A 72089-nucleotide genomic window follows, 5' to 3' on the forward strand; every position below is an offset into this window, starting at 1 on the left:
ATGATGCCCTTATTACTTCCATTAACACTTGTGTTGCTCTAATCACCTCTGTTGAATTAATTGGCCACATGTTTAATCAGGAGCATCACTCTGACAACCCAGCACGATCAGTCAATGTTGTTGCCAAAGGAGCCGCTTCATCTGTATCCGACAACTCAGACTCCAACCAAGGACATGGCACTCGAAATTCCCTTATACCCCTAATTTTGGCTCCTACAATGACCCACAACAGACATGGATCATCTACCAGATCTGCTCCAGATATGGCTATTCAGCCTTTGACTTGTTATCATAGGTACAGCAAAACCATCCAAGGTGATGCTCATCCTCAAGCTACGCTTCACACCCTGTCCCCGACTTTCGATCAGTGTTGGTATCCCGATTCAAGCGCTACTCATCATCTGACTCAGACATACTCATCATCTGAGTATATTGGCAATAATGACTATATTTGAATGGAAAATGGTGCAAGTTTGCCCGTTCAATCTATTGGCTTTTCTATTTTAAAATCTCATAATGTTGTCATTCGTCTTAACAATATGTTACATGTGCCTCTCATTGCAAAGAATCTTTTTTATTGATCACTTTAGTGGATTTTTTTGGATTTATCATTTATTCAATAAATCAGAAGCTTTGCCAACATTTATCAAATTTAAAACTATAAGTTGAGAATTTCTTTGCATCAACGATCGAAGATTTTCAATCCGACGGTGGTGGCTAGTATGTTAAATTCAAAAGCTACTTCGTTACTCAAGGGATTCACCACTGATTCTCTTGCCCTCATATTCATGGCTAAAACGGCATAATTGAGAGGAAGCACTGCCATCTTGTGGAAACCGGCTTGCCACTTCTTGTCAAGGCCTTGGTTCCTCCTATATATTGAATTGATGCCTTCATCATAGCAACCTACCTTGTTAATAGGCTACCTACCTTGGTCCTTAATGGCCTTTTACCCATTCAAAAATTATATGAACAACTCCCAAATTACCTCTGACTCAAGACATTTGGCTGCTCCTGTTGCCCCAACCTTCACCCCTTACAATTCTCACATATTAGAATTCCGATCCAAACGAATGTGTTTTCCTAGGCTACTAACCCAATCACAAAGGCCATATATCGATGTCTTCACATCCCTTCTAATCACCTTTATATATCTTGGAATATCATCTTTGATGAACATTCATTCCCTTTTGCTGCCCAAGCTCAGGTCATTCACCAATATTCATCACCACATCCAATCACCATTGGTCCTGTACTTGTTACATATCCTAGTGTTGTTCGTGTCTCAAAAAGTCTACTTCCACACTCACCTTCCTTGCTGAGCTCATTCTCTAATCCAGAACATACAGCTCCTACGGCTCAGCCTGTTATACCAGCACCTAACAATCCATCTGATACATCACTGGACTCCCTACCATCCCAATCTTCACCTTCATCTCAAGCCATGCCAACAGCTCTCACATCTCCACAACCAATATCCTCAAATCACCTTCCCACATCCAATGATAACCAGAACCCATGACAACACAAGAAAGCCAAGGGCCTACCTCTCCAGTCGGCACCCATTACCTTGTGCACTCTCTACTAATTTATCTTTTGTCGTTGAACCCATATGCTTCACCACTACCAACAAGCATCCCCAATGGTGTCAAGCAATCACTGATGAGATCATTGCTCTCCTCAAGAATAGAACCTGATCCCTGGTTCCTTCTCACCATTCGATGCATCTTGTAGCTTGTAAATGCATCTTTCGCATCAAACGCAAACCAGACGGGTCTGTTGACCATTTTAAAGCACAGTTGGTAGCTAGGGCTTTCACCAACAACATGGATTGGACCATGGTGAAACGCTCAGCCCGGTAATCAAGCCTGCCACTATTAGAGTTGTATGTAGCTTGGCAATTTCCCATAGGTGGTCTCTACGTCAATTAGATGTAAGCAATGCCTTTCTCCACAACTACTTAATCTGAAAAAGTGTTCATGTGTCAACCACCAGGATTCACTGATGCAAGGTTTCCTCATCACGTCTGTTGGCTAAACAAAGCACTATATGGGCTTAAACAAGCCCCAAGAGCATGTTACTCTCACCTCAGTACATACCTCATGTCTCTCGGCTTCCACGCTTCAAAGGCTGATGCATCTTTTATTTATCAACAAAGTGGTTCCACATATTTCCACTACAAGAAAACTAGCCTTTACCGGCGGTCAAAACCGCCGGCAAAGGCCCAGAAAACCTCGGGCAAATCCTTTGCCCGCGGTTAGTTAACAGCCGGTAAAGCCTCAGTCGGTAAAGGCTTTACCGGCGGTCAGGACCTTTACTGACAGTTGTGCTGGACGCCGCTAAATTATCAGTTTTTTGCTACACTACCAGAATGTAGGTCAAAAGCTACGGATAAAATCCGTAGCTGAAGATGACTATCCCACAGTACGACCGTAGCCATTCGGATCGTAGCTCTTTAAAACTTCTTACGGTTTAAATCCGTAGCTATAGAGATCACGGCCACCTAAAACCCGTAGCAATAGAGAAAATCTTTCTTATTAAAAAGTATTTAAAAAAAAGGAAAAAAGAAAAATAAAAGAAAAGGTGACCCACATGTATCCTAGTTTTTTTTTTTTTTTTTAATTATACACCAATCTAAGCAGCTAACATACCTTGGTTAATGTCAATGATCTCCTCATTGCCAATGATTGCCATTGTTTCCAAGGGACTGGTTTCTTCTGTCGATCTTTGGTGAGCTGTGTAGCTGCCATTGAGGTTCACTCTACTTGCCTTCAAACAGGCTGTAAGAGATTCTCTACCTTGTAGAGTGTTAACTGGCTTGCAGCAGGTGAGAAATTGCGGGTATGCCTCCACCTTGTAGACAACTCAGAATTTAGAGTTCTTATTGAGCTTCCTTGGGAGTTCACCTTATACACATTAGTTGATGAAATGGATCTCTTATCAGGAGAAGACCAGTCCGAGTCTACGGAACAAATATTATTTGATAATTCCAGTTCATTGATTTTTCCTACAACAAATCAAAGGTAAAATGAGAATTGGTTGATGCCAATTCAGATCCAGCAAAATTCAGATAAAACCAAACAATAATTTAATCAAAACCAATTGAGAAATATTATGCATTCATCTGGCTGCAAGCAAGATCCAATCGAACTTGCTCTGCTTAAATGAAACACCTAAAACAAGCTCAAATCGTTTGACCCAGAAAAGGTTCAGTTTCATAGTCTGCTGGACTACCAAAGAAAGATGTTTGAGTGGAACAAATGGACCAACTTATTTTCAATTAGAACCAGCATCATCATCATCAAGGTTTACTACTCAAGGAGGTCTGCTACTCTGCTTAGGGTGAATCAGAATCCAAGTGGCCAATTCAAAAAACCAGCATCACCATGAAGGCCACATCTCGGATTGGCGACCGCCTGATGATTGGTAATGATTGATTTTTGGGCCACGTCATCTTAAGAGCAAATCCCATCTATGAAAATGAAAAGTATTGCTTGCTAATAATAGATACAACATTTCCAAATAACTTCATGCATAACATAAATAGGAACACAGATGGAAAGTTACAAAATAATAATAATAATAATAAGGAAAGCAATATCTGCTAGTACAATACTTCGATTGGAAACAAAAGCTGAAATAATGAAAAAGTGCCCTGGCCAACAAAACAATGTACAAAACCGATTGGAAAATCCAAACAAGCCTTTTGTATTATTTTCAAAATGAGGGCAGTCATCAACTGTATTGCCCACATTGTACACAATTTAGTCTTGCAATGACCCACCAGGATTTATTCTCATTGGATTGAAAGCTTAAATTTCAACATAAATCAAGATGTTAGAAGTTAAGAACTAATGAATGACCCTTGCATTACTCATCATGTACAATTTTCTTCTTTCGACAATTGAGCCTAAATCAAAGCTTATTTAGCAATCTGCCAAGAAAAAGTACCAGAAAATTAAGCACAGTAACTTGCCTCACAGACCCACCAACCAACCAAAAAACAGGATAGTCGTTTGATTGGACAAAATATCAGCAACCAATTAAGCTAAAAAATTAATTACCCAAGTTATTGGAACAGAAAAATACTAGTGAATGGTCAAACAAATCAGGATATAACTGAAAGGATTTGAAAAAATGGATGGACAACATGGATGAAACAAATACATCATGATGGATCCACATATAAATGAATTGATTAAGTACTTGTAAGTAAAAAAGTTACTTATAACTAATCATAAACAAAACTTATCTGAAATAAGTTACTTATCTACTGCTGTAAATTGAAAAAGTAACTTATTTGACGATATCCAAACAGGGCCTTAATCATAAATTCATACTTGTCAAATAAAAAAATAAAATTAGTGGAATAGATTTGAAGTGTGTAAGAGAAGTTGTATTCATTAAGTATATGCAGAAACAACAATCTGCATATCCTGTCTTTTATCGAAATTCCTTTCAAGGCAACATAGGTCAGATATGGTTGCCTGAACCTAAATCTCTGCTTTGTTAGTGTCTTCTATTGTGGAATGATCCGATTTAAACACTTTAACAAAATCTAATGTGTTAGCAAACTTTGGGATCATCATACAATTCTGATCATTCCTCTAATACACGTGGTGCTCCATGCTTGTCACAATGTCCAACCTATAGACCAGATTTTGTTAACCTTGCATATGCTTTAAGTCGGAGTAAGCTACAGTTGCAACTTAAACTATCAGTTGGTATCCAGATCAGTGGATGCATGTATCCATCCTGATTTACTTAGGTATGAATCCAGATTTCTGGACCAATTAATTATTGGGTCAGGTTTGGGTCCACATGCAATTCTGTCTAGAATCTAAGGTGTTTTTTTAAAAAAAAAAAAATTAATTACATTCATTATTTAAAAGCGATAAAAAGGCATTTTCTACTATGCACCTGACCATGATTCTTAGACCTGAACCCCATTCTGAACTCTAAATCATGCTTAAAATAGACCTGATAGGACCTGATGGAGCTACTCAAATCAGATCAGATTTGGATTGTGTACCTCATGTGTGTTAACATCCGGATATGGGAACACCAGTAACTGACCTGAACCTGATAGTGACAGCCCTAGCTTCCACTAACTGCTCCTGGCCCAAGTTTGGCCTAGGTCTGGCCTGAGGCCAGCTAGCATTGGTATCAAGCTAGAGTTTCGAGTTGAATGTGCCTAAGCAGGCCTTACTAATCAGTCCAGCCTGAAGGATTAACAATTTGTAAGCCAAGTATTTGGCTGGTGAGACTGGCCTGGCCTGAGCATGATTCTTAGGGGGTGTTTGGCGCATGGTATTGGGAAGGATCAGGTGGGATGGGTTCAAAAAGTGTAATTATTACATGTGTAAGGGATTGTCCCCTGTTACCAAGTGGGCTCCACCTGTTAGATGGGCTACAAGTTGTCACTGCTCCTCATCAAATGACTTCCACCAAAGGTTGCTACTCTCATTTGTTAGCAGTTACAGAGGCATAAACTGTGTGCATAGATTTTTTATGTGGGTTAGGGATGGATTGGTTTGTTGCATGGAAGGGAAAAAAAGTTTGGATTTGAGATGGGTTTTCTGAAAAGAAAAAAGTTGTACACATTGTTACTTGCTTCATGATTATCATTTCATTGTGGTTATATTATAGTCGATTCATGAACTGTTGTTCAATTTAATAATCTTTCTATGCATCCAGGTTGGATATGATATGCAAAAAAAACACTTGGCTCATACACTACCTTTATTTCTTCTGTGAAGATTCCACAATAAGCAATCGGGGCAACCATCAACCATCAACCCATGTGCCACTCCTGCTTCAAATTAGGCTATGAGCCCTCGTTGTTGCTCCCTCTCCTGCTTCCTAGATGTTCACATACTTGCTAACTTCTAGAAGTGAACCTTTCGTATAGAATGAACTGCAACTAATGAAGCAATAAATTTCCCCACAAAATCAGCAAAAAAAAAAAAAAAAAAAAAAAGAAGAAGAAAAAAAGAAAAGGAAAAGAGATTAAAATATGGAATTGAGAACACCATCCAAAGTGTTGATATATGATGGGAGCCATCATGTATGTACCACATCTCCTAGATTGGAAGATCTAGTCCAATTGATGGCCAACAAATGGACAGTTAAGAAAGAAAATATAGCAATGGTCCACATTCAACCCAAAAGGCCAAAGACTCAATGGCTAGAATCTTCCTTTCTGGGGCATTTTTGGTTTGTGGCCACCATTCATATCTACAGTTTCAATCATTGAACCATGGTCCCAACTTTTACAAACTGAAAACCCCAATGCATCATAGAAACTAGGAGCAATGCCAGGACTGTTATCATTCACAAATATAATTGTTTTCATCTTTTGACATTAAAAAGCACACAAAAGATACCAAATCCCTTCAAGAAAATTGAATTGTGCCCACCTTTGTAACACCAACAGAAGGACCTCAGCTGATCGACTACCTTGGACTACATCAACAGCTACATTTGAAATTGGACTTGTCCATAGATGTTGCAACACATCCCTCACTTGAATCCTTCCAAATTCAACATCTACAACCACAATAAGTGCATTTTTCATTTATGGCATGCACTTACTGTTTGTGCCCAAACACAATAGCGATAGTTCTCTAAAATTCCAACTAACCTAACGATGCATTCGGACCCAAAGTTTATTCATCTCTAGGAAGTTTTGAAGTACAAATTCCATAACATCATTAACAGTGTTAGCATCCCTGTCGGAAGACAATGGACAGGGTATAGAGCATTTTATCAGCGATCTATAAAAAGATATCATTCATTTTAAAAGATATCTACACCATATATCACATAAGAACCTTAGATCTGACAAGAAATCAAGGAAAATCAAAGTAGAAGGGCAGAAAACATAGACATCGAAGAAAAAAGATCATTCAAAGTTCAGACACATTGCCTAAGCAACCCTACCTGAGGAAATGCCGCTGAAACAGAAAATAAAATGTGGATCAGTGAGTGAGATGGCAAAGAACCATACAAAAGTAAGAGGAAATAAAATGTGCAACAATAAGACAAAGGGATACTATGAAACTCAATCCATTCCAAGGATTTAGTTGGATTGGATGGCATCTCTAGAGCATTTGATTCCTTTCCAGCTCTCTCCACAGGGGTCACCACCGACAAAATTCCATCCAGTGAGTTGGGGTGGGAAGTTCAGGGAGATGTTGTGCCATCCTTTCTTATAGTGTACATATAAATAGGGGTACTCCAAATTCCCTATTTAAGAATGAAATCAGAGCTTCTTAAAGGATTTCATCTTAAGCAATTTGAATATAGTTGGAAGTGGATGGGCAGCAAATTCCATATTTTTCTAAGGTAAAAAATATTTAAATAGACTAGTTTGCAACATCAGGTTGGTGATCAGCTGTTGATTAGTTACCTAAATGGTTCTGCAGCAACTATTATACTACCAACCATTTAAAGTTGTCAGGAAAAAGAAAAAAGAAAAAGAAAGAAGAAACCAGCAAGGTGGGAAACCAGAGGGTAATGGGGAGTTTGTGCAGTTCTAAAATTGGATCTGCAATGGAGATTCTTCATTCAGTTTGTAAATTAAAGAATCCAAGTTCCACAGTTAGTTGTGAGGGATGCAAAGATGTAGCTCTCTCTCTAGAAAGCACTTATGACCGTATCTTGGAGCAAGGCTACTCTAATGGCCATGCTAAAACAAATACATCTTTCAACTCTACAATGCAATCTGAACATGATTTGCTCATTGATACCCTACTTCTGCATGTTAGGATGGCACTCACTGTGTTTGTATTCTCTCATATAGTTATTAAAAATAATAATAATAAGCAAACACTCACAGTCAGAATTGCTTTTCCAGTGTTGTCAAGCTTCAGTCCTGGACCTTTCATATCAGTTTCAAGGAAAAAATGTTTTCATTTTACCGCTTCGGTCATTGCAATGTCTCTTAGTTCCTGCATGTTTTCCATGGTAATGTTGTCATTGTATTTCAACTTTGCCATCTAATGGCAACAGGAATAAAAGTTGAATGCCTATAGAGTAACTATTCAAATGGACTTTGCAGATTGTGAGCTGAGTTGAGATTTACTTACTAGAGCCTTTTTCCAAGTATCTTCTGCCAACTTCATCAAGACAAAATAAAGGAAATCAAGATAAATGACAAATCAATCGAAACTAACACTGGAAGAAGATGGCACAACACCAACCTTATTTTTCTCTGGTAGGTATGAGACAGTTAAACTCGGCAGTCTTTCTTTTCTCTGGTAGGTATGAGACAGTTAAGAATATATGAACAGTAGATGCTTTGTGATCAATTAACTCAAGTCTGAGACTTATGTTACATAATCACAGCAGTATTGCTGCTAGGCCCACTACACCTAGTAGACATCTGAATTCTGCACACAAATCTACTAAATTTAGCCAGTGAAGAAGCTACTTGTAGCCTACCCTGTGAATTATTGCCAATTTATCCAACTGGTTTGACACTCCATGTTCTAGGAGTTCCATTTGCCAGCAGCCGTTAAAAAGAGGAGTTCAATCTCGACAAAGATGGAAGAAGCAAAGACTACCTTCTCTGAAATTGCTCTTGAACCTTCAAGGCACATGACGTAAATACCTCACCCTACCCGTTCTGGTTGTCATCCTCCTAATGGCCTTCACACTCCAGTTATCTGTTTCTTTAAGATAATCAGCAAACAACATACTTAGAGAACCTGCTAAAACTATATAGATTACAAGAAGATAAACAAAGGAATAAAAAACTGTGACCCATTAAATGGTCCAAATGCCAAATGTTCTGAGTTTTGCCCATTGAACATTCTGTACAATGTGTCATTTCGCTACAATGGACCACACTTCAAAAACACACAAATCAAATATTCTAATCATCCAACAAATAGCCTATAAAATGTGTCATTCTAAAAGTGCTGTTCGACTTCTCTTTCAGTTGACACAATCATACAACCTCAATATTGTGACATTTTTTAAAGATAAACCAAAAATCATTAAGAAAAACCAGGACAAAAAGAAAAGAAAAGAAAGAATGCTGCAGGGCAATTCTCAAGAAAAAGGAAAAACACTGCCACTAACCAAAGAGAAAAACAATCCAATGATCATGAATCCCCTTGAAACTACCGAGATACAAACAAAATAAATATATGCAATAATATAAGAAAAGATGGTAATTCTGATGAAGAAAGAAGTCATATTCACTGAAGCTCCAATTAGAAAAATATGTAACAGCTACCTTTGGTTATGATCATGCAAATGGTCTGATTTTGGGGTATGCCCCATTCACGGTAGGTCCCAACAGACAGAGTAGCAATCCCATATGTGTTGCACATGTATGGAATCTATGGATACGTATGCTTGATAAGTCATCAAATATAGGTGATAAAACCATAGGTTTCCCATGTTTTCATACCAGTGTTTGGACAAGTTACCAGCAAAAGTACCTTTTTAGTAGCCACTGCAACTGATATATCGACAAAATCGCACAAGGTGGCCTCTCCTTTCTCATCATTCCAGTAAGCTGTGAATGTAGCAAAACAATAAGACTTTAGTGCCTAGTCCAGGCTGCAAAAGCAAGATGAAATAAATAACCACAAGATCAATTCAGACAACCAACAGAAGTGCTCAATATTCATGACTGATGCGAAACGTGTATGATGGGGATTGTTTGTAGTCATACAAGCTTCCTTGGCTTTCCCATTTGACAAAAGTAATAGTTATGAATCGACAAACATAGACCTGCAAAAGTGAATCGGGCAGACTGCTGGCAAATATGTAATTACTCCTCCCCAGCTATTTTAAATGACAAATGCAGCAGAGCGTAGAACAGTTTGTCGAGGTCTAGTTGAAAATCCAAGGGTACTCCTGGAAGTTATTTGATACTCTGCCTGTAATGAAGCTTGATAAGCATGCACTTATAAATTATACGTTAAAAACAGACTACATTGTGGCGCAGCCAGTTGCTAGTTCAAAGTCCTGAGATCAGATTGTCTATGTAATCCTAGCCTCTGATCAGTGGTATCTTTTATTTCAACCATCCAATGAATGTCCACCAATTGGAATGCGTGCTCATCAATTAAACGTGGAATCATAATTTCGGCCATTTTATTTGACTTGCTTGCATGCCATGTATGCAGTTTCTTATCAATTTTCTAAGTGCCTGCATATCATCCATCACACCATGCCGGAGCATTAAAGTTTCTCTTATGAACAAAATAATCATTTAAAACCCCACTAATCAAGCTTTTAAGAATCGGACTGGTCTTGGTCGACTGATCTATGTTGGCAAAAACTAGGTCAGGTTGTTCTAGATTGCGAGCCAGAATTGAAAATTGAGGATGAGTCGCTGAATTTGGCTCGACACCACGAGATAGAATTGTAATCTAGGGTGACTTGGCCCCAAAACATAAAATAGGATCCATTTTCAAGCATTTCCCAGAAGCCAAACATGTGCAGCAGCCCTTGCTAATGGATTCCATTTCAATTAGGGTTACTTTCTAGGAGCCAAATCAACCCAACAAAAGATAAGAAATCAGTAACTGATGTGTGAAATAAAAATGAGCTGGAAAAAAAAAAAAGACAAAGAAGAAGACAGAAAATCGACAATGCAAATTTCTAAAAATGGATTTGACAACGCAAATCCCTAATTAGGGATTTGTAGTCAACAAAGCATACCTGAGATGGATGAGAATCCGAGATCCACGAGCAGTAGAAGACCGAACTGCAGCAGAGGGCCGAGGAGATAGGGAGAGAGAGAGAGAGAGAGGAATAGGGTTTTGAGAGAGAGATAGATAGGGAGAATGAGAGTGAGAGGAGAGCGAGAGGGAGAGGCAGAGGGAGAGGCAGAGGGAGAGCGTGCGAAGGGGAGAGGGAGAGGCAGAGAGAGGGAGGGAGAGGGAGAGGGAGAGCATGCGAGAGGGAGAGAGACGGAGAGAGAGGGAGAGAGAGCGCGCGAGAGGGAGAGGGAGAGGCAGAGAGAGGGAGGGAGAGCACGAGAGGGAGAGCGAGAGGGAGAGGCAGAGAGAGATTCGGCGCTCAAATAGCAAGTAGGGCCGGCTTTTTTTTTTTTTTATTTCATAGGGCGTCCCTTTGCCCGCAGCCGATAAAACTAGCTGCGGGTAAAGGGTTGGGCCATCGGTCGGCTTAGGCCTGTTTTCTTGTAGTGTACCTTGGTGCACATTTGTATGGATAATATTATTGTTACCGACAAAAGTCCAATGACCATTTCCGCACTCATCGATAATCTTGGTCATAAATTTGTTATAAAAGATGTCAAGTCTTTGTTATTCTTCGTTGGTACTGAAGCTCAATGAACCTCCAATGGTTTCTTCCTTTTCAAAAAGAAATACATTAGAGATCTCCTTCTATTGACTAAGATGGATGGAGCAAAAATGGTGCACAATCCTATGGTTACATCATCCAAATCATCACTTCATGATGGTAATCCGTTGCCCGACCATTTTCTCTATAGAAGTACTTCTAAAGAGAAAAGGGTCAGGTACTTGAGTACAGGACCTTAACACGACCCGGCATCAACTTTTGTGTTAACAACGTCTCACAGTTTTATGTAGTCACTTCCTGATGACCACTGAAGTGCAGTCAAGCGTATTCTGCGCTACTTGAAGGAGACTATTAACTTCGGTATCTTTCTTTCATCCAACTCCTTCAAATCAAGTTCATGCCTTCATAGATGCTGATTGGGCCAAATGCCCAGACAATCGGACAAAGCATGTAGAAATAGACTATCACTTCATCAGAGATCATGTGGCCAAGAAACATCTTGATGTTATCGACCACTGATCAAATTGCTAATGTTTTCACCAAACCTTTGATCGATCCAAGATTCAAATTGTTAAAAGACAAGCTTACTATCTTTGATGGCCAGTCATGCTTGAGGGGGTGCGATAAAGGATGATGATATGCCAAGTCAACTGAGAGCTGACCGAACTAACTTTAAAATATACATCCTAATAGATTTTGTTGTAACATATTCAAAGCTTTGTCTATATAAAAGACAATTCCACACAACTTTAAAGCAGGTGAGAAAAATATTTAAATCAAGTTTTTAAAGATTCTAATTAAAATAACGCATTACATCCAAGAATTCCATTCTTGGTTTCGTGGGGATACAGAAGGAGCCATCCAAGTGATTTTAGCGTGACCCAGTCCGACCTGACTTCATATGTAAATGTCTTATAACATACAAATATGCTGTTCTAATCCTTAATTAGAAAACCCAATGTAGACCCTCAATTTCATTCTTCTAAGTGTCCAGTTCTTTCACCAATGGATGGATTAGGAACATTCAAGTGGGAAATGGGTATTTTAACAATTTTTGTGTCAAGCCATGCCGGCTTGGGTCTGCTATCCTAGGTCCATGCCAGGCTTGGGCTGTGCTTACTAGCCTTCAATTTTTAAGTGTCAGGTTAGGCCCTGGCCAAGCCTCGTGCGGCCCATTGCAATCCTTGGAAGTGAATGGTCAAAGCGCACATGCAAGATTTAGGATATTTATCAGTTGGGGGTTACCGTGAACATGCCCTACTCAAAATCTAGATGATCAAGTAATCAATCATGTTACATATGTACAAGAAAAATGGACGGTTATAAGGATCAACGGTCCATGTACATTCATGGTCCACATAATTACTCATGTAGCTTAAATTTTGAGCTTGCGAATGTCCTAGGAAGGTCTCACCTATTGATACACCACCCAGATTGAAAAGTGTGTCATAGCCAGGCTAGCTAGGGCCATCAAATCTGCCCAGCTCTGCCATTTACGGCCTGATCTGAAGTGCTAGGCCCAAGGGAAGGGCCCATCCAAAAATCTAAGCCCGTAACTAAACTGGCTGAGCTCCGTACTAGGTTTTACTTTGCGAGTTGGGCTTGGATAGCTTGGATATATATTGTCCTGGCCCGGCCCAGACCCACGTTGACAGCCCTAGCCCTAATAAAGAACAATGAACCCATTTTCATCTTTAACTACGGCCGTCCATCGAGCCAAGACAAGTCAAGTGGGCCAAGCTTGGCTTGACTCGTCCATGCTATATTGAAGCTTGGCTTGTTTGCCAAAGCTTTCGCATTGAGCTAGTGGTTCGAGTCGAGTCGAGCTTGTTCATATGTCAACCCAGCGCCCAACCCAACCCAACCCAACCCAACCCAAATCCACACCCGAGTGGGCTGAGATTTGTTTTTTTTTTTTTTTTTTTTAAGTTCATATATATATATATATATATATATAATACTCGATTTTGGTCGAGCTCACTTCGAGTCGAGTTGATCTGCACCATGCTCAAACTCAGGTCAATTTCAACTCAAGTTTTCAAAAGTGAGCTTGACTCGCCCTGAGTCGACCTTTCAAGCCGAGTCAATCTGAGCTTAATCGAGCCAAGTCGAGCGAGCTTTTCGAGCTAGCTCGACTCGTGTACAGCCCTATCCATGACCAGTCCTCCAACGCCCAACTCTAAGGAGAACCTGGAATTGAATACCTGATTTTACAGGTCCAGCGTTTCAGAGCCGGCTACAAATCAGGCCTAGTCAGGTTCAGGTTAGTCCACCATATTGGACCCGATTAAAATTAAGGTCAGTTTAAGTCCAATTAATTTTACTAGTAATAGTTAATGTCAAGCATACAATAATTAATCAAGCAAAAGAAAAGGAGCCCATTTATACAATGCATGTATGTTTCCAAAGGTCACAAATGCATACGACGATCTAATCCATCCGTTGAGTGGTCCCGACAATGTAAATCCCCTCATTTTGACCCATATCCGACAACTCCAAGCAAAGATCCAAAGACCTCACGGATAGCCCGTCTGGATCAGATCAGTGATCTTAAATAAATAAATAAATAAATTTAAAAAAAAAAAAAAAAAAACAGTAATCAGATCCGAAAGGACCCAACCTGATAGCCTAGGCATTGGTAATTCAGGAACTGACACAAACCTGAGCCTTTGATAGCCCTACTTGTGGTTTGCTCAACTGCATTGGGGGAAATCAAATGATCATATACTCCTACTTAATACAGCAAATAAGATGGATTGCTATAATAAAAAATTAAATACATTCCCACACCCATATTACAAAATGTAGTATCGGTGACAAAATCTACCAGAGCATCTATTGCAGACTGACTTGAGACATTCAGTCAACAACAATGCTTCAAAAAATATAATAAAACAAAGCAAAACTGAAAATTACATGCCCAGATGTAAATACTTCACCCTCCTACCTGCAGTGAGAACTCCCATTCCTTGAAAACACCACTTTCAAACACCCACGATTGGAAAACATGTGAATCTGAGAAAAAACCATCATTTAACATCTTTTTTTCTTTTATACTTTCTATTGATTACCATGGATTGACGCTTGGTTCGGTTGGGGATCCTGGCACATACGGTGTAAAGCCTCGCCCGCCAAACATGGGGCGCATGACAGCGTTATCAAACTTGCGCCAGTAGTGGTGGACGGTATGAGTGGGTGTGCTCAGAAGCATGCGAAGGCTTGTCGGGCGAGGGATATCACGGATGCCCTCAGAATCCTGCCCATTGCCGAGGAGTGGGAAGAGGAAGGACTTTGGGCTCGATGGCTCCGACGACAACATGCTGCTGGTGTGTTTGGATTGAGGCAGTAAGAGCCTGATCAGAGGTTTGGTCATCAAACCAAAAACCTGAGCAATAACAAGAAGCAGCTCAGCTTAGTAAAGTAACAAAATCATAGATCCACAGGAATGAGCCATAGGTAAAAGATTATTTAATTAGAGGCCGTTACGAATAGGAAACTTTCCTGTTTGGTACCTAATCTGTACATGTGGGCCCATTGTTGGTTTATCCAAGCCATGGATCTGATGGCCCCCATTATGAATGACCAAAAGACCTCCGAAATTGGAAGATCTTAACCATCAAATCTTTGATCATTTATGCATTGAATGTGAAAAGGAATACTTCTTAACCATGTATTTACACGTCAATAATGAAGAGTTTAGATTTGACCAAATAAAGATATCTTTTGTGCATTGTTTAATCCATGATTTGGGCCATCAGATCAATGGCTTGGACAAACCCACCAGGGACCCTAGATTAGGTACCAAAAAGGGACATTTCCTATTCGCAGTGAAGAAGAAACTCAAGCCCCATTTTTTATTAATGGTATATTATGCCTTACCATGTCAGAGTTGGCATGTGCATTTTCTGCCATCTCTAAAATGGTGATGACTAAGCCACCATACACTTGGCATACGTGCACGTCTATCCATACTCCAAGCACCCAGATCATGGGTCCCATTGTGGATTGAACATAGCCAAGAAGCCATACTGACCTGACAATCTGGACGATCTTAATGTGTTGAATTTTGACGGCTGAACACTTTCTTTTCGACCCTTGTACGTGTTCCGTCCACAATGGAACGGACAATTTCAGACATTCTATGTCATGTCTGGTGAATTTGTCACATACTAATCTACACCTTTCTATTTCTTTTAATTGGATCAAATGGCAGTCGGAGGCACCCAAACAGTACATTCTGTGAGTAGGTCAGGTGGCTCAAAAACTTAATACCATTTTGAATTACAATAGCAATATTGCCAGTACATCAGCAACAGGGATTGGGAAGAAGAGAAAGTAAAATCCTATCATCAATACAGAACTCAACAACCAAGGGAGAACGAATCAACTGCTGTCGTCGTTGAAATTGAAGTAGAACTACTTGCCATACAACCTTGAGATGTTTTTAATGAAAAGAGCATTTTTTACAAGCAAACGTACAGAGACTGGAGTACAGAATACTTGACAACAATAGATCAGCTAGAAAAAAAACAGGGATCACAGAATGGCAGCTTCCCACTGGAGCGAGCTAGAGAACATTCCAGCACTGGGAATGAACCTAGAAACAGGACAATGATAGAAAAAGAATATTCCTATCACTAATTACCAAGCTTATATGGTACTGAGAGACTATCACCAACATTAAGAACCTAAAATAGAAATTTAGATGAACATAAAGGACAAATGAGCAAAACACTTTGAATTTCAAAATCCCACCAGAAAATGCTCTCACAGTAAACCTGTTTAGGAACTCAACACCGCCATCACTTCTAAATTAGGTTTGGGTTTGCATAACTTCACCCAAAATAACTCCTCCAATTTAATGTTAGTTATTTTCCCTCTCTTTCTATGATGGAGAAGGAGAAGCCATGACTGAGGGAGAGATTCTGATGTGCATATGTGTAGAGTGGCTTGAACCCAATGTTTTTTTTTACTGGTAACCATGATGGCCTTTGATTTCAAATTCTAAAACCTTTTTGTATTATATTATGGTTATGCCACCCTCTAACGATCAGATGGAATTAGTTTATCTAGTTCAATTGATAACCACCAACTTCAAAAGTCTAGTTGCATAGAGTTGAGAATGCATGAAGCATCTTACCACTGTGCTGAAAAGGACAACGGTGATGGTGCTGGTGATCATAATGGCATTCCCAGGCAGTTGAGTATGTCCAGACCTTGTAAACTGCAATCAAAATAAATAGTTCTCATTACAAAATGACAAGACTGTAAAACATATCAGGTACTCATAAGAGGTTTGCTAATTCCCTGTATAGCTCAGCCTACCTACATGACATGCCAAAATGGAACATGTGGTGAACATCAGAGCAGTCCCCTGGGAGGGTCCCCATTGTGTAGAATATCAAAGACTGAAAATCAAGCCAATCCTCATATGGGAAAACACGAATGTCCCACTACCTTTAAACAAGTGGGAGTGAATACTTTCTAGGCTCCCTACCACTATCCGTGATGCAAAAAACACACCAATTGAATGATTCTGACCCTTCAAATGTTGATTATTTTATTGCAGTCATCCTTTTTAATGAGCCACATGACAGGTGGTTGGGATCATCTGAGTGAGCGAGCTGTTTCTTTGGAATAATAAGCAATCTCTGGTAGGGACAAATAAATGTTTCACGATGATGACTGAACCTACTTCTCTCTAGGTTTGATCTTGAACATCATTTTTCATGCTATTTGCTGAGTGTCTAAGATCATCGCATAGAGTGATTTTTGCATGATGACCTGCCAATAATAGTGTGGAACGGAGGGGCAGTCCAGATAAGTGACTGCTCCACATCCTTTAAAAGCTGTTCGGACAAAGCTAATGTCACCACAGAACTGTTTGATGCTTCTTGGGGCTTCTTTGGCGACCGTGAAGTCACCAGATGAATTGCGGAACATTAGCATGTTCCTACAGATGCAAACAGATACCGACAAATACAGAATGATCCAATATAGTCGGTACAATCGACATGGTAACTTACAATACAAGCAAGGTTGTGTGGGGCCCACATGATCCCCATTCATCAGGTGCAACAGTGGTCCACAATACAGGGAACAACAGGAGGGGAATGACCCCCATATAAACCTTCCAGTACATTTGTGGAGCCCACCATGGTGTGCATATGTCATCTGGCCCGTTCATCAGGTGTGCCCCACCAGGCTGAACAGATGTTGCAAAAATCAGGCCAATCCAAACTTAGGTCGGCCACTATACATGAATTTGAAGGTTTTAGGTATGATATTATTATTCCCAATGGTGCAGCCCACCTGAGTTTTGGATTTGGCCAGATTTTTAAACGCGTGGCCTGGCAGGTAGGAGCACACCTCATGCATGGTTTCGATGCTATATACATCATGGTGGGCCCACAAAGCTCAAGTGAATGGTAAGTTGTGCGTCTCACTATTCTCTGTATGCATGTGTGGAGAATATCACAAAGTGTCAACAATACCGTAACTTACGGTAGTGTCAACCTCTGTGGGGCCAGCCATGATGAGTGCATCAGGTTCGCCCATCCATAATGCATGTCCTGCAATGTTAGGCCATGGGGCCAAAACATAGCCAGATTGGAAACTCAGGTGGTCTACACCAAAGGGAGAAGTTGGGAGGGGGCGACCAACCAATAAGACCTACCAGACATTTTGGCCCGCTATGTTGTGTATATGCCATCCAATCCATTCACTGGACATGCCACACTAGAATGGAAGGACACCAAAAAATCAGGCCATTCCAAAGCTCAAGTGTGCCACACCTAGTGAATTTAAAGGTTTTAGGCATGATAGTCACTGTTTCCTCAGGTGTGGCCCACCTGTATGTCTGATTGGCCTTATCTTTGGGCTGCAGGGTGAACTTGAGGCAGCTCACTTGATGGACAGAATGGAAGTAATTAATCTTATGCCAATTTTTTACGTAAGTATTACATTTCAGACCCATGAAACATTAATTGCTTCTTGAATTTTTACCTGATTATAAGCAAGTGCCATAGATACCGCACCTCGCATAAGACCAGCCCACCATATTGTAACCTGTAGATCACATTGTATTAATTATTCAGTCTGTCCATTGGCTCAAACAAGACACTTATAAACCCAGGAGCTAAACACTCACTTGTTGCTTGAAGGAAATCTTGTCACTCGGAGTCTTTTTAGTTAAGTTGGATAAAAAGGATAATGGGAAAACAAAAGCTGCTCTTCCAACCAGGACCAAGGCTAACAGTATCGAACTCACCCCAATTGATTTTCCTGGACTGCAATGGATGAATATCAAACTGTCAGCTAAATACTCTTCTCCTATCAGCCAGTTTTTAATTATTACATGTGTGAGGCTTTGATAATGATGATGGTGGTGTATAGTTAATATGTACGTGCACACATGCGTCAAATCCTGCAGCCTATTAGTTTCAAAAAGTAAACATTGGAGCAGAACCCCACATCTTTTGTAAACTAACCCATAAACCTTTTGTGTCTCAGAATGGTTTTAATTAAAGGCATGATCATCAGTTGCCCCTGTATAGGCCTTTTTTAGGAAGCTAAAGCTGACTGCTTGTAATAACCACAACATTGGTTGTGTTGAACATAGCAAAATAACATCTATCATTTAAGCGCATCCCTCCTGCTAGGCAGATTGGTTGGATAAATTTTGAGAATGAGGTAAGAAGGGTGGTAGGAGATAGATGGGCAGATAAAACTCGAGGCACACTGATATGGGTTCTCCATCGTTTTTTCTTTTTCTTTTTCTTTTTTCTTTTTTTTTTTTTTTATAAAAATGTTGGGACATTATTAACAATTCGGATGTCATGGCCTCTTTCAAGGAATCTCATGATCGTGCAATTATGAACAAGGGTCTTAATGCTACATTTATCAAGGGCCTGTTTGGATGCAACTAGGCAAAAGGGGGTTCCCCGCCTGCTTTGTCGGCTGACTCTGGGCCTTTTAGCACCTATTTCTACAAGTGGAGGGTCAGACAAGAATTTGTGAAAGCGCATCAAAACAAACGAGACACAAACTGTGGAATGGTGTTTAAGCTTCAAATGCACCTCTCAAGGGTGTTCCTAAACAGAACCCAAGCTTATTCCAAAGGTTGCGGATGCTTTGAAAGTAAAAGACTTTATAAGTTGATTGGAGAGGACTATAAGATCCTTGCTAAAACTCTAGCGGTGTGGCTCAGGGAGGTGTGGGCACAATCACATCTTCCTTCCGCTTTGCATTAGCTAGATGACTTTTTATCATCCTCTTTTTAGCCCCCTTTTGCTCTTTTTTAATTAATTTTCATTAACCCTAAAAAAAATGGGAAAAAAAAAATGGAAAAAAGATGGCTCATGAGAAAGATGATCATGAGAAAGGCAATCACAAGAAAGGCAATTGTAAGAAAGGTGATCGAGAAAATCGGCGTAGAAAGTCATCGGGACCTGTTTTTTGGCTTTTTAAGGTCCATTTTTTCACTTTTTTTCAAATTTCTTTCTTCCAAACACTTCCTCAATCAATCTTTTACTATTTTCGACCAATCTTAGCTTCATATTTCAGAGAAAAACAACTTATATTAAAGATTTTCTTGATTCGAAGCTCAGTGGGCATTTTCTAGAAATTTCTTAAAAATAGGTATTTATATTTTTTATTGAATGTTTTATTGTTTTAATAGTAGAATATAATGTGTTAATCATAGTAGAAGATGTTAATGTGCATTTTACAGATTCTTGATGTCATTTTCTATTTTTTTTATTTTTTCTATTTACACACTATTTTTAGCCCTTTTTTTGAAAATTCGAAAAATCATTTTTTATTGAATGTTTTGTTGTTTCAATGATAGAATATGATGTGTTACTCATAGTAGAACATGTTAATGTGCATTTTACAGATTCTTGATGTCATTTTCTTTTTTTTTCTTTTTTTCTATTTACGCACTATTTTTTGCCCTTTTTTTGAAAATTCAAAAAATCATTTTTTATTGAATGTTTTGTTGTTTTAATGATAGAATATGATGTGTTAATCAAAGTAAAACATGTTAATGTGCATTTTACAGATTCTTGATGTCATTTTCTATTTTTTTATTTTTTTCTATTTACGCACTATTTTCGGCCCTTTTTTTGAAAATTCGAAAAATCATTTTTTATTTAATGTTTTGCTGTTTTAATGATAGAATATGATGTGTTAATCATAGTAAAACATGTTAATGTGCAATTTACAGATTCTTGATGTCATTTTCTATTTTTTTATTTTTTTCTATTTATGCACTATTTTCGGCCCTTTTTTGAAAATTCGAAAAATCATTTTTTATTGAATGTTTTGCTGTTTTAATGATAGAATATGATGTGTTAATCATAGTAGAACATGTTAATATGCATTTTACAGATTCTTGATGTCATTTTCTATTTTTTTTAATTTTTTTCTATTTACGCACTATTTTCGGCGCTTTTTTTGAAAATTCGAAAAATCATTTTGTGTTGAATATTTTGCTGTTTTAATAATAGAATATGATGTGTTAATCATAGTAGAACATGTTAATATACATTTTACAGATTCTTGATGTCATTTTCTTTTTTTCTTTTTTTTTTCTATTTACGCACTATTTTCGGCGCTTTTTTTGAAAATTCGAAAAATCATTTTTTATTGAATGTTTTGCTGTTTTAATGGTAGAATATGATGTGTCATTCATAGTAGAACATGTTAATGTGCATTTTACAGATTGTTGTTTTCATTTTATATATATATTTTTTAATTTTTTTTCTATTTTCGAATTAGTGACTTTATGTTTTTATTTTCTTATATTGAACAGGTTTTAGAACTTCTTAGGGTTTAAAACATAAAATCATCTTTATTGATTAGATTCTGAAACTATATATAATATTATAAATTTAGAATAGCGAGAGTGTCGAGTAGACTAGAATCACAGTCTCTTATAGACATAGGTCATACACTCATATCTAATCTATATCTAATTATCTAGTATCGACTTAAACCTAAAGAAATGTCTGGGTCTGACCAATAAGTAAGGATATTGGATGGCAACATTGTCAGAGGGTTGGTGGCACTAGGCACCAAATGAAGTGTAACTATTGTGATAGATTAGTAACTGGTGGAATTACCCATCTTAAACAACATTTGGCAAATTGAAAGGGTCAAGTTGCGGGATGTACTAGAGTACTGAAAGAGAGAATGATTTTAATGCAAGATAGTCTGGATGAGTTGAAGGGTAAATGTGTTGCTATACAAAAAAAGAAAGATGATATTTTGGACACAGCTCGACAGGAGGTATTTGGTCCTGAATATATGAGCGTTCGTGATGAAGATATTATTGATTCTGATGAAGATTTAGATCGGGAATTAACTATCGTTAGGAGAGAGAGCTTACGTCTAGCTCGTGAAGAGGAAGAATGTCGCCGCATGACAGCGGGGGCAGTGGGAGTGGGAGTAGGACTAGGTGTGCAAATGGGAGTGCAATTGCTTCTGTAGGTGGGAGTGGGGGGGTAGGTTTGGTGGGTTAAGACGTGTTTGGGAGCCGACGACAGATATCTTCACATGATGCCCCTATTCATTCGGATGAAGAAGTAAATGAGCCTAGGAGACCCTCTATTGATCCAATCCTGTTTATGAAAGAATCAACTAAACAAAAGAAGATAAAACAAATGTGGAGTAGAACTTCCGTTGAGAAACTAGGTAGAGCAACAGCAAAGTTATTTATACATGCCAACATACCTCCTAACACAGCCAATTCTCCATATTGGCAGGTGGTAATCGATGTAGCAGGTGAAGGAATAAAAGCTCCCACAGCTAAGGAGATTAGGGGAAAACGGACAGATGCAGAGTATGCGGATGTGAAAGCATACGTGGCTACCTTTAAACCTATATGGCAAGCCAGAGGATGCACGATCATGTGTGATGGTTGGACTGGCCCAACCAGACATAGCATGATCAACTTTATGGTGTACTGCCACTTAAGAACTATATGCCACAAGTCAATTGATGCCTCAGAGGTAACAAAAAATTCTACTTATATAACTGGACTAATGGATAAAGTTATGGAAGAGATTGGAGAGGAGAATGTAGTGCAGATTGTGATAGATAATGAAGCATCATATAAGCTTGCGTGACATATGTTGATGAATAAGAGAAAACATCTTTTTTGATCACCATGTGCTACCCATTGTATTGATCTTATATTGGAAGATATTGGGAAGAAGAAGAATATTAAGGAAATGGTCGAAAGGGTAAGAGAAGTGACGACGTTTATTTACAACCATAATCAAGTAGTCGTAATAATGAGAAAGTTCACGAAAAGACGAGAGTTGTTGAGGCCTGCGGCGACTAGATTCGCAACAAACTTTATAGCATTAGAGAGTTTATTCCAACATAGAGGAGAGTTGAGTAAGATGTTCACTTCCCGAGAATGGCTCAACACAAAACATGGGCAGAAGACATCAAGGACACCGGTTAAAGTTGCGAACACCATACGGGACAACAAATATTGGAAGAGGGTCAAGTCGATCCTAAAGCTGATGGAGCTACTAATGAGGGTACTCCGTCTTATTGAAACCGACGAAGCACCTACTATGGGCTTCCTATACGATACCATGGATAAAGCAAAGTTGGCAATTCAACGTGATTGTAAAAGCTAGGAGTCTTATTGGAGGATGATCGACAGGTGATGGATAAGACAACTCCATCAAGATCTTCATGCAGCAAGTTACTACCTAAATCCTAGGTACAGATATGCCCAATCATTTGTTGCGAATGATAAAGTTCGTGCCGAGCTAAAGAATGTGATAAAGAGATTGGAATCTGACTTAGATATACAAATAAAGGCGTTGAATGAATTAAATACATTTGGAAACCGTCTGGATAGCTTTGGAGATGCTCTTGCACAGCATGCAGTATCTAGGTTGCAACCGGCCGAATGGTGGATTAATTTCGAAGAAAGTACGAAGGCTATCCAAAAAATTGCAGTAAAAGTTTTAAACCAGACAACATCTTCCTCTAGCTGCGAAAGGAATTGGAGTTGTTTTGCACTTATTCATTCAAAGAATAGGAATAGATTGCAGACTAGGACATTAGATAGACTTGTCTTCATGCACTAAAATATAAAACTAAGAATGCGACGACATCATAGGAGCATTACAACCGCTGATGACGCAGACTACTGTCCAATAAACGTGGACAATATTTATGATGAGGATGACCCGCTTCTACCTTAGTTAGAAACAAGAGAAAGCAAATTGAAGAGGATAGTGAAGAATTGGAAATTGATGACCCAGAATTATGCAAAGCGTAACAAGAAAGTCGTACAGATGTGTTGGACCCAGTAAGAGGGGCAACGTTTATGCTGAGTACGGGTACAGCTCAAGATCAAGAAAAGAGTACGAGCAGTGGTAGCGTGACCGTGTCGGATGATGGTGATGATGACCCCCCTGCTCCTGGTGCTGGCACTTCTAGTGTTGCTCAGCACCCTATACAGTCGTCTCCAGATCGCGATGCCGATGAACATCGATGAGGTAGTACACGAGGTCGGACTTATAAGTGTACCGAGTCATGATACAGCCAGTTGGAAGAGGGTACATCTAATGGTGCATCGGGTCCGGAATTATGATCCTGGTTATTATGATGGACATTCTTATGGTCAATTGAATTATGATTATGGTGGTTATACTGAGCCTGTTCCATCACATTTATGTTGGAGTAGTCCTCTCAATCAATATCCATATGATTATAGATATCCAGATCCAAATCCAAATTACTCATCACAGCAGACGCACTCACAATCTCAAGATTCTCAACAGCCTGAGTACGTGCACCAATCAAGGTGTCCCGTATCGGTATCGGTTAGCGTAACAGTGACCTCCAAAACCGATACGGATACGGGGTCGTAACGGCGATACGGGGGCGTAACGACCCGTAACGGCGTAAAAAAAATTTTTTGCCAAAAAAATATGTATTAAATCCAGAATATTCTAAGCATTCCAAATATGCATTCATTTATAAATTGGAACATGTTTATGGTGGTGTAACGGTCCACTCTTTGGTGAGAAGCTGTATCGGACTGTCTGATTAATTTTTAAACCAAGTAACCTGAATTTTGACTACAAAATGTATATATTTAACTTTCTAAATATCTAATTTATAAACTTAACAATTTAATATCTTTCTCCTAGTAGTTCTTTAAAAAAATGAAATTAAATTTAGGTAGATGGCGTTGCCAATTTCGGTCTGACTTGGAGGACCAATCAATGCCCCAAATTAGCTTCAAATTCATGCAATTTATTGTCATTATCCCACTTATGTATTAGTGGACATTTATTGCATAGTGAATCATGAAAAAAACCAAAAGGCCCTATTTTAAAAAATAAGAGTACACCGAATAACAATTAAAAACTATTCAAATAATTTGATTTTGGCATTGTGAGTTAGCAATTGCAGTTTATAATTTAATTAGTAAATTTTAAATTAATGTCTTTGGTACAATTTTTTATGGCCTCAAATTAGGTGAGACTTGGATTGTGAAGTGTAGCACACATGTCAAATTTTTTTGGGCCCCACGCATGATGAATGTGTTATATCTAAACCGTCCATTCATTTGATGAGATTGTCTTAAGACTTGACACGAAAAATAATACCGATCTAATTATCAAGTGGACCACACTGCAAAAAGCAATGGGGGATTGAACGTCTACCATTGAAAACTTTTTTGGGCTCATATGACTTTTAGATCAATATAAAATTTGTTTTTCCTCTTCATTCGGGTTTTGACCTTATGAACAGATTGGATGGAAAATAAATGTTACGGTGGGCCTACGAATTGTTTAACGGTGAAAATCATCACCTTCGCTGCTATTTTTGGTGTGGTCCGGACGATCTTTGGATACGATTCATTTTTTAAGTAATGCTATAAAATAATATTTAAAAATAGATGAACAGTGTGGATATAATAAATACATCACTATGGAGCCTATAAAACTTTGATCTCCTTTGAACCGTTCGTACAACTCGGAGCTCGAGGAGTGTCAGCGCTCGTCTCAGCGTGACACGTAACGACAGCAGCTTACGCTGCCCAAAAAAAAAAAGAGGGAAGGAGAGAGGGAAACCGAAAAGAAAAAAGAGGGAAAGAAGAGAAGAAAAAAGAGGGAAGAGGGAAAGAACAGCGAGGGAGAGAGAGAGAGAGAAGAAGAAGAAGGAGGAGGAGGAGGAGGAGGCCGCAGCCGCAGCCGCAGCCGCAGTCGCAGCGTCGTAGCAGGCTGAGAAGAAGAAGAAGAAGAAGAAGAAGAAGAAGAAGAGGAAAAGAAAGGAAAAGGTTAGGGTTTTTTTATTTATTTTCTTTTCTTTTTTTTTTTCCAAGGCCCGTAACAGCCGTTACGGGTCAGTAACGGCCGTTATGCCCGTAACGTGCCCGTAACGGCCGTTACGTGTACAAAAAAGCGACTCGGCCGATACAGCCCCGTATCGCGTAACGGGTACCACCGTTACCGTTACGTATCGGCCGTTACGGCCGATACGTAACCGTTTTGGGACACCCTGGCACCAATATGGCTATTCGACGAGCACTGGTGGATATCCTTACTCGGGGTCGGAGTCGTTGCCTAGTAAGGATCAGTCATCCTCTGGTTTCATTGATCTAGTATTTCCTTCTGGCACTGGATATTATGGATATGCAGCACCTACAACTATTGGACAGCCTCAGCCTGATGATGACAATGACGATGACGATGATGTGGAGGTCGAGCAACTACAAAAAAGCAGATTTTTATTTTGGTGGTGACTTGTGATTGTAATTATATATTTGTATTAAGGTAAGTATTTGCAGCAGACAGCTCACAGCAGTATTATTGCAAGAAGCCAAGCACACACTTGACATTGCCGAACTTGTATTTAAAATAGCTCCCCTGACAACCAATCAAGTAACCCTTAATCAAGTTACAGGGGAGTATATCAGACACTAATTTTTTTTTAATATTCTTGACTTGAGGATGACAGGTCATAGACAGGAATCACAGTCACATCCACAGGTATGTTCGAGAAATTCTTCAAAAATAATTGCAAACACCTAATGTAAGATATTTTCATATTACATTCATTCTAATATATCTATCATTGATAGTAGATAGTTAGAAATTAAATATATGACTTTTGTAGTCAAATTCAGGTTATCTGGTTCATAAATTCATCAGACAGTCCGATACAACTTCTCACCAAAGAGTGGACCGTTACACCACCATAAACATGTTCCAATTTATAAACGAATGCATATTTGGAATGCTTAGAATATTCCGGATTTAATTCATATTTTTTTGGCAAAAAAAAAAAAAATTTGTGCCGTTACGGGCCGTTACGCCCCCATATCCGAATCGGTATCAGAGGACACCGTTACGCCAACCGATACCGATACGGGATACCTTGATGTTGGCACAGCTACCACTCTCCATGATCACTTTACAATTCTTTTCTCCACCATTGGTACAAGTGTAAAAGATCGTGTTACTACACCAATCATCACTTTCTTTATCTTGGACAAAGGCGCATCTAACTACTACGATAGTGTGGGTCTCCTGTTCATCAAACTCCTCATCACTAGCACCAATATTAGGCTCATGTTCCTCTACATCGCAATCGCCCTCGTCATCCTCATTTGCCTCATCTATCATGAGAGTTTTACCTCTTTCTTTGTTTGGGCATTCATTTTGCAAGGTGACCATAACCATTGCAACGTAAACACTGCATGTGCTAACTTCCCTTTGAACTAGTGCTAACTAGACCCTTACCTTTAACATATTTGTTATAGATGGGATTACCAGTTAGGGCTTTAGTCTCGCTCCCAGGGTTAGGTTTGGCTCCCTAAGGAGCAACCCTGTCACTAGAATCACGAGACCCAAATCGCTTTATGGTCGGTTGCACTAGGTATCGTTCAAGCTCATCTACCCTAAGGTAGGCCTCCTCTAGTGTACCAACATCATGAGGGATGAGCTCATGCCTAATCTCAAGGCGCAGGCCCGTCCTAAAATGTGATAGGGTCACAGCAGAGGATTCATCGACATCACATCACATCATGTCCCCTCGAATCTCTCGATGTAATCCGATACAGGCATTGACCTTGCCTCAAGGACTGCCACTAATCCAAAAGGTGATCATAGTAGGAGAGCGTGATGTATTTTTATCTAAGAAGTTCTTTCATCTCAACCCATGATGTAATGGGTTCATCTCCACGCTGCTCCGCCTTCTGCTCTGTATTGGTCTAGAATAACTTGGCTTGACTCATCAACTTTATTTTAGCGAAGCTCGCTCGACGGCGAACTGACATGTCATGCCACTCAAAGAAGTGGTCCATGTCAGCTAGTCAATCAAGGAAATGCTTCAGGTTCAAGCGACCATGAAAATTGAGAGCATCGACTTTAACGCTCTTCATAACTTGCGACTCTCTACGGGGCGCGTGGGCGTGCGGTCCTACATGACCTGCTCCCTGACCAAAGTTCCTATTACGATACCTAATGGGTTTTACTAGGACTGGACCCTGTTCAACTGGATCCTCATCCGCTGGCTCTCCTGCCTGAGACCGGTGGTATTCTCGAGTGACGGGGATATTGTGAGAGGTAAGCCTCTAGTCACGTGATACGCTGGTTGCTAGCAGTCAATTGTGCGGTAGTGGTCCTATTGTGTGTTGGTTAATCTTTTCTTGAGCCTCAGCAATCTAATCCAGGTTCATGGTGTGGAATAGACCAAAATCGTCACTTGATCACATTTGCATACACTAAACGACTCTAATGAAGGGCAACCTAGCTATGTGTACTATATGATGAATGCGATGAAAAAAATGAGATTTAGCGACGCCCAATGTGACACTATATGATGCACATGTACTGTATGCATGATGACCCTAAGTACCTTAAACCCTATAGACAATCCTATAATGATTCTAATAAGGCCAAACTGAAAATTCAACAACTAGGTATCTTAAAGTCACTAAATCTGAAAATTCTAACAATATAGGACTTTTAAAATACCCAAGCAGAAAATCTTGCAAACCAAATCAAAAAATTCAGCAAGTTATATGGATCTACATGCTCTACTATGGGTATAGGCATTTCGTCGAACACCTACCCTATGCTAGACTTAGGCTCTAATACCAAATTTGATGTAGGACAATGGAAACTAACCTACGATGCAAGATGAGAGATCAATTACGCATTAATTTCAGCAATCGACATGTAAAATCAAACATATCCACATAATAGATTCAGAAATTCAAATTTGCAACACAAAAGTTATAAGTTATCATATACGCGGTGCACAAAAATATAAAATAATTCAAGAGTGGCCCACTTGGAGGTGGGTAGTGCAACAAACATGTGAATAAACAATGACGCAAATAAAATTCTGGTTTAGAAAAGGTTTTACAAGAAAATTATATTTTTGTTAGGATTTTAGGTTCACGAATTGAGATTCGGGAATCGGGGTTTTAGGGATCAACGGATATAGGGATGAGGTTGGGTGGGAAGGAGATCAAGAAGGCAAAGATACGAAACGGGACCCACACATGAAGGTCCATACGAACGCACGTGCATGAGTGCGGGTCCACACATGGATGGGTTAGGAGAAAAAAGAATCGATTGAGTTGGGTTTTGACAGGTTTAGAAAGGTTGTAAGGGAAGGAAAAGAAGGAAAAAAAAAAAACAGAGAGGGAGAGAGAAGTGGAATACCTTGTTGGAGAAGAGAATGAGGAAAATGCATCTATCTTGGAGGAATCCACCACCAAAGAAGCCTCTACCCTTCCACAATTCAATTGGAAGAAAGGGTTTCTCACAAACCCTAAAAAACAAAGAAGAAAAATACAATCACACAAGAAAGTCTTTCTTTTTATTTTTCTTCTCAAACTACTCCACTAGGAAGAAAGATCGGAGTCTAAGGGAACTAAATCTAGAAGATCTAGTGGCTCGATGGCCTAATCGATAAGATCCAACGGTTGGATCGATACAAAATAAAAATCCTACGATTGAAACGAACTCCTAAGCAACCAGTTGGGTCTTCCTGATGCCCATACAATGCATGTGGGGTCTTCAAAATGGCCCGGTGGGCCCCATCTGGAACTCCTCTCCCATCCGCAAAGAGAGTTGCATTAATGTAGGTGGTTGCCTCCGTCTCCGGTACACCCGAATAGGTCCTCTAATGCCCCCTAATCAGGGTCAGTCGTTTCGACGGTCCTCACTATCTCCATGTGGCCCTTTAAACGGCTCGGATGCTTCTTTGCCAATCGACGATTTGAACGTATACGGTCCACATGTCGAACCTCTACCCAATTGAGAGGGAAGTATGGGACAGGTGGCCTTGCTCCCGACCCCATGCAGGCAGCCCTTTCGTGAGCCTTACGAAAACCAACTACTCCCTTTATTACACCCATCAATGTAATGGACACATGTTCCCTTATTTCTTCACATGTGCCAACTTTGCCCGATCGGGCAACTGTGTTCAAACGCGTGGCGGGGACGATATGGCCTTGCGAGCCTAACCTAACCCCGTCTTAATGTCACATTTGAAAACATATTTAGTTTGTTTTCTTCCAAATGAACCCAAGATGATGGGGACATCACGCGCATATGCGCACGCACACCGCCCCCCTATGCATGTACGCAAGGAAAAGGAGGGATCCACCATCGATCTGGCTCGATGACGACGTCCAGGGAGGGCCTCCTAGTTAGAGGACGGAGTTTTGATTCAAGAGAGTGGGCCCGATAGTCAAGTAAAGCCCATCATGGGATCTCATGATCGTGGCCCACTAGTCAGATTAAGTTCTACTTTAGGTTTTGCTTATTTATATTATTTAGAACATCATGAACGCTTTAGATTTCTTCAATTGGTTTTTATTTTAGTTTACTTCATCGCCAAGTATTAGGTTGCGCACATGGCGCGAGTTTTGGGGTATAGGGTTTTCTTATAAATAGGCACCCCTTGTAGTTCTTTTGATTCAATGAAGATGAATAAAAATTGCTGCGATTTCCTTCTTCTTTCCGAGTTATGAAAACCTAATTGGGTGCGAAGCCCTCCCTTCTTCGAAGGACTAACTACCGTGGTGCGAAGCCACATATATCCCGATTCGCCCCCACCTTCTTGCATCCATATTTCTCCTCCTACAAGCATTCCATCTGCAAATCCATCAATAGTTGCAGCCGTTTTTCTCTCTACAGCAGATTTCCAGAATCTAGCCCTGCAGGAGAGCTGAAACTTCGGCGGAGCACCACGCACAAACCGTGCATTGGATCGAGCTAAGATTTGGGGGTTTTGGAGTCCATCCCTGGCCGACCAGGGCCAAGGTGGCTTTTTTCTGAATAGTGGGCCCCACATACGTGCGGCCGTAATCACATGCACGTGCGTGTAAGCCATTGTTGTTGTCCACGCGCGGGAACCGTCTTCCGATTCAGGTTTTCTTCTTATTTTACCCTCTCATACCAGTTTTTCATAAACGTAACCCTAGTTGCATTATCTTTAATTTGTTTGCCCCTTCTCTCACCCTAGGGTTCCTTGAATTGAAATTGGTGAATCCCTTGGATTAGGCACTGATTGTTGTGCATATGTGGATGATTACTACTTATCTTTGAGCATCATTTGGTTTATAATTTTAACAGATCCAGCCCTAACCTGTGTAGGCCTGGACCCGTGCAGATTCCCCTTTACTTGAATGTTTGAGCTTTTGTGTAGGATGTGGAATTAATATGGATTGTTTTCAATTAGTATGATCTAAAGCCTGAGATCTTGCATATCATATTTAATTTTCCATGTCCTGCATCACAAGAACATGCACTTTTGGCATTATTCAACAAAGTTATTTTCAAAATATGGTACGAGAGCAAGAGTATTCCACACTTATATTTCAAAAATAAAGGATGCGCGCAAAACATTCAACAATCTCAGAAAATTGGTGACAAGCTGAGTAGATTTTTTTTCCCCCTTTCCTTGTAGACAAAGGTCAGTTAAGTTTTAAACACATACCTACTACTCACGAAACTCCATTTTTCAATGTCCAATGCATCCATACCAACATAGAGGAAGATAAATATCTCAGCAATGAATGACAAAGTTGCAAAAGCATGCCTGCAATGATCAATAAACAGAAATTCAAAACAGCACTAAACAGGTTGTGTCAATTGTATGCAGACAACAAGAGATACAGGAATGGAAGTGGGCCACAATGGTTTGGACTAGCTCTTCCAGCCGTTTAACATACTTGGTGGTAATTCTGGAACTCTCTGTCACATTATGCCAGGTGTAGTGGGACATCACGATCCCACAAAAGAATACCGTAAGAATGGCACTTAGGGTGAACAGCTGCAATATAGAATAACCATGTTATGTGCAATTCAATGAGAGCTTACGCATTCAATTTGGTGGAACTTCTGGAACCAGAAAAAGAAAAAGAAATCTATCATCCAAGATCATAGTAGAATCTTACTTCCGCTAGCATATAAGAAAGGTAAGCCATCAGAATCATGAGTGCCACTTCACGATCAGTAGAATGCCTGGAATAGGAAGTTCGAGCATTAGATTTTTTACAAAGAAAAAAACAAACAAAATTGTTTCTTGAATTCTAACCATCATAATATGCAGTAATGGTGTCAATTAACTTAGGATAATAAAAACGTGACCTTGGATGAGAATTCTCAAAAGCTACACAATAAAATTTCATAGAAAATTTCGGATATTTTGTTTTTATCTATGCGAATAAGTGAATTGAAACAAAAATAACTGAAAAACTAAATCTCATGAGAATTTCTCGACAAGAAATAATGGAAAGAAAGGAAGTTGGCAGTAGCCGAGGCACCAAAGAAAATTTCATGACGCAGAACATTTGCACCAGAACACTAATAAAATTATAGAATTCTGCTGTCAACAAACCTGCCAAAATACAGTTTTTTTATAATGTATGCGCTAAGCAGTCCAGTCTGCAAAACAGATAAAACACATCATCAGAGAATACAATTCCACATCATGGAAATGGGCAGAGACAAAATAAACTTGCCCTACAAATTTCAAATAACAATAAAAACAACAGCACTAACATAAACAGGAAGTAACTTACCCCAACTCCCAACAAGGTGCTTAGGATAAATAAAGAAAAGAAGTTGCCAACAAACTTCAAAGCAATGCCGGAGTTGATGTGAGTGAGATCAAATCTCTGAATTGCATTAAACAGTACCACCGATGTCGCATCATTGACAACACCTTCCCCGAACACAAGACTATACAGTAGAGGAGTCTCATCCTGGTTAAGAACCTGCATTTGATGAAAGGTATTTTAGTTGCAGTGAGTCTTTATTTTTATTAGTTGAGATAGCAACACAGCTATGCAAAGAGTTTTTGAACCTGCAAGGTGCAAACAGAATCTGTTGCAGAAAAGATTGCTCCAATTGCTGCAGGTATTGAAGCATAATCCAGATGTGAGCACAAAAATATGAGCACTAAAAACAGAGTATAGCTGAAACGAGGGGGAGAAGAAAGATGGAGAGCGTGTGATATGGTGAAAGTACCGAGATAATCTCCGATGTCCAGAGGAGCTATTTGCAACCTTTTAAATAGAAACATAGCAGCTGGGTTGAGAGCGAGAGAGTTAGACAAGTAGAATAAATATGACCAGCTAATATTTCCATAATTTCGTACTCATTTCTATCAAACACAAACATACGAATCGATGACATAGCTGGAAAATGGAACTTACACAAAGTAGTAAAATAAGTGAAGATAATAACAGATTTAAAATGCATATCATAGCTATGTTTTATTTTTCTTAACAAGTAAATACAGGTAGATAGAAGCTTGCACCCCATGACACCTAGATCGTTCAAATCCCTGAGGGATCCATATTTAATGTGACATAACAGTTATATGGGTATAGGACCCCATATTGGTGCAAATATGACTCAGCCATGCCCAAATAGTTTATATCAAAAAGTCATTATAGCATACAAACATATTTGGAAATTAATAGAAAGAATGTTCAAAATATTATGATAATAAAAGTATTACAGATATAGCCATATCCCTGTATCATAAAATTTGGGAGTAAGAGGGTGTCCTACATCTAGGCCCATACCCATACGTGACACCCATATCTGAAGTTCCAAACCATCCAACAAAGTTGCACCCATCATCTTCAAGCATCTGGCATAACAATTCAAACCATACCCTTGGAACCTGTACAAGCTCATGCACAGCTTTTTTGACCTATAAACATGAAATGGGCAGTCGGGATGTATAATCTAGCATGTTGAGTGATAAAGACATTCTTTCTTTCTTTTTTCTTTTCTTTCTCTCTTTGAGCAGCAAGTGATAGAAAAGTGTTCCAGAAGGCATTCATGAAAAGCATATTTGACATCCATCAACTGGTTTTCGAGGGAAATTAAGACATGATATTTAAGAGATAAAACAGTGTATACCCTTTAAGAAAAAGAAGTCTGAAAGGAAACTATTTATCTTAGGCCCATGCAGAGAGTAGGCACAAATCAATCAGTGTGGAGAGAGTTTCCTTTCGGGATTAAGATTAAGCCACTTCTCTACCCTCAAATCAAAAGGCAAGTGAAAGAAACTAGCACAATAGATTGAATTTAACAAAGATACAGGGGACACTATCCCAACATGCAGTGTCCCTCTGATCAATAAAAGAATTTAGTGTCCAACGGTGACTCTTGAACCCTTCTAAAAAAGCTTCTTACAGGAGTCCATAACTATTGGTGAGCGCCTAGTCTTATCAATAAGTCACTTGGATTATTACATACCAAGGTTGTGGCACGTGCGTTGCACATGGAGAGAGGAAGGAAGAGAGAGATTGGGAAAGAGAAAGTAGGCTGCTAGGAAATCAGGGAGAGATTAAGTAGGAGCTGAAGGCCTTTTTAAAATAAGGAAAATAACCTCAATTGATGATGCCGCAAATACCCTGAACTATATCGTAAATCCCTCATACATCCTTCCAAATCTTTAGGTTGAGGACTCTCTTAAAAACTAATTATCAGCGCAAAATCGTCCAAACCTGTTGGTGATATACATAGAAATAAGCTACTACTTTCTAAACAACATATCGAGAACACATGCACATACAGAAAAGAAGAGGCATCCTCCCAGTTTTACTCACCTGATGCACATTAAATACATGGAGAGTTCAAGATTCAAAGTTTGACGTCTCTCTAGTTTCTCCAAAATGTTTTGATTTTGTCAACTTTTATGTTAAAGCATTAAGTAATTAGGTAAAGCATTTAAGCAACTACTGATATAACTTCTAAGCTATTATCTAGCAACTTAAAGTTTTAACATAGAAGCTAGAAGACTAACCCAATCTGGATAACATGATAATGTTTTTTAAGTCAATCCGATGATACTGGTACTGGACAGAAGTGGGACCCAAATGATGACATACAACCCATTCATCTGATGTGTGATCTCCAGTTACCTCCAGTAACCAAAAATGTGCCTGATGTGGGCAAGACTATACAGAACAACTAGAGAGTCGATGCCTACCATTGATTTGAATAGGAGGTCCACCATGTAGTGTATCTGCAATCTAGGCCATTCACACCCTTCATCTGTCCTTGATGAAGGGTCAGACCCAAAATCAAGCTGGTTTACAACTTAGGCGGGCCCCTGTGAAAAGAAAGGGTGGGTGTTCCCTCCCATCTTGCTCTGTGTACTGTGGCCCACCTTAGTTGGGCTGCCTTTTTTTATGTGTGGGCAACATGAGCTCATGCATCTGATGTACAGGTTGGATGTCCTGTATATATCTCATGGGCCCCACATCTGCCTGTACAGTGGTACAGGTACCACTGGAGCGCACCTCATGGAATAAATAACAAAGATTTGGAGCAGGTGATAATGATAATATTCGGTTCCATGCACATGAAATACATGATGAGAAAGGAATTAGAATGGCATTTGCAGGCTGGCTGATCTGCGTAATTCTAACAGGGTGGAAGCCCCTCTTCAGGGAGGCTAAGAAATTTTTTTACTCTTTTCATTTTTTTCAGAAAACTTAAATGTGTGGGAAGTGATTTCAGTAAATGCTATCTACATGACTATATCGACGCCTTAACTGAAGAAGATGCGTCGAGATCACCTCTTCATATTAAGATTTTGTCCACTTGTCTTGGTGTGCCATCTCTTTTATTAAATAGCTTGTTGTTATTCATAAAGATAAGATTTTGTAACTGGATTGGTTCAGCTTTAGTTTTCACATTTTACACTGAATTTCAGCAGACCCATCTACTCGACTTTGCATATCTGTACTTTGAATGGACTATTGGAAAGATTCCATTTCCAACATATACCATGCAATGTTTTGCGCAATGCACCTACTTCAACTCCATCTGCACAGGCCATTCGGCAATTTTACGATTCTCCATTTTGAACCTCGCATTTACTATAATGAAGATGAAGTGCCTACGTGAAAGTTTGGTGTGAGTGGAAGCAAGAGTCCCTACCGCCGTAAATAAGAGCACCTGGCTCTGCCAATTCACAAGGAATCGATTCACTGCTGCCAATCTGTCATCATCCAAAGGTCCCTACAGAGATGCTAGGATTTATGCATGACTTCTCAAAAGCTGTTAATTTGGCTACAAGATTCAAGTAGACAATCACAAAGTAAAATAATAATAATCATCATCATCATCTAAGCCTTATCCCAATTAATAGGATCGGCTACATGAATCATGTTCCACCATTCCACTCTATCGAGGGCCATCAAAATTAATATCTACATTTTTTTAATGGCAACAAGGACTCCATTCTCTAGTGCCAATTGGTCATCATCTGAGGGTCCCTTCCACAATGCTTGGATTTATGCATGACTTCTTAAAAGCTACTAAGTTAACTTTACGAATCAAGTAGACTTAATCATCAAGTGAAATAATCATCATCATCATCTAACCCTTATCCTAATTAATGGGGTTGGCTACATGAATCATGTCTGCCATTCCACTCTATCAAGGGCCACAAGTAAAATAACATCTATATTTTTTTTTTACTGGCAACCAGAAAAGAATTTTGACATATGGTTCATATCGCATAATCCAAATTTTTGCATGCAAACACCTAGATGCAGATGTACCCCTAATTTTTTTATGCAAGCACAACTTCACAGTCAGCTAACTGGTGCCGTCAATGCTAGTCTCAGACAAGCACAATACAAATCAGTCTGACATGGAGATAGCTTGGTTTCTAGCATCTAGCACAAGGAAATTTAAATAAAAGAGAATTTTTCCTGTTAAATGTAACAATGCTGACCACTTATGAAGTTAAGAGAATAATAGAGGCATAATAAGAAATCTAATCTAAAACAGATATGACGAGAAAGAATAGGAACATACTAACTGAAATGATGCCAGAAGATATCAATGTGCCAACTGCGCCAAACAGCATAATTGTCATGAAATTGCGGAAAAATTGCTTCTTTTTCACTTGAAACCTGATACATAAAAATAAAAATAAAAATAAATAAAAAGGAGAAAGATTATCAAGCTTATCCACAGAAATTCAAGATCACACCCGAAATCCAAACAACTAGTTAAGTAATTAGTGCCAATATCCAGAAACATATTTACAGAGAGAGAGAGAGGTACAAAAAACACATTGTGCACTGCAGAAAGTGGAAGGAATAAGGATAGAGAGAAGAGGTGGCACGCAGTCTACCCAAGGCAGACTAAAATGACATTGGATTGTCATAGAAGTTATAGTCGGTCTGGGTTGGGGGCACTTGGATTCCCGGAAATCCATTCTCCACTTGAAGTGCAATTTTTGCGATTGGGGACTATTGGACATTGGATAACAGATATTCAAATGCTCAGTGGACATCTCAATATCACAAAAATGGGGAATCTCTTGTCCAAAAAATATTAGGATTTACAGATGCCACCAGCAACAAGAAGGATGCACAACCAAGGTGGGAAAGAGGTGATAAAATGAAAGTGGATTGTCATAGAAGGTATAGTCAGTCTGGATTGGGGGCACTTGGATTCCAGGAAATCCCATTCTCCACTTGAAGTGCAATTTTTGCGATTGGGGACTATTGGACATTGGAATACCAAATATTCAAATGCTCAGTGGAAGTCTCAATACCACAAAAATGGGGAATCTCATTGTCCAAAAAATATTGGGATGTACAGATTCCACTAGCAACAACATGGATGCACAACCAAAGGTGGGAAAGAGTTGATGCTTGGACCATTTGACCAAAGTGATTTTTCGAAAGGGATGGGCAATCAAAGGGGGGATCCACATGATGGAGGGTCTAAATGAAAGATGGCACTGTTTGCAGCATGGTCAAGATGGGTCATCCATTTCCTAGCGATTGATTGGACAGCTGGAATCACAAGACCAAAGTGAATTTGGGAGGGATGGCCTAGATGGACAATCAAAGGTGGGACCTAAATGATGGATGGTGTAGATCAATGATCAAACCATTTGTAGTATGCCCAATATGAACCATCTATTTCCCTAAGCACTGGTTGGACAGTTAGAATCACCTTATCAACATGATTTTTTCTAGGTATGGGCAATCAAGAGCGAGACCATGATTGGACCATTTTTACTATGGCCAATATGGAACGTCCATTTTCCCTACGCATGATTGGAAGATTAGGATCATCCAATCAAAATGAGCTTTTGAAAGGAACGGAGAATCAAGGTGGGGGCCCACATGATGGATGGTCTAGATTGATGATTGGACCATTTGTAGTATGATCAATGGACCATCCATTTCCATTGGCATTGAACAAACAGCTAGGATCATCCAATAAAGGTGATTTGTTGACATGGATGAGCAATCAAGGGTGGGACCCACATAATGGATGGCCTAGATCAATGATATGACCAATAGTAGTATGATCGATATCAACCCTCCATTTCCCTAACCGTTTAAAATCATCCAACGAGGTGATTCTTTAAGAGGGATGGGCAACCAAGTGTGGACCCACATGATGGATGGTCTAGATCAATGACAAAACTAATTTGTGGATCATTACCACCGATGTTTTTCGACTGGTAGCTGAACCAAACAGGTATTCAACTTTTGGGCATCACAATCACCTACTCCAAAATGTTATCCAAACACAGATGATAATTCCCAACAATTTCAATAATCGGGTATTGTAATACCTAGTAACTAAAATATTTAGGGCATCCAAATGCCCCAATCCAAACAGCCCTCAAGTTAAAAAGGCCCTTTGGATGGTGAAACTTCCTAGTCGTAGGGAGTTCCAAACCTTGTGAGTGGTAAATCCTAAATTGGTTAACTCCTGGATTTGCAAATCTTTTTGTTTGGTTGACACCTGGATTGGGAGTCACAAATCCCAAAACTTAATTTGCAAATCCTGAAATTTGTAAATCTATTATTTGGTCGGCAGATTTTTAAGAAAGAGGAATACGTTTGGTAGGAGAAAATAAACAATAAAAAAGGATATGATTTCATACTTACAATAGGTGATCAAATGGTGGTCAGACTTGATTCAACAACATCAAAAGGAGGTTGGATGACTATCAGAGACAAAGCAAACATCTGTTGAGGTTGGGGAGGAGGGAGTGAGAAAGAGAGGGAGGGAGGGAGAGTTCAATACCAATTTCTGGGAATTGAACAGTAGTAAATGGACTCTTGGACTCATCAATTCTAATCCTTGGAACCCAAACAAGGGATTGCAAATTCCTGGATTGGCCAATCCAGGATTTCCTTTAGACACTGGCTTGAACCCAAGACCTCAATGTTGAAACACACCTTGTCAATTATTGAGCCACGGAATTTAACCCTTGGCCAATCCAGGATTGATAAATGCAAGGATCTGAGAGGGCCCAAAGACTATGAAAATTAAACAAATACGCCAAATATGCCATTTAATACAAATTTGTATCATTCATATCCAACAAGATTCTTTGCATGAAAAGAAATAGCAAAGTATAGATGATACTCATTTCAGTCACAGTATTTTGAAGCTTGTCTGCAATCACAATATTTGTGGGAAGGTTAAATCGGTATTCTGGTTTTCTGTTCTCTTGGTAATTTTCCAAAACAGCATGCCACATACCAACATGTCAGTCCTTGAGTCCACTATAATGGTAACCAACACAGTGAAAGACAAAAAATGAGAAGATCAATTGCATCTGTAAGACTAATTAAGATCTCCATGAAAAATAGACTTCTTCTTTGTTATGCATATTTTAACCTAGAAAACTATCATCTTCTAATAAACATTATGAAGAGAGGAAAATGCAACACTTCTAAGGTGTTCCGTATCCATTACGATACGACCATAAAGACCGATACATATAGATAAAGGCTGACCGTAACATGATACAAGGGTGAAACAGGGTAGTTGGTTTTTTGGAACCGTATCAACCATTATGGGGCATAACGCCATTTCCCCGTACAGTCGAAAAATTGCCACTGTTTCTCTGTAAGTCCATTTTTCTCCTCATTTTTTCACTTTTTCATTCCAAAATCTTTTTTAGATCACTCTACAATTCAACTACTCATACTATAGTTTTTAGGATTAAAACAGTAAATTGAAGCGATTTGGGCGAATATAAGCTTCGAGGGCAAAAAAAAAAGAAAAAAAAAAGTGGTACATATGCCTCGTAAGCCTTTTTTCTAATTTCTAATATTAATTCTTGATTGTGATGTGTAAACATTAGAGACACATAACCATGTTCATAAATTCACTAGACAGCCCAATACAACACTCTCACCAAAGAGTGGACCGTTACGCTACCATAAACATGTTCAAAACAAAAAATGAACATAGATTTGGAATATTTACATTATTCTGAATTTTCTGGATTTTTTTTTTTTAGAATTTTTCGAGCAAAACAAATTGTCAACCGTTATGGGGGTCATAATGGTCGTTGCGGTCCTGTATTGGCTGTTACGGACGATACCTGTATCAGTAACAGCGGTAACCGTTGCGGCCACCATTACCGATATGTAATATCTTGCTTCTATTTTGATAATAAACAAGTGCGGTCTAAGCAAAATCAACAGGGATTAGTTATACATTACCAGACTAAACCTATACTTAAAGGAATTCCATAAGATGTGCCAAAAAAGAAATCCCCAATGTGTATGTGGCACTCGTATAGAGCAATCAGGAGATTCAGGATTGTCAACGTAGTTAGGCCACCATGCAGATGAGCCACATTAAAAAAGCTGAGACAATGATAGCATGGTAGCTATCCAATCAGCTGCCAGGGTGTTTAACACCCCAAAAAAAAAAAAAAAAAAAAAAAAAAAAGAGTAATGGCACCAATCAAACAGGCCAAACTCAGAACAGTCAGATGGTCAGAATTGTCCATCAGCACATCCATGTAGCAGCCAAAAATATCAATGTTCCCAATCACCACGTGTTTATTACACGCACTTTGGGTAAAACACTTCATAGAATTTTTATGAAGCTCACTCAGGTAATAGAAATTTCTGATTGACAGAACCAAATCAATACACGCTCACTAAGAAGAGAAAGTGATCAGAAGGCCCAACATACCCAGCGTTAAATATGATCGGTGGAAGAAGATATATAAAGAAAAGATCTTCGCTGAAGACCAAGATATGTGAACTTCTTCCACCAGAAGTCAGCATAATAACAACTCCAGTACACAACCCCTGCCATCAAAGCATGCAAAAAAATAAATAAATAAATAATCAACACCAGTAACCAAATTCATACCATATTAAAAAAATAAATAAATAAATAAATAAAACTCACAATTGCGAGAGCCGTGATGGATTCATTCATCCAACGGTTCTCCTCCAACAGATGACCAATCACAATACATGCACAAAGAAGCGCCACGCAAATATTTAACGAAACAACGGAAGCATGATCAGACGTGGAAACCGCCCCTAACTTCATCAAGACTGAACTCAAATCAAAAGCCATGATTCTCACAATGGCCCAGTAATTGTAGGTTTCAGTACAAAGATAATCACTTCAGAAATTAAGTTCCCCTTCAAAGCACAGTCTATGTCTCTGAACTGTCCATATTAAAGACTTCTTCAGCATATAAACTCTTTGAAAATTTATGAAATCCTTGCGTCCAATCAATCTAACAGAAATTCTGCTAACAAGGCCTCATTTTCAATTCCGAGACTTCCAATATCTGAAAAAAAAAAAAAAATCAAATCGAATACCAATTAATACACCCAATTACCACTAATTTCATGATTTTCAGCGGAAATTGAAATAGGAAGTTGGTGGACGCAATACAGGATTCTGCTGATATACAGAAAACTTGTAATTCAGACTTAAAACAAAAATTCCAAACCTCGCGATCTTCGGGAAATCACGACCTTCACCGGGCGAACAGAACACTACCTAAACTTGCAGAAAAAGAAATTTTACATCAGTAAGCTAAAAAAATTGATCGATCAATTTCCGTCTGATTCAAAGTCATCAAAAAATGGACGGTTTCGATGAATTATACACATTCGAATTTTTATTTTATTTTTTTGGAAGTTGATACTGATTTCGAAATACAGCGAAAATGCTATCTTTGCTTACTTTGGATCTACGAAGGAAAAGAAAGAAAGATTTGGTTTTGGGAATCTAAGAAAACTGAGGAATCGAGCGAATGGAAGGGCTGAAATTTCGAATTTTGAAAAGAAAGATTCTTGAAATGGAGATTTTTCTTGAAATAGAGATTTCGATCGAGAGCTTTGAGAGAAAGGTGTGGAGTTAGGGTTTTGAGAATACCTTTCGTAGAGAATTCTGTAAAGAGGAGATCTAACAGAGGGAGGGATGCTCTTGAAGACGTGCAGTGAAATGGAAGGTTAGGAAACGGAACAGAAAGAGCGCTATGTCAGGCAACACGAGAAGGCGTGTAACATAACGTTCCAATATCCTACACGCAGGCACACGTGCCAAATTTTGACGGTTATGGTGTATTCAAGTGTTTTGATGGGTAAAGTTTTCTAACTTACACGTGGGATACACTTCGAATCTGAACCGTGTAAAGAGTGGCCCCAAATGTAGATGAACTATGTCCCAAAACTTAGCTGGTGGTCTGATCCATAACCGGTTTATCAGTGAACATCTAATGGACTGTAGAGATAAAATGTGGTACACGGTCTAAATTTGAAATGAAAATGTGTATTAAGCAAAGGTCAGGATTGTTTAATCCATCTGATTTTGATTATATGACCAATCTACAGTTGTTCTCATTATTTGGACGGTTGAGATTTGAGGTTTATTACATGTGTACGGCAGTAAGCCTCGCTTGTGTCCTAGCTACCCGGTAGTAGACTGCGCTCCATTATCCGATATTTCATGAGGAGAAATTTCTTAATGTACGACCCATTTATGGCCCATGCCTAAAAATAAGCCCACTTATTTTGAGCTCCCAAGAGTAAGCCCCAGATGTACGGCCCCATTTCTCAGGTCGAAAATGCCCCTGCTTTTTCAGGTTTTTGATAGCTCCCCTTTAGTTACGGATAATAACCGTAGCTACAACCATTGACATAACCCCCCTCATTACAAGAGGGTGGACAGCGAGTCGGGCCAACCGGGTTTGGACTCGATTAACCCTAACTTAGTGTCCCACCTGTTTTTTTTTTTTTTTTTTTTTTACAAGGAGAACTTTTTCTCTCCTACATTTTTCTCTAATGCATATTTATATAAATATGTATCTATAAGCATATAAAAAAAAAAGATTTCTCCCTTTTTATTCATTTCTTTTTCTTTTTTTTTTTTGTTAGCTTGTTAGTACACCCACTGTTAGTTCACACTACAGTGCTAGCCACCCGCACTAAAGAATTGATACCAAGACCTTAGTGTTGAAACGAGGCATCTTTCACTCAGTCTACCACTTGAGCTATGGATCTGGGTGTTCTTTTTATTCATTTCTTTCTTTATTCATTTAATAAACATATCTCTTAAACCAGAATGAGTTACTTGACGAACCATATAGGATTTTAGGGTAGGAGATGCTACTTTAGCTAACTAACCTACTTATTTTCCAAGATTCCATCAAGTTGATGGTCGAAAATCCATTTCATTCACTTCGCGGTCAATTCCAATCAGTTCATTTCACGGTCAAGTCCATGCATTTCACGGTATATTCCCTTCACTTTCACGGTCAATTCACTTCACTTCACAGTCAATTCCATGCATTTTACAGTCAATTCACTTCACTTCACGGTCAATTCTATACATTTCACGGTCAATTTCCTTTACTTCACAGTCGATTCAATGCATTTCACAGTCAATTCCCTTCACTTCACGGTCAATTCCTTTCACTTTCACGGAATGGACTGTGAAATGCATGGAAATGACTGTGAAGTTAAGCAAATTGACCGTGAAATACATGAAAATAACTGTGAAGTGAAGTGATTTGACCGTGAAGTGCATTGAAATGATCGTGAATCTAAACGAAATCGCTGGAAATGACCGTGAAATGCATGAAAATGACCGTGAAATGCATGGAAATGGGCGTGAAGTGAAGGGAATTGACCGTGAAGTGCATGGAAATGACCATGAATCTAAACGGAATCACCGAAATTGACCATAAAATGCATGAAAATGACCGTGAAGTGAAGCAAAATGATCGTGAAATGCATGAAAATGACCGTGAAGTGAAGGGAATTGACCGTGAAGTGCATGGAAATGATCGTGAATCTAAATGGAATCACCAGAATTGACTCTGAAGTGAAGCGAATTGAACGTGAAATGCATAGAAATGACAGTGAAGTGAAGGGAATTGACCGTGAAGTACATGGAAATGACCGTGAATCTAAACGGAATGGTCGGAATTGACCATGAAATGCATGGAAATAACCGTGAAGTTAAGCGAATTGACCATGAAATGCATGGAAATGACCGTGAAGTGAAGGGATTTGACCGTGAAGTGCATCGAAATGACAGTGAATCTAAACGGAATCGCTGGAAATGACCGTGAAGTGAAGCGAAATGACAGTGAAATGCATGGAAATGACTTTGCAATGAAGCGAAATGACCGTGAAATGCATGGAAATGGCCGTGAAGTGAAGGGAATTGACAGTGAAGTGCATGGAAATGACCGTGAATCTAAACGGAATCACTGGAATTAACCGTGAAATGCATGGAAACGACCGTGAAGTGAAGCAAAATGACCATGAAATGCATGGAAATGATCGTGAAGTGAAGGGTGAAATGCATGAAAATGACTGTGAAGTTAAGCGAATTGACCGTGAAATGCATGGAAATGACCATGAAGTGAAGGGATTTGATTGTGAAGTGCCTCGAAATGATGGTGAATCTAAACGAAATCATTGGAAATGACCGTGAAGTGAAGCGAAATGACCGTGAAATGCATGGCAATAGCCGTGAGGTGAAGGGAATTGACCGCGAAGTGCATGGAAATGACTGTGAATTTAAACGGAATCACCGAAATTGACCGTGAAATGCATAGAAATGACCGTGAAGTGAAGCAAAATGACTGTGAAATGCATGGAAATGACCGTGAAGTGACGGGAATTAACCATGAAGTGCATGGAAATGACCGTGAATCTAAACAGAATCGCCGGAATTAACCGTGAAATGCATGAAAATGACCATGAAGTGAAGCGAATTGAATGTGAAATACGTTGAAATGACAATGAAGTGAAGGGAATTGACTGTGAAGTGCATGGAAATGACCGTGAATCTAAATGGAATCGCCGGAATTTACCATGAAATGCATGGAAATGACCGTGAAGTTAAGTAAATTGACCGTGAAATGCATGGAAATGATCGTGAAGTAAAGGGATTTGACCGTGAAGTGCATCGAAATGACTGTGAACCTAAACGGAATCGCTAGAAATGGCCGTGAAATGCATGAAAATGACCGTGAACTGAAGCGAAATGACCGTGAAATGCATGGAAATAGCCGTAAAGTGAAGGAAATTGACCGTGAAGTACATGGAAATGACCGTGAATCTAAACAAAATCATCGAAATTGACTATGAAATGCATGAAAATGACCCCGAAGTGAAGCGAAATGACCATGAAATGCATGGAAATGACCGTGAAGTGCATGGAAATGACCGTGAATCTAAACAGAATCGCCAGAATTGACTGTGAAATGCATGAAAATGACTGTGAAGTGAAGTGAATTGAATGTGAAATGCGTGGAAATGATCGTGAAGTGAAGGGAATTGACCATGAAGTGCATGGAAATGACCGTGAATCTAAACGGAATCGCCAAAATTGACCATGAAATGCATGGAAATGACCATGAAGTTAAGCGAATTGACCGTGAAATGCATGGAAATGACTGTGAAGTGCATTAAAATGACTTTGAATTTAAACGCTCATTTCCACGGATTTCACGATCAATTCGCTTCACTTCACGGTCATTTTCATGCATTTCACGGTCATTTCCAGCGATTCCGTTTAGATTCACGGTCATTTCGATGCACTTCACAGTCAAATCCCTTCACTTCACGGTCATTTTCATGCATTTTACGGTCAATTCTGGCGATTCCGTTTAGATTCATGGTCATTTCCATGCACTTCACGATCAATTTCCTTCACTTCACGGTTATTTCCATGCATTTCACGATCATTTCGCTTCACTTACGGTCATTTCCATGTATTTCACGGTCAATTCTGGCGATTCTGTTTAGATTCACGGTCATTTCGATGCACTTCACGGTCAATTCCCTTCACTTCACGGTCATTTCCATGCATTTCACAGTCAATTCGCTTAACTTCATGATCAATTCCGACGATTCCGTTTAGATTCATGGTCATTTCCATGCACTTTCAAGTCAATTCCCTTCACTTCACGGCCATTTCCATGCACTTTACGATCAATTCGCTTCACTTCACGGTCATTTTCATGCATTTCACGGTCAATTCCAGCGATTCCATTTAGATTCCCTGTCATTTCCATGCACTTCACGGTCAATTTCCTTCACTTCACGGCCACTTCCATGCATTTCACGGTCATTTCGCTTCACTTCACGATCATTTCCATGCATTTCACGGTCATTTCCGGTGATTCCGTTTTGATTCACAGTCATTTCGATGCACTTCACAGTCAATTCCCTTCACTTCACAGTCATTTCCACGCATTTCACGGTCAATTCGCTTCACTTCATGCTCATTTCCATGCATTTCACAGTCAATTTCAACGATTCCATTTAGATTCACGGTCATTTCGATGAACTTCACAGTCAATTCCCTTCACTTCACGGTCATTTCCATGCCTTTCACGGTCATTTCCATGTATTTTATAGTCAATTCCAGCGATTTCGTTTAGATTCACGGTCATTTCCATGCATTTCACGTTTAATTCACTTCACTTCACGGTCATTTTTAGCGATTAAAGGGAATTGACTGTGAAGTGCATGGAAATGACTGTGAATCTAAACGGAATCGCGGGAGATGACCATGAAATGCATGGAAATGACCGTAAAGTGAACCGAATTGACCGTGAAATGCATGGAAATGACTGTGAAGTGAAGCGGAATCATCGGTATCGACTATGAAATGCATGGAATTTGACCGTGAAATGAAGGGAATTGACCGTGAAATGCACATAATTGACCGTGAAGTGAAGGGAATTGACCGTGAAATGCACGGAATTGCCCATGAAGTGAAGGAAATTGACCGTGTAAATTGACCGTGTAATGCATGGAATTGGCCGTGAAGTGATGGGGAATCGCCAGGAATGACCATGAAATGCATGGAATTGACTGTGAAGTGGAGGGAATTCACCGAAATTTACCGCGAAATGCATGGAATTGATCGTGAAGTTAATGAAATTTACTGCGAACTGATTGAAATTGACCGTAAAGTGAATGAAATTGACCGCGAAATGAATAAAATGAATTTTTGACCATCGACCCGATGGAATCTTGGAAAATAGTTACGTTGGTTGGCTAAATTAACTTCTCCTACCCTAAAATCATATGTGGTATGTTACGTAACTCATTCTAGTTGACCCGGTCGACCGGGTCCTGCCTTTTTCTTTTTTCTTTTTTCTTTTCTTTCTGTTGTAATCCCCATTGCTTTTTGTGGGTCCCATTATGAGGTATGTGTTATATCTAAACGTCCATCTATTTGGCAAACTCATATTAAGGTCTGGGATGAAAAATAAGATAGATAGATCTAGCTATCAAGTGGACCACACTGTAAAAGGCAGTGGAGGATTGAACGTCTACCATTGAAACCCTTTTAGGGGTCAAGAAGTTTTGGATCATTATGAACTTGGTTTTCCTCTTCATCCAGGTCTCTGTGACCTTATGAATGGATTGAAAATCAGTTTTCCCGCTGCTCTTTGTGGTGTGGTCCAGTTGATCTTTGGATTTGATTTTTTCTTTTTGATAATGCTCCCAAAATTATCTCAAAATATGGAAGAACGTTGTGGATATAATAAATACATAACTGTGTGGCCCATGTAACTTTGATATCTTTTGAACCGTTCGTACAACTTGGAGTTCGAGGAGCGTCAGCGCTCGTCTTCGAGCACCAGGCGATCTGCCTCCGGAAAGAAAGCAGGGGCATGTTCGACCTGAGAAATGGGGCCGCACAGCTGGGGCTTATTCTTGGGAGGTAAAAAGCAAGTGGGCTTCAAAAGGTTGATGGCCATATATGGGTCGTACAGTTGGAAATTACTCTTTCATGAGAGAGGTCTGCTCGATTAGATACACTGCAGGCCCACCTTCTAATGATCCAAACCGTTTATACAGTCACTCTCACTGTTTACGGTGGACGCGGTTTGGCTGATCACAACACCGGCTAGCTAGCTGATGTCAAAGCTCTGTGGGCCCCCCCATGATATATATATATATATATATATATATATATATATATATATATATATATATCTGTTTTATCCACACCATCCATTCATTTTTTCCATCTCATTTTAGGGCATCAACCCAAAAATGAGGTAAATCCAAAGCTCAAGTGGATCACACCACAGAAAACAGTGAGAATTCAACGCTTACCATTGAAAACTTCATTGGGCCACATAAGTTTTCGATGAAAAATAAACGTTCTGAAGGTCCTAGAAAGGTTTCCACAGTGTACATCATCGTCCCACTATTTTGTTTTTCCCACTGCGTGGTCCACTTGAGCTTTGGATATGCTTCAATTTTCGACTCATGCCTTAATATGAGCTGAAAAATTGATGGACGGTATGGATAGAACACATACATCATGATGGGGCCACAAAGCTTTCAACATAAGCCGGGTGGCTGGTGTTGGGTTTACCAGCAAAACCGCGTCCATGTATAGTGGAACAACAGGGAACAAAAACTCTCTCAATTAGACTTCATTGATGATGTGGGTCTGTTATTTTGAACAGGGTGGATACTATGTATAATCAACGGTTGAAAATATCCAAATGATAATTTTTTGGCATCCCTGTTGAAGAAGCGCCCTACAAATTGAACAATTTTCCATCACTCAAAAGTACCTGAATCCTACGGCTAGAGTCCCGGCATATCTTAGGGGTTGTTTGGCAGTGTTGATTAGGCATGAATTGGAATCCACTGGCGATGACAGATCATGGTATCTGTTTCATTGTGTTGTAGCTAACTCGTCAAGTGTCCCGTCTAGTGCTATAGCAAACGCGTAAAATATCCCATGGTTTGGAGAGAATATTCATAAAAATGAAATTTAAAAGAAATTAATGGAGGCAAAATCATATTCATTATGGAATTTATGTGAATTGAAATTCGTAATTATATTTAGCGTTACATAAATGGATTTCAATAAATTAAAATAAAATTGTGTTTGTGGGATGGTGAAGTGACTTTTACTTCTGAAGCATATATCACACTGATTCTACATAGTCTCACATGTGGCTCACCGTGATATTTTATAAAAATTCTACCTTAATTACTAAGTGTGTTACTTCATTTTAATTATGGGGCCTAAAAATCAATCTAATTTTTAATTCAGTAACACTTACTTTTCAAACTATTTTTCTAAAATTTAATTGGTATTTAATAGTTAGAATGGATTTTATATAATCAACACGATGAATCCTACAAATTTTAAGTGTGTGCATCCCTCTCCCCCTTGCATGGCCCACCTAAATTACGGACGGATTAATTTTTGGAGCCTATGGCTAAAATGGGATGATGACCATGGTGATTAAGATGGATATCACTTTAGCATAATGGTAAGGCTCACTCATTATTAAAGTGGATTTCAACTAATTTTGATGAACAGGTCAATATGGAGTTAAAATATTTTCATGTCCATTGTGAAATCTACCCCAATCGTCAAGTGCATCACCTCATTTTAATAGTAGGGCTCAAAAATGAGTTCAATTCATAATTTACTTTGACCACGCGATTAGAAATAGTATACATGACAACACTTACCTTCTAATATTATTTTCCTTAGTGGGGTCCACTTGAATAAATGATGGATAAGTTTGATTTTTTAACTCGATAGCTAAATTTTAACTTAAAATCTAATCGTGGGATAAAATTTTCATATAATCATTATGGTTGGCTTTGAAAAATTAAAGTTTTCTCTCCTATTTACTTCCCTTTATTTGGCCCACTTAAATCACATAATGCACGGATTTTTAGACCCTACAGTTGAAATGTGGTGAGACACCCAGTGATGGAGGTAGATTTCACATACTTAAATAATATGATAGGGCCCACCAAATTTCAAAAGTGAAATCAGTACGCAGAAGTTAACTCACGTCGTGACTGACGCCATCAGGTGGAATCTATGATAATATGTATTGGACTCACGTCTCCACTACTTGATTTGCATAACGGGCGCTTTTACCACCGCCAAACGCAAAATCTTATTAGGGCCGATTATCAGGGAATCCAAGCTGCCAAACAACCTCTCCGTGAGAAAAACCCAACGTGTCATGTAAGCCGTAAAACCAGAATAAGGCTAGCTTTTACTCGTTCAGGCATCATACACTGTACCAGAGGCCCTGACCGTGGGGCCCACCTTGATATATGTATTTGTATATCCACTCCGTCCATCCATTTTTTCCATCTCATTAATCTCATTTAATGTATTGAGTTAAACACTGAAGTAGATCAAAATCTCAGGTGGGCCACACAATATAGGAAACAGTGGTGATTGAACACACACCATTAAAAACTTCCTAAGACCCACTGTAGTGTTTATTTGGCGTCCAACGCAGACCTGGATGGATGAAGGGTAAAAATAAATATCAGCTTGCCCCACAAGAAGTTTTTAACGGTCAATCACCACTATTTCATATGGTGCAGTCCACATGAGATATCTGTATCTGCTAAAAATGGATGAACGGCGTGGATATAAAGTAAATACATTAAGGTGTGCCTCATGTTCGGGGCTGCACCTCATTCGCTCCCGTATAGAAGATGGAAGGTGGTTGAGTAAACGACGGAAACAGATTGGCTACTCCCCATGCCACCAGCCAATGGCTGATGGTCGGTGCTATGTGGGCCCACCAAGATGTATACGTTTCATCCATGCCGTCCACATATTTTTCTAGGTTATTTTAGGGTATGAAACAAAAAATGAGGTATTTCCCATTCTCAACTGGACCACGTTATAGGAAACAGTGTTGAATGAGCGCCGACCATTAAAACTTTTTTGGAGACAATAAAAGTTTTGGATTAAGCTGATCTTTGTTTTTTCCCTTCATCTAGGTCTGTATGAACTAATCAACAGATTGGATGTCAAATAAACAGTATATTAGGCATTATGAGGATTTTAATGGTGGATATCCAATCACTATTGTTTTCTTGTGGTGTGGTCCACCTGAGATTTACATCCCTCTCATTTTGGGAAATAATCAATAAAATGATCTTTAAAAATGGATGAACGGCATGGATGAAACACATACATCATTGTGGTGCCCACAGAGCACCGACCACCGGCCACCGGGCTAGTGGCAGGGGTAGTAGCCAATCCGTTTCCGTAAACGACCGGGCTTGTACCTCTTCAACGGTGGTTTCATGAGATACGACGTACATGTACACAGCTGGGTCCACGTTGTCAGCGGCTTGAATCATTCAAGTATGAGTCGGAATCCTCTGCTATCTGGTCAACAGGGATTTCCTGTTACCGTAATCCTCATTGGTCCACGTCACTTTAAGTATTTGGTTAGAAGGGTACACGTGGGTACAAAAGAAATGGAGATTGGTAAGGATTGCCGATCGTTAATGTTTAGCATTCACATGTGGCCACCATGATCAGGGATCAGTTGACGGGTGTGATTTTGGAGCCAGGACATTTTGAACGGATACGATCTTCCATTCAACTGTACATTTGACACGTGTACCCGCGTGGATAACTTGCGTGTAGGATTAACTGATCTCGTTGCGGTGAGGCTTAAACTCGAGAGATGAGCACCAGACGCACTATGATTGTGCTGGATACGTGAGCGGATTGGATAGTTGCCCACGGGATTTAAGCTAGAGATGGACGGTCCTGTCACGGGATCTCCAGGGCTAACATGATGTATATGTTCTATCACGGGATCTGTGGGGCCGGCCTACCATGATTTATATGTTTTATTAGGGATCTGTGGGCCAATCATGATGTATTTGATGTCTAACTATTTTTAGATATCATTTTAAGACGAGCATAGAAAAGAAACAATTTAAAGGCTCAAGTGGACCACATCATATAAGATTTCGTAGAAAACCTTATAACGTATGGAAGTTTTGAATTGAGCAGGTATTTATGTTTTCTCTACATACAAATATGTAACCTTTGGTGGCAAATAAATATAACGCGGCGTTATGAAGTTTTCAATGGTATGAATTAAGTCCCGACTTCTTCCAGCAATGTGGTCCACTTCAGCTTTGAATCTGTTTTCTTTTTTAGCTTGTCTTAAAATGATCTATCAAAATAAATGTACAGCGTGAATAAAACATATACATAATAATGGGCCCCACACATCCTATGATAGAACCGTCTTTCTCTATATAGGTCTGAGTGTGGTGTTGGTAATACCCTATCCCCATCAACTAGATTCAGCGCAGTTTAGGTGTATCCTAACAGTGTAGCCCACCATTATGTGTGTGAGTTAAATACACGTTGGCCATTTATTTTGAAAGCTCATTTTATGGCATAATCCTAAAAATAAAGGAGATCCAAATCTTAGGTTAGACCATGCTAAGGAAAAGTTGTGATTGAATCCTCACCATTAAAAACTTCATCGATTACTGGAATGTTTATTTGCCAACTAAACTGTTGAGAACGTCACAAAAACCCGGATGGAGAAATCACACAAATATCAGCTTGATTTAAAACTTTGGTGGTTCATGATAAGTTTTTAATAACGAATTACTATTGTTTCCTTATACTATGGTCCACCTTATGCGAATCTAATTTATTTTTAGAATCATGCTTTAAAATAAGTTTCCAAGACAGATGGATAGTGTGGATATAAGACACGTACATCACGGTAAGCCCCACGGTTAGGAATCCACGGAATCCCACCCACCTCGATCCACTCCAAGACCCATCCCATTACGTATGTAAACTACGAAAAACGCTATTACGTACATAAACTACAAAAAATGCCACAAATGCCACGTGTTTTCGGATGACTATGATGCCGTCAGTGGGAAGGATGAAAGATGTGGAAACGGATTGGCTACTCCCCCTGACACCAGCCCCGGAGCTGGTGGTCGGTGCTCTGTGGGCCCTACCATGATGTATGTGTTTCATCCATTCCGTTCATCCATTTTTAAATATCAATTTATGTCTTTATCCCAAAAATGATAGGGATATAAGTCTCAAGTGGATCACACCACAGGAAAAAAATAGTGATTCGATATCCATCATTTAAATCCTCCTAAGGCCTGATGTACTGTTTATTTGACATCCAATCCGTTGATTAGGTCATAAAGACCCAGATAAAGGGAGAAAACAACGATCAACTTGATCCAATACTTTTATGGCCCCCAAAAAGTTTTTAACGGTCAAAGTTCATTCAACACTGTTTCCTGTAATGTGGTCTACTTGAGATTGGGATATACCTCATTTTTTGTGTGTTACCATAAATTGATCTAGAAAAATAAATGGACGGAATGGATGAAACACGTACATCATGATGGGCCCACAGAGCACCGACCACCAGCTCCGGGGCTGGTGTCAGGGGGAGTAGCCAATCCGTTTCCGAAAGATGTTTCCCTGGAAAGCAGATTACCGTGGTGCGGTCAAACATCACCTACCTCGGTGATGTGTTGACGTCACTAAATTATATGGGCCCAATCCACACTGTCGATTCTTTGCAAGATTATTTTAGGATACACGCAAAAAAAAAAAATGACCATTGTATGGCCCAATGATGTAAATCCAAAGTTCGACCACACCTAAGAAAGCAGTGAGTAAGCTCTTGAAACCTACGCAGGCCATCAAGATGTTTATTTGCCACCCCACTTGTTGGGTCACACAAACCTGAGAAAGAGGAAAACACAAATATCAACTTGGCTTTTATAAAGTTTTCAATGGTAAATGTTGAATCTCTATTATTTTTTGTGGTGTGGCTCACTTGACTTTTGGATTTATCTGTTTTGTTTTTAACCATGCTCTAAAATAATCTCATAAAATGGATGGACTATATAGATATAACACATACATCATAGTGGGACCTACAAAACTTAATGATGTCAACACAACACTAAGGGCTTATTTGGCCAGGCGGATTAAGAGGGATTAGGAGGGATGAGATGGTAAAATCCTGGGATATGTCAAACAAGCCAAACTAACCCGATAAACTTGTCTCGGGATAATCTCTTCTAATCCTAATCTTTTTTAATCGTGGCTGGGGTATGTTTGGTTTGATGGATTGGAAGGGATTGGAAGGTAAATTTCCGAGATATGCCGGACGTGCCAAACAGACTCGGTGAACTTATCCCGGGATATAGCAATCCCATGGATCTTAAACAAATCCATGGCACCACCATCATTACCTTAAAATCCATCCCATCCCTCCTAATCCCATGGGATCCGCCCGGCCAAACAAGCCCTAAAGTTAGCAGTGTGGCGGGCACACTCCCTCCATTGGTGCTTGCTTCTTTACTTCTCTTTCATTGGCACCCACCAACTGATAAATAAATTCATTTTTTCACTTCTAACAATGGAAGAGTACAAAAATATATCATCATGCTAATAATTGTCAATAACCTAATAAATACGCCAAAAGCCTCAAGGATGATGGAACAGGTCATGTTAAACTATTAAACCTTTAAGGCTTGTTTAGTTGCACATAATAACTTGGATTTTCATGTACTATATATCAAATTAAGCAATAAATGCAAACTCTATAAGCTACTTGAGTTTGAAGTTGAAAGCAGGTAAGAGTTAGATTAAATACACATGTGAAATGAAATCACATTACAAATTTACCCTAATTTCAAAAAAGTTGGTTTTAGAGTTTGTTTATGTTGCAAATTATATTATTATTATAAAGTAATAATGCTTTTAATACAATTTTACACTATCTGCTTAAACACATAAATTCAACACGTAATTTAGTAGTTAAATAAATAAGTAAATTTTAACATTATAATTTAACATTACATTACATACAATAAAAATCTTCTACTCGAGGACAAATATCAATGTATTTTTTATATTAATTTGATATTTAATAATGTAAAAGTATCTTTATTTTGATTCAAACAGGCTTATCCAGACATTAGAGTGTCAGTCATATTTTTTGTTTTATAAGAGTCTGTATCGTAATTTATAATCATTACACTTTTACATTAATTGTTAATATAATTCAAATAAACTTTTAGTGTATTTAACGTAAATTAGGTTTCAATTCATATTTATATACATTCTCAAATGCGTCAATTACCATCAATTCACACCACTCATCATTGGTTATATGTTCCTATGAAAAGGCCAAGCTATATGTCCTGGTGGGGGAGGGGGGCGGAATAGGACTATGCTAAATTAAAAATAATAATAGCGGAATAAAACAATAAGATAGCCAAGTAAAGGAAAGATAACAATCAACAATACAGAATGTAAAGCAACCTCAAATTCTAGTTGTTCTAAGGACAACCTTTCACCATAAAAATCAAGAGTTTATGGCAGGAGAACCTTACTAGAACAATTAGAGAAACAAAATCTCAAACCGGAAAGAAAATAAAGAAAATAGCAAGAAAGAAATTCTAAACTATTACAACATTCCCCACAATGCTTGAAATAAAAGATTACAACATTCACATCCACGCATACATCCCACAAACTTGAATGATAAAAACTATAGAAATTAAACAAACATTCAAATTACAAGACACAGAGTTATAGTGGTTCGCCTGTGTGATCACCAACTGTTAAACAACAGTCACATAGCTCGCTACTCCACTCTTAATATCCTCACACAAGAGATATTAACATTCAATATAAAAATAGGTTTTTCTCAGGTTCACCTAAAAAACCCTCACAATTGTGTCTTTCTAATAGGCTTACACAATTCAAAAACCCCACACTCTGAGTTTTCTGGCTCTTCTCAGATAACCAACACTTAGAGATTTTTCTGACTTAATCTCAAAGAAATAAAAAGTATAGAAGATTTATACAAATGTAAATTACTTGGATTTCTCCTTTTGTAGAAGCCCGAAAGAACCAAGTCGGAGTAGAAGTTCGAATAGAGAAGTTTAATGTCCAATACTCACTTTGAAATGGTTTTAAGTTCTAATTGATTTTAAATTAAATCAAGTTAGGCTAGCTTTATTTGATTTTGATTCCAAGAAGTGGAATATCACAATTCCTCTCTCAAATAAGACTGGAATGCAGAAACAAAATCAAATATGAAAAGCTAACAAAAGAGAATATTAAATACGCACAATGTAGTTTAAAAAGAACACAAACTTATCTTTCAGAGTGATGCCTTGATTTTACTTTAATTGGATATCAAACTCTGAAAATCGTGTTATATTTATAGTTGCAGAACTTGCATCTTCGACTGGTCCTATGAACACTACGACTGGTCGTAGGACCAACAATATTTTTGAAATTTTAAGTGCGATCGGATAAAACCGTTTCACGACTGCTCATACGTTGTCCACGACCGGTCGTGAACCCTCCACGACTGGTCGTGACCTGCCCACGACTGGTCGTGAGAAACCAGAATTCGTTGCTGTAGTTTGAGTCGTAACTGTAGGACTGGTCGTGAACGAGTCGGCACTGTTTACACGATCGGTCGAGCAGACTCCAGGACTGATCGTAGCTCAACCAAAAAATTTTGAAAATTTGCAACAACTTAGGACTGGTCTTGGAATTTCTTGGACTGGTCGAGCCAGTTATAAGACTAGTCAAACAGAGTTCAAGACTAGTCTAAGAACAGACTAAAACACATATAAAATAAGCAATTGACTTATGTATCCAAAATGACTTACCCTAAGGTCAATCTAAGGTCATTCATACCTGAGACATGAAGTATGAACATTGAACATTCTTTTCTTCAGATGATGGATGATCTTTGAAGATCATGAAGCTTTAGATCTCGACGTTTGATGAAGCTTGAAAGTTTGAACTTGTAGTTCTTGAGTTGTACTTCAGAGATCTTTGGAAGCTTGAACTTGTAGTTCTTAAGTTGTACTTCACCTTGAGTCTTGATTAAGATCTCGTAGCTTAAAAGCTTTGAAGCTTTAGAGAAGAGAACAGTGTACTTGATCTTGCAATTCTTGAAGTATATCATTGTACTTGACTTGAAGCATTATCCTTGAGCATGAGATATATTTGCCTTGCATATATATAACAACATGCTACACAAGATACAAATTGAAGTTTTGGCACTATAAAATTTGACAATCAAAGGAGCATAAAACCATAGCACTCACATCCTAAATAACCTCACATAGTTTGTTTGAGCTTTTAACTTATATAAATTGGCTTATGGTATATATATTCAAACCATTGATATGATAGACCCTATTGATGATCGATGCAGCACATCTATCTAGCTAATTCCTAACCTTTCTTTTGGTGCACCATGGTAAATTAACTATGAATGAAGACAATAAATTTGGTGGTCAACATTCACGATGAAAAGGGTACATCATGTTCTCGTTTTTTGAATCAGGACGGTTTAAAACTCAGGTGGGCCACACAATGTAAGATCATATGCCTAAAACTTCTAAAATCAGGTAGTGTAGTCTATCTAAATTCTGGAATAACTGACTTTTGTATTGTCCATTCATCTTGGTAGAGTGCATCTTCTGAATGGATTAGATGACACATACAAAGCATGGTGGGTCCGGATACAATAAGAAAAGCTTTTAACGGTGGATGTACCCATCAAAACTCTTCCCCCATGGTGTGTCCACCTGAATTTGGATTAGTCTTCCTTTTGGGCTCCATGGAAAAGATGAGGGTGCACTCATGATGGACGGATTGGATGTCATAGAAATATTGTGATGGCACTAAAATATCTGGCTGTAAATTAAGCTTAACCTACACATATCTGCTGTGGATCTGGCCTTAGAAAAGGAATTATGGGATAGCACCCTACACGACGCCTTTACAAGGTACAGGTACGTTTTAAATTCAGACAAGTGGGGCCCAGAATTTATAAATCATACAAGTGGTGTTTGCGCCAGATCACAGATGGGCCACGCCTAGAAAATATGAACCGTTCTAGCGGGAAGTGAATTGGCTGGTGTACCACACACTAGCTATCAAGCTGATGTTTTGAGGTGGGAAAGTTCCGTGGGCCCATCATTAGGTATGTGTTATGTCTAAACCGCCCATCAATTTAGCGAGATCATCAGGCTTGAGCTGAAAAATAAGATATATCTAATGAATTGGACCACACCGAAAAAAGCAGTGGAAGATTGAACGTCTACCATTAAAACTCTTTTGGGAGTTACGTAAGTTTTGGATCAAGATGATATTTGTTTTTCCTATTCGTTTTAAGTTGTTTTGAACTTATGAATAGATTTGATGGAAAATAAATATTATGGTGGGCCGTATAAATATTTTAACAGCGAAAATCATTTTCTCTAGTGCTATTTGTGGTGTTGTCCGTTTGAGCTTTGAATATTATTCATTTTTTGTCTCATGCTCTGAAATGATCAAGAAAATTGGATTAACGGTGTGGATATAATAAATAAATCATTTTAGGGCTCATGTAAATTTGATCTACTTTGAACCGTTCGTACAACTCAGAGCTCGAGGAACGTCAGCGCTGTCTTCGCACGACACGTACCCGCATCAGTTGTATCGCTGGTGTGTTTACACCAGCCAATCCGCTTCCATCCTAGCGTACCTAACCTAACTGTCACTCTGCCTGTGGAAACGGATTGGCTACTCCCCTGCCACCAGCCAATGGCTGATGGACGATGTTCTGTGGCCCCACCATGATGTATTTATTTCATCCATTCTGTCCATCTATTTTTTCAGATTATTTTATATCATGGGAGTAAAAGTGAGCTATATAAAAACATCAAATGGACCACATTACAGGAAACAATCTTGAATGAGTGTCGACCATTAAAAACATTTCTGGGGCCATAAAAGTTTTGGATCAAGTTGATTTTTGTTTTTTCCTTTCATCTGGGCTTGTATGACTTAATCAAAAGATTGGATGTCAAATAAACAGTACAGTGGGCCTCGGGAGAATTTTAATAGTGGATATCCAATCACTATTATGTTCCCATGGTGTGGTCCACATGAGATTTATATCCCTATAATTTTTGTGTTCAACCCCTAAAATGATCTTTAAAAATGAATGAACAGAATGGATGAAATACATACATCATGGTGGGCCCACAGAGCACAGACTATTAGCCACCGGTGGCAGGGGGAGTAGCCAATCCGTTTCCTCTGCCTAGGTATTACCGCTAACCAGTGCCACGTGTCCACCAGTTATTGGGCGCGGCTTCGGTGGATTCCTGAAAGTAGGGCCCACCTTGATGTATGTTACTTACATCCCGCTGTCCATCCGTTTTGAAATATCATTGTAAGGTAGAGAAATTCGGGACCGTGTACCCTGCCTTTTATCCAGCTGTTTTTACGAAACAATACAAACTTTGTTTGGGAACTTAGACCTGCTCGTACGGACAGCGAAATTGAGGACGAAAATACCCCTCCTTTCAGGGAAACGGAGTGGGTACTCCCCCTGCCACCAGCCAATGGCGGATGGTCGGTGGTCCGTGGGCCCCACCATGATTTATGCTTTTCATCTATGCCATCTATATATTTTTCCACATAATTTTATGATATGAGATGGAAAATGAGGTATATCCAAATCTCAAGTGTACCACATTACAGGAAACAGTGTTGAATGAGTGTCAACCATTAGAAACCTTTAGGGGGCCTACTATGATGTTTGTGAGAAATCCTCCCCGTCTAAGTTCATTCATAGGGTCACAAAGACCTGGATGAAGAGGAAAACCAAATTTCATAATGATCTAAAACTTTTGGAACCCCTAAAAGGGTTTCAATGGTAGACGTTCAATTCCCCACTGCCTTTTACAGTGTGGTCCCACTTGATAGTTAGATCTATCTTATTTTTCGTCTCAAGCCTTAATATGAGCTCGCCAAATAGATGGACGGTTTGGATATAACACAGACCTCATGATGGGACCCACAAAAGCAATACAGCAAAAAAAAAAAAAAAGGACTGTCGCGGCACTGCCGCCCGCGTAGTCTGGCTACGGCTATAGCTATGGTTATAATCCGTAGCCACAGATAACTGTAATTCAGCGATCAATCGTGGCTCCCGCGATTCCACCGCAAGTCGCTGTCCCAATTGACAATCAATCGCGGATTCCGCAATTCCACTCCCGATCTATGGCTACAGATTATAACTATATCCCTAGGCACTTTTTTTTTTTTTTTTTACACATGGAGAATTTTATTCTACCTACATTTTTCTCTAATACATATTTATATAAATATGTATATATAAGCATATAAAGAATTTTATTCTACCTACATTTTCTCTAACACATATTTATATGAAATGCATGGAAATGACCGTGAAATGAAACGAAATCGCCAGAATTGATTGTGAAATGCATGGTAATGACCATAAAGTAAAGCGAATTGACCGTGAAATGCATGGAATTGACTGTGAAGTGAAGGGAATTGACAATGAAATGCATGGAAATGACCGTGAAGTGAAGGGGAATCGCCATAATTGGCCGTGAAATGCATGGAATTGATCGTAAAGTGAAGGGAATTGACCATGAAGTGAAGGGGAATCGTCGGAATTGACCGTGAAGTGAAGGGAATTGATCGTGAAATGCATGAAATTGACTGTGAAGTGAAGGGAATTGATCGTGAAATGCATGGAATTCATCGTGAAGTGAAGGGAATTGACCGTGAAATGAATTGAGTTGACCGCGAACTGATTGAAATTGACCATGAAATGAATTGAGTTGATCGCGAACTGATTGAAATTGACCGTGAAGTGAATGAAATGGATTTTCGACCATCGACTTGATAGAAAACAATGGAAAATAACTAGGTTGGTTGGCTAAAGTAGCTTCTCCTACGCCAAAATCATATGTGGTGAATCATTAGGACACCATAGAGAATGTAACCTTAAAAGGCAATGTTTTACCCGTATGAGCTTCATGGCAACATCTTCCTACAACATGAGAAGGCTCAAATTATAAAAGGAGTAAGTATCAACAGGATTCTTGTCATATTCTAGAATAGGATGGTGCAGTGATGAGAATGCAATCAGACCAATATTTGAATTACAATATAATATATTTTATAATATAACTCATGTAATCTGAAGTCTAGCTCAGTTTCTATATTCCATCTGCCTGGCTTCAATAAATGCCCAATGTGATGAATGTTGCTCTGGTTGTTTTGGTAGTTCACATGGTTAGAGTTAGTTATAAAGAGTGCTCCATATAGAAACCTCTACCATGTACTTCCAAAAAGCCAACCTACATTCTTAGGAGAAGACTAAGATAATAATGGTGATGATGATGCACTTGTAAATTCATACACATATACAAACATACATACTTATAGAAATATATAGATATGCATATGCACATATAGATACAGATACAGGCATGTGGTTTTGATTGTATATGGCGATCACACAATGCAATTCTTGAGATTCCCGAAAAGTCCATCTTTTTCATAGCCAACAATCATGGCCACCTAAGACCTATCACTTGCCATGAAAGAGAAAAAGCCCTCAATTTATTTTCAAAAATGCAACAAACCCAAGACATCATTTCACTAGCAATAGTATAGGGTACGATGTAAAGTACAAAACCCACTACACCTCGTGAATCAATGTAATTTCAAAATGAAATTACGCATGCATATAGGACTGATTTAGATAGTGGACTCAATCCAATTCCAAACAACACATTCCATCCAATTCCATTGCAAAATTCTTTTAAAAAATTCTGAATCAAGTTGAGAAGTATTAACAATATCCACTAATTAATGCAAAAATGATACCAATCAAGTTGAGATGTGACATGCCAAAGTATGCATATTACACCACAACTCTTTTAAGTTATTTTGAATTTTTAGTAACATTCCTCCATATTATCATGCAACAAGAAAGGCTTGTTCTTTGATTAGTTGCTCTTAAATTTAACAGGGACTCAACGTTTGAATCATTTTATGAACATGTTTGATAACAAACAAACATCATTGTTGGGCTTAATATGGTTTCAACAGTGGAAATCATTATGCCTACTGTTTCCCGTGGTATGACCCACTTGATCCTTTGATATGCTTCAATTTGGGGCTCAACCCTTTAAATTAGATGAAAAAACGGATGGACGACGTGGATATACTACATACATTCAATGTGGGCCCAACTAAGTTTACTCAGTATGATGGGAGCGTACTAACTAACTCAGTACGGAATCCAATTATGCTTGCTACTCAGCGGGGCAAACTAGAAATTCAGTGGGGCAAACTAGAAATTAAGTGGGGTAAACATGAAATTGAACAGGGCAAACATGAAATTGAGTGGGGCAAACTTGAGTTTTAACGGGGCAAACATGAAATTGAGCAAGGTGAACTGGAATTGAGCAGGGCAAACTGAAAAATGAGTGGGGCAAACTAGAAATTCAGCGGGGTAAACATGAAATTCCGCGGGGCAAACTGGAAAATGAGCGGGGTAAACTAGAAATTGAGCAGGGTAAACATGAAATTCCGTGGGGCAAACTGGAAAATGAGCGGGGTAAACTAGAAATTGAGCGGGGCAAACATGAAATTAAGCGGAGCAAATTAGAAATTGAGCAGGGCAAACTGAAAATTCAGCGGGGTAAACATGAAATTGAGCGGTGCAAATTAGAAATTCAGTGGGGCAAACTGGAAATTCAGCTAGGGTAACATAAATTTCAATGAAATTGAAATGCAATTGAACTGGCCTAATAAATAATTGAAATGCAATTGAACTAGCCTAACAAATAATTGAAATGCAATTGAACTATCCTAACATGAATTTCAATGAACTTGAAATGTGGTTGAAGTAGCCAAACATCAAATTCTAAGGTCATTACTCGGGGAATTCAACCAATCATGAACCGGGAATGTCAGTGACAACTCGAGCATATTGTCGATAAGTAGGTCAAATAGACCAAGAACTTTTGAAATTTGAAATCATTTTGATTAGTATGCTTTTATCGTGCTGAGTTAACTGAATTGGGCCCAAGATTCAACTTGAATGTATGCTATGCACACACCTATATCTATCTATCTATCTATCTATCTATCTATCTATATATATATATATATATATATATATATATATATATATATATATATATATAACTGAGAAGTCACTCACTTCCCTGTAAGTGACGTACAATTGAAAATCACTTGCAAGTTGCAACTTAGAAATTTACATGCATTCAGATTATGTTAATAATATGAGTATTAGTTAGTGTTAAACGTGATTTATGCATCTTGGTTTTGAAAGTGAATAAGAGATGTTAGATTTGTTATTTTCTTCTCCATTGTTTCTATTTTTATCATTGCTACTTTGTTGATCGAGAGGGTGATTAGTTTAGATCTAAGCACCTGCATGGTTGCACGTAATACAACAAGTTTCTCTTCCCTTGTTTGGAAGGCCTTCGAATGCCCGTGTCTCAGGTACAGTTACATTGGTATAGCCATTCTCCACAAGATGCCATAACTCTATGGATTTAAAGAGATCATTCGTTTTGATGCTCTAGTGGTCATCCAGAGGTTCCCACAAAACCTCAAGAGTTGTGGTAGAATCATCCCATTCATGGCCATGATTCCCATTGACACAACACAATCGAATTGATCAATTATCAAGATTGTTTTTTCTTTTAAGGCGGTTGAGTGACTTCTAGACAACCCAATCTACATTACTGAAGTGCATACATATTTCTTTGGTGTATGATATCAGTCAGCTGAGAGTACTGATTCCTAAAATCTCTTTTGTACCTAATACCCAAAAATCAGAGATTTTGAGCTTTGGAATCAGTGTTGCATTGTTGAAAACATCTTAACCATCAAGTAATGCTTTTTCATTGATTAAAATGAGTGGGGCAAGCTAGATATTGAGCGAGACAAACTATAATTTGATCAGGGCAAACTGCAAATTCAGCGGGGCAAACTAGATATTAAGCAGGGCAAGCTAGATATTCATTGGGCCAAACTACCAGAAACAACTTTCGAAACGATGGGGACTAAACAGGAACAAAAGGCATCCACAAAAGAAGACCCTTCCCTTTGTTCGGAAGAAAATAAAGATCCAGACAAACTATATGGGAATCAAGTGTTTCAAGAAAATTGGAAGTTGGAAATACTTAAAGAGGATAGAGACTTCTTTTGGATTGAAAAACCTCTTGTGATTCTTCTTTTCAACTATAAACAATGAAATTGTCGATTACGATATATTAAAAATGATCGCTTTGAGAAAACATTGAGCTTGATCGAGGGAAACATGAAATTTAGTAGGGGAAACATGAAATTCAGTGGGAAAAACATGAAATTCAGCGGGAGAACATAAAATTGAGCGAGTCAAACTTGAATTTCAGCGGGGGAAACATGAAATTGAGCAGAGCAAACTAGAAATTCAGCGGGGCAAACTAGAAAATCAGCGGGGCAAACTAGAAAATCAGCTGGGCAAATTGAAAAATCAGCGGGGCAAACATGAAATTGAGCGGGGGAAACTAGAAAATCAGCGAGGGAAACAAGAAAATCAGTGGGGCAAACATGAAATTGAGTGGGGCAAACTAGAAAATCAGCAGGGCAATCTAGGAAATCAGCGAGGCAAACATGAAATTGAGCGAGGGAAACATGAAATTCAGCGGGGCAAACTGTAAAATCAACGGGGCAAACTTAACAAATAATTTCATGCCTTGAGCCCAAATATCTAAATGTATCCAATGTTCAAATGGACTACATCACATGAAAATTTTGAATTTAACTTCTCATGTTCATCATTTCTTAGGGGCCACAGAAGTTTTAGATCAAGCTTACGATTGTGTTTTCTATTAATCCATGTTTGTATGATCTTATGAATAGGTTTGATAACCAACAAACAAGTTATCCCAATAAGCATGTTATCCATGTTAACACAATGACCATGTTGATGTATTATTAACATCCTTATACATTGGTGATCTAATCTTCATAGGCAATGATAGTGTTATGATTGATGAGCTTATAAAGGCTAGTTCGTATATTTGAAATGACAAATATGGATCTTATGGGATATTATCTTGAATCAGGATAAATTAAATGGATGATGTAATTTTTACATTTGAGAACACGTATATTTATGAAACTCTAAAAATCTTTGAGATGAAAATTTCTAAATTAGTGGCATACTCATGGAAATTAAGTTGAAATCGAGCAAGGACAAGAAAAACAATCTAATAGATCCTAAAAGGCTTCAAGTTGTCGATTAGAAGTTTTAAATACTTGACTCATACTAGCCTAAACATCTTATATATTGTGGAATTACTTAACTACCACATGAAAATTTTAAGTTAGATTCATCTACAAGTAGGGAAAAAGATTTTACATCATTTGAAAGGTATACTTGATCATGATATTTTTATGTGTGCTAAAGAATATAGACTCTTTTTTTGTTCACAAATAGTGATTAGGTGGGCCAATTTATATATAGACAATAAAAAAGTCCGTTAGGCTACTTATTCTATGTTTGAAGCGGTTCGTTCACATAATTCTTAAAAAAGTAAGATGTGATAACAAACAAACATCACTGTTGGGCCCACTATGTTTCAACGGTAGAAATCATTATGTCCACTGTTTCCCGTGGTATGATCCACTTGATCTTTTGATATGCTTCAATTTGGGGCTAAACCGCTAAAATTAGATGGAAGAATGGATGGACGGCGTGGATATACTACATACATTTAATGTGGGTCCATCTAAGTTTACTTAGTACAATGGGAGCGTACTGACTAACTTAGTACGCAATCCTATTACGCTTGTTATGCCCCACAATGATGTTTTATTTATAATATATTATGTTCATCGGATTATGTAATACCCCTCCGTTTTCATCGGATTATGTATATACCAAAACCCCATATGTGGGAGGGAACCAAGACATTGAGGGAGGGAACCTTGACATTGAACGGGGCAAACATGAAATTTAGCAAGGGAAACATTAAATTCAGCGGGGAAAATATGAAATTGATTAGGGCAAACTTGATTTTTAGCGGAGGAAACATGAAATCCAGTGGGGAAACTAATGAAATTCAACAGGTGAAACATGAAATTCAGCAGGAAAAACTGCAAATTGAGCACGGCAAACATGAAATTCAGGGGGCAACATGAAATTCAGTGGGGGAAACAGAAAATTCAACGGGAAGAACTGAAAAATGAGCGGGGTAAACATGAAATTCAGTGGGGGAAACATGAAATTCAGCGGGGCAAACTAGGAATTCAGCGGGGCAAACTAAAAAATCAGCGGGGCAAACTAAAAAATCATTATGTCCACTGTTTCCTGTGGTATGATCCACTTGATATTTTGATATGCTTTAATTTGGGGCTCAACCCCTTAAATTAGATAGAAAAATGGATGGACGGTGTGGATATACTACAGGAAATGGATTGGCTACTACCCCTGCCACCAGGCAATGGCTGGTGTTCGGTGCTCTGTGGGCCCCATCATGATGTATGTGTTTCAACCATGCTGTCCATCTATTTTTATAGATCATTTTATGATATTATACAAAAAATAAGGAATATCCTGATCTCAATTGGACCACATTACAGGAAACAGTGTTTAATGAACATCGGCCGTTAAAAACTTTTTGGTGGCCATAAAAGTATTGGATCAAGATTATCTTTGTTTTTAGCCTTCATCTGGGTCTTTATGACTTAATAAATAGATTAGATTTCAGATAAACGGTAGAGTGGGCCTCAAGAGGATTTAAATGATGGATATCCAATCACTATTGTTTTCCTGTAGTGTGGTACATCTAAGATTTATATCCCTCTTATTTTTTGGATAAAGCCCTAAAATGAACTTTAAAAATGGATGAACGGAATGAATGAAACACATACATCATAGTGGGGCCCACAGAGCACCGACCACCAGCCATGTACATCATGGTGGGGCCCACAGAGCACCGACCACCAGCCACGGGGCTGGTATTAGGGGGAGTAGCCAATCCGTTTCTTATACTACATACATTCAATGTGGGCCCAACTGATTTTAAAATATACCTGTGGTGCGTGCTTTCTTCACTGGACCGACCATTTTCAGGAGAAGACGAAATGCTGATAAGGGGGCCCACAAAAAGGGTTTTTTTGGGTCTTTCTAACGGAGTGAGGAAAGGGGGTGAAAGCAATGGCAGTGAAGCAACAGTGAAAAGGGAGAGGAAAAGCAAACAGTTGAAAGGGAGAGGAAAAGCCACAACAGTGAAAAGGAGGGGTATTTTCGTCTTGGAATTCGGTCTCCGCACGTGCAGGTCTAAGTTCCAAAAGAAAGTTTGTATTGCTCCATAAAAACCACTTGATAAAAGGTGGGGTCTATAGTCACAAATTTCTCTTGTAAGGTATAGTCCAAAAAAAAATTGAAGAAGATCCAAAACTTAGGTGGACCATACCATAGTGTTTAGTGATTCAATTCCCACCTTTAAAAACTTCTTGAGGGATACCGGAACGTGTTTTTTTTACCATCCAACTTGTTGATCTAGTCACAAAGACCTTGAAGAAGGGACCACACAAATATCATCTTGATCTAAAACTTCCGTGGCCCACAAAAAGTTAATAATGTACAGTCACCATTTTTTCATGTGGTGTGGTCCACTTCAGATTTGGATCTGCTTTATTTTATAGATCATGCAAGCTGTAAAAAAGTTTGGACAGTGTACATATAAGGTATATACATCAAGATGGCCCCATAGTCAGGGATACACCCCCCTCAGGTGATCAGGATCCACCTAAGCCTCGCCCTATCTATGCATTTGTATATCCACGCTGTCCATCTTCTTTTCAGATTATTTTAATCTATGGTCCCAAAACTTAAGTAAATACGAATTTTAGGTGGACCATACCATTAAAAAAAAGTGGTAATTGACCATTAAAAACCTTTTATGTGCCACAAAAGTTTTGGGTCAAGCTAATATTTGTTTCTTCCTTTCATCCATGTCTTAGTACCTTATCAACAGGTTCGATGATCAATAAACATTTCCTTGGATCTTAGGAAGTTTTAATGGTGAGTGTTCAATGACCACTAATTCTTGTAGTGTGGTCCACTTGAAATTTATATCGGTTTGATAGTTGGGACCTTAGCCTAAAATAAGTTGGAAAAAAAACAAGAACATCATGCACACACACCTGTGCGCGCACATGCGCACGCGTGCACACACACACACATATATGGACTAGTACTATGTGGTCGAGCGTATGCTAGCTTAATATAAGGTCGAGACGTGTCTTTTATTCCAACCAATTGAGCGCTTTAGAAAAAGGCAAAATGGATGATGCCATTGCCAAGTTCTGTGAGCACCACTAAGATGTATTTGTAGTATCTATACCGTCTATCCATTTGGAAAGTTCATTTTAAAACATAAGCCCAAAACTTTAGGCAGATCTCTGCTTAAATGAACCACACCAGAGAAGGTAGTGGGGACAATGATGCCACCATTGAAACATTCCTAGGGCCCACCATGATGTTAATTTTCCATCCAACTTGTCCATAATGTCACACAGATCTGTACGAAGGGGTAAAAAAAAAATCAGACTGATCCAAAACTTTTGTGGGCCCTAAAAAATTTTCAATGATAAGCATTCAATCCCCACTGCTTTCTATCTTGTGGTCAACTTTAGATTTGAATCCATCTTATTTTATGGATGATGCCCTAAAATGTTCTTGCCAAATGAATGGACTGTGTGGATTTAACACTTACTTCATGGTATAGCCCACGGAACTTGTTAAGGGTAACATACTACCACGGTGTGTGACTCGTGGCACACCACCCATTTTTCTTCCGACGCGGACGGAAAGGGATTACCTCACCCAAGACAGTATGGTTGTTATAAGTGAGGCTCAACTTGAATTTTGTATTATATATCCACACCGTCCATCCATTTTGGAAGATCATTTTAGGACATGAACCCAAAAATGAAGAAGATCTAAAGCTCAGGTGGACCATACTATCGAAAATAGTGGTGATTAAATGCTTTACCATTAAAAACTTCCTAGGTCCCCAATAATGTTTATATAATGCTTATTTTTCATCTAACCTGTTGATAAGGTCATATAAACTTAGATGAAGTGAAAAAAATCACCTTGATCAAAACTTATTTGCCCTATTAATTGTCAATCACTACAGTTTCTTATGATATGGTCCGCCTGAGAATTGGATCTGCTTCAGTTTTGTATTCATATCCTAAAATGATACATAAAAATGGATGGGCAATGTGGATATAAAATACACACATCAAGGTGGGCCCATGGTAAAGCTACACTGACTTCGGGGGGCTGCACGTAATCTGCTATCAATGCGGGTAGAAGCGGATTTCCTGCCAACAGCTTTAACAGCAATGCGCTGGAAGGAAACGCCTACCGTTAAGACCTTCATCAGCTCTATTTTGATGTTTATATGATGTCTAAATTACTGTTTGCAAGGTAACCACTGGGATGAACTAAAAACACTAAAAACTTGGCTTGATACAAAATTTTTGTGACTATATGAATGTTTAGGGGGGTTGTTCCATCTCCATTGTTTTCTCTTGTGTGGCCCATTTGAGTATTGAATCCAGTTCATTTTTGGACTTATATACTAAAATGATATCATAAAATGGATGAACGGGATAGATTTATCATAACATCACACTGAACCCCACCTAGGCTCCCAGCGCAAAAAACTTCAAGCTAGAAAGGAAATCTCATCCGTTGTGTTGCCGTCACCAAGTTCTGTGGGCCCCACCATGATTTTAGTGTTATATCCACACTGTCCACCCATTTGGAGAGATTATTTTGGGGTATTAGCCAAAAAATGAGGCAGATCCAAAGTTCAAGTGGACCATAATATAAAAAGCAGTGGGGATTGAATGCCTAGCATTGAGAGCTTCTTAGGGGCCGCTAAAGTTTTGGATCAAGCTTGTATTTGTTTTGACCTTTTATCCTGGTCTATGTGACATTATGAATAGGTTGGACAACAAATAAATATCATGGTGGGCCTTAGGAAGGTTTCAACGGTGGGCATCATTATCTATGATATGGTTCATTTTAGCTGGGATATGCTTTTTTTTTAAAAATTGGGCTTAAGACGTAAAATGATCTCTCCAAAAGAATAGACAGTGTTAATATAGCATACATATCATGGTGGGCCTACAAAACTTGATAATGACTACCTGTTCACAGCATGCAATCTGCTTACATCCCAATTTGCATGACAATTATGTAGCACCGATTTTTATCTGTTTCGCCTTTTCTTAAAGTGATGGCATCTCCATGGCGTAATTTTCAAATTTATCATCGAACAGTTGGAATACAAGACACGTCTCTTCGAAGTTTGGGCAAATTAACTAGAAAGCTATGGTGTTCCATATATCTTATGAGTGGCCTTCTGACAAGCTTCTGAAAATTACTTGGCCCAAAATGCCCTTGTCCTTGTTTCAGTTATTGTACGGTTCTGTAGGGAATAAGAAGTTACATCATATTAATACCAAGAAAGTGATGTGTACGGATCCCTTTTTTGCGCGTGAGCAAGGACCAAACTCGTGGGGCCCACATTGATGTATGCATATAATCCATTGTAACGCCCTGAAAATCAGCACCCGAGTACAAAGACTCCGATCCCAAGTTCTTGGCTGTTAACCTAATGAGAATGCACGTGTGTCCTCATTCAGATTCAAATTCATTTCACAAACAGATAATCAGAGTAGCGAAATTCGAATTAGTGGATCCAAAGTGAGGTAGAGATAACAATAAATTTAGAAATATAGGGCTAAGAGTTAAAAATACAATTCCAATTGTGATGATCGTCCAAAATGGGATTATATAAGCCACAATATACATACCTAAGATGATTAAAGTGTACAACTTTCAGTTTACGCCCAATTCTTCAAAACATAACGGCGTTGGTACAACTCGATATAAGCTTACGTTTTTGAGGTCTCACTAGTACTTGCATCAATGATATGCCTGGTTGGTATTTTAAAACACCATCCTAGGTGGAAGTGAGTAGCTAACTCAGTGGTTCCATTAGTTCTAAGTTACACATGTTATCGACACAATCAATGCATTTAAAGATAAACAAGAAACAAATAATTTCTAAATACTCTTATTAAATGTGCATATGAAGATATAACATGATGCATGCCCTTTTCAAACAACACTCCCTCATACATGACTCCGACCACCTGTTTTGTAAATGACAACACTTCCTTATCACGCGACAACCACGCCTGCTTGCCACATCCTAATCTAATGCAATGCAGTGAATAATCATGTTAGCCGAGTAATTATTAAGTTCAATTCATCCAGCATATTGGCGAAGCTAGGATACCAACGTTATATCAGAAGTCCTTATCTGAATCACATGGCTCGTTGCCTCACGTATTAGCTCCTTACCAGTGTCCCTTGATCTAAATTTAGGCATCACTCGTATATATCATAAATCAATAATTTCAAAGATACAATATGATACCTAAATATATGAGGATCAACCTAGTATGAATTGTCACCCACTATCGGGTATGATCACTCTGTTCCAAGGTGCAGTCTTGTCACATAAAACCAAAAACACGTAAAGGAAAAGGCTTGTCATCTAATTCCATTTACGCTCAAGTCGTTCGAACGGTACTTTAGCACGGAAAAATTAGTAAGGTAATTTGACTGGGGCCATTCGAACAATGGTCTATCACCTCCATCAGTGTTCACTGGTTACTATGGGGAGGCTCGTCACCCCATCATAGGTCGACAACTCAGACACGGTGTCCCATACCACCATGCCCGGCTCATGAGTCTTAGTTACTCACTGGTCACTATGGGGAGGCTCGTCACCCCAGCGTAGGCTTACGGCTCGGACACTGTGTCCCATACCACCATGCCCGGCTCATGAGTCTTAGTGGGATCATATTACACTAACAGTTATGAATGGACACATCCATTGGGAACGAGGTATCCTAAATTTCATTTAATCGTGTCATACATTGTGAACATACATGATCAGTCGGCTAGTGGACTAATTTGATTGACCTGGGAGAACCACGACACAACCGGCATTGGGTGCAAGCAGCCCATGTAGTCTAGCTACTGTCGGTCATCCGTATTCAACTCGGGTCAATCGAACAAGCCTAGGGTGACTGCCTTAAATGGGGCCACTCCTTGATTTGGGTGATTTACCAACTGACCCAACATCTCAGTAATCTTAAGTATTTTTATGGACTAAACTCTAT

The 72089-nt window shown here is 38.9% G+C and overlaps 1 protein-coding gene across 3 annotated transcripts; it reads right to left on the bottom strand.

Moving 5' to 3' along the window:
* Nucleotides 1-14027: 14027 nt before the first annotated feature.
* LOC131226193 (sodium/hydrogen exchanger 1) lies at nt 14028-42122 on the bottom strand. Of its 3 annotated transcripts, none has more exons than XM_058221950.1 (16): nt 42015-42122; nt 41587-41636; nt 41028-41421; nt 40806-40924; nt 36648-36745; nt 32826-32885; nt 32662-32708; nt 32378-32572; nt 32194-32240; nt 31751-31817; nt 31526-31626; nt 31291-31392; nt 18440-18578; nt 18295-18357; nt 16430-16513; nt 14028-14674 (listed from the first exon to the last, which is right to left on the bottom strand). In XM_058221950.1, exons 3-16 carry the CDS (start codon nt 41199-41201, stop codon nt 14357-14359), a joined length of 1614 nt encoding a protein of 537 aa, XP_058077933.1. In that variant the 5' UTR covers nt 41202-41421; nt 41587-41636; nt 42015-42122; the 3' UTR covers nt 14028-14356. The 3 variants fall into 3 exon arrangements, with proteins under 3 accessions (XP_058077933.1, XP_058077934.1, XP_058077935.1); XM_058221951.1 differs by having other exon boundaries at nt 41587-41641; nt 42015-42115; XM_058221952.1 differs by lacking the exon at nt 31291-31392.
* Nucleotides 42123-72089: the final 29967 nt, after the last annotated feature.

This window comes from Magnolia sinica, chromosome 14, assembly GCF_029962835.1.
Source record: "Magnolia sinica isolate HGM2019 chromosome 14, MsV1, whole genome shotgun sequence".
Classification (NCBI taxonomy): Eukaryota; Viridiplantae; Streptophyta; class Magnoliopsida; order Magnoliales; family Magnoliaceae; genus Magnolia; species Magnolia sinica.

Excerpts from the sequence above, each read along its gene's own strand:
- LOC131226193 (XM_058221950.1), bottom strand. The coding sequence starts at position 41,201 with ATGGCTTTTGATTTGAGTTCAGTCTTGATGAAGTTAGGGGCGGTTTCC. Across the intron at positions 36,746-40,805 it reads CCGATCATATTTAACGCTGG|GTTTCAAGTGAAAAAGAAGC; the intron begins GTATGTTGGGCC and ends TTTATGTATCAG. Across the intron at positions 14,675-16,429 it reads TTGTCCTTTTCAGCACAGTG|GTTTTTGGTTTGATGACCAA; the intron begins GTAAGATGCTTC and ends GTTATTGCTCAG.